At 35.8% G+C, this 72089-nt stretch overlaps 4 protein-coding genes, 1 long non-coding RNA gene and 1 other non-coding gene across 31 annotated transcripts; 2 read left to right on the top strand and 4 right to left on the bottom strand.

Annotated features, from left to right (window-relative positions):
• Positions 1–7249: 7249 nt before the first annotated feature.
• LOC112805044 (small nucleolar RNA R71) lies at positions 7250–7353 on the top strand. Its single transcript, XR_003203657.1, has one exon. It is a non-coding gene; the product is annotated as a small nucleolar RNA R71 (small nucleolar RNA).
• A 14101-nt stretch (positions 7354–21454) lies between these two features.
• LOC112801233 (pectinesterase/pectinesterase inhibitor) lies at positions 21455–23978 on the bottom strand. Its single transcript, XM_029298326.2, has 2 exons — positions 22722–23978; positions 21455–22214 (listed from the first exon to the last, which is right to left on the bottom strand). The coding sequence occupies exons 1-2, from the start codon at positions 23743–23745 to the stop codon at positions 22048–22050; spliced, it is 1191 nt and encodes a 396-aa protein (XP_029154159.1). The 5' UTR covers positions 23746–23978; the 3' UTR covers positions 21455–22047.
• A 28031-nt stretch (positions 23979–52009) lies between these two features.
• On the bottom strand, positions 52010–54813 carry LOC112801232 (uncharacterized). Of its 4 annotated transcripts, none has more exons than XR_011881562.1 (6): positions 54704–54813; positions 54423–54499; positions 53429–53555; positions 52868–52991; positions 52650–52758; positions 52010–52478 (listed from the first exon to the last, which is right to left on the bottom strand). It is a non-coding gene; the product is annotated as an uncharacterized lncRNA (long non-coding RNA). The 4 variants fall into 4 exon arrangements; XR_011881563.1 differs by having other exon boundaries at positions 53434–53555; XR_011881564.1 differs by having other exon boundaries at positions 54423–54538; positions 54704–54778.
• A 1030-nt stretch (positions 54814–55843) lies between these two features.
• Positions 55844–57897, bottom strand: LOC112801229 (uncharacterized). The gene is made up of 3 exons (XM_025843849.2): positions 57125–57897; positions 56372–57021; positions 55844–56288 (listed from the first exon to the last, which is right to left on the bottom strand). The coding sequence occupies exons 1-3, from the start codon at positions 57132–57134 to the stop codon at positions 56112–56114; spliced, it is 837 nt and encodes a 278-aa protein (XP_025699634.1). The 5' UTR covers positions 57135–57897; the 3' UTR covers positions 55844–56111.
• On the top strand, positions 57876–61152 carry LOC112801230 (dynamin-related protein 4C). Of its 23 annotated transcripts, none has more exons than XM_072236331.1 (9): positions 57876–58100; positions 58206–58257; positions 58454–58959; positions 59360–59445; positions 59992–60183; positions 60286–60352; positions 60447–60536; positions 60638–60697; positions 60838–61152. In XM_072236331.1, exons 1-4 carry the CDS (start codon positions 58065–58067, stop codon positions 59372–59374), a joined length of 609 nt encoding a protein of 202 aa, XP_072092432.1. In that variant the 5' UTR covers positions 57876–58064; the 3' UTR covers positions 59375–59445; positions 59992–60183; positions 60286–60352; positions 60447–60536; positions 60638–60697; positions 60838–61152. The 23 variants fall into 23 exon arrangements, with proteins under 23 accessions (XP_072092432.1, XP_072092442.1, XP_072092427.1 ...); XM_072236341.1 differs by having other exon boundaries at positions 59329–59445; XM_072236326.1 differs by having other exon boundaries at positions 58451–58959.
• Positions 60740–63199, bottom strand: LOC140184891 (uncharacterized). Its single transcript, XM_072238085.1, has 5 exons — positions 62898–63199; positions 62395–62455; positions 62156–62284; positions 61830–62072; positions 60740–60919 (listed from the first exon to the last, which is right to left on the bottom strand). Exons 1-5 carry the CDS (start codon positions 63197–63199, stop codon positions 60740–60742), a joined length of 915 nt encoding a protein of 304 aa, XP_072094186.1.
• Positions 63200–72089: the final 8890 nt, after the last annotated feature.

Here is a 72089-nt window from a genome sequence, read left to right as displayed (position 1 = left end):
CTCCAAGAATAAATATAAACCAAATTCCACTAATTCAAATTACACAATAAAAGATAAGTAAACTTGTAAGAAGATAGCTCATGAAAGCAGGGAACATAGAATCAAGCATTGAACCCTCACAGGAAATGTATATGCACTTCTAATCTCTCAAGTGTCTAGGGTTAATCACTCTACTCTTCCCTAGTCATGCTTTCTAACACTTTGTTCTTTATCTAACCAATCAACAATATTTAATGCATCAATGCAAACATCATGAGGTCTTTTCGAGGTTGTAATGGGGCTAAGGTAAGGGTAAGGGTATATATATGGCTAAGTGAGCTTTATAAAGTGAATCCTTGATTAGTCTAAGATCTCACCTAGCATACATACACTCTATATAACTTTAAAATCATACCTAGCTACCCATAATTTTTCCCACTTTTGTATTACATGCTCATGTTTCACTTTTTATTTTTATCCCATGTGCATTGTTTTCATTGGGGAATTTCTTTTTGTATCCCCTTTTATTCAGATGCTGAAATTTTTTTTTGATGCACATGGTAATTGAATCACTTTGATTTTCTTATGAGCATGTGGTGGACGAAATTGTGATTGCCCTCTTTGTATTTGCATGAGATTTATTTAATGGCTCTTTGGCATATGTGATCACAACTACGTTCAACTTAACCAGCAAGTGTACTGGGTCATCCAAGTAATACCTTACGTGAGTAAGGGTCGATCCCACAGAGATTGTTGGTATGAAGCAAGCTATGGTCACATTGTAAATCTCAGTTAGGCAGATTAAATGTTTATGGATTTCGAAAATAATTTTGAAAAAGAAAATAAAATAGGATAGGAATACTTATGTAAATTAATGGTGGGGATTTCAGATAGGCGTGTGGAGATGCTAGAATCCTCTCGAATCTCTGTTTTCCTATTGCTTTCATCCAATTCTTCTTACTCCTTTCCATAGCAAGCTGTATGTAGGGCATCACCGTCATCAATGGCTACTTTTCATCCTCTCGGGAAAATGGTCCTATGCGCTGTCACTGCATGGCTAATCGTCTGGAGGCATCACCCTTGACAATGGCTACATCCCATCCTCTCAGTGAAAATGGTCCAAATGCTCTATCACAGCACGGATAATCATCTGTCGGTTCTCAATCAGTTTGGAATAGAATCCATTGATTCTTTTGCGTCTGTCACTAACGCCCAGCCTTCAGGAGTTTGAAGCTCGTCACAGTCATTCAATACCGGAATCTTACTCAGAATACCACAGACAAGGTTAGACTTTCCAGATTCCCGGAATCCTACTCGGAATACCACAGACAAGGTTAGACTTTCCGGATTCCCATGAATGCCGCCATCTATCTAGCTTATACCACGAAGATTCTGTTGGGGAATCTAAGAGATATGCACCCGGCCTAAGGTAGAACGGAAGTGGTTGTCAGTCACGCGCGTTCATAGGTGAGAATGATGATGAGTGTCACGGATCATCACATTCATCAAGTTGAAGTGCAACGTATATCTTGGAATAAGAATAAAATAGAATTGAATAGAAAATAATAGTAATTGTATTGAAACTTGAGGTACAGCAGAGCTCCACACCCTTAATCTATGGTGTGTAGAAACTCCACCGTTGAAAATACATAAGTGAAAGGTTCAGGCATGGCCGAGTGGCCAGCCCCCTAAAACGTGATCAATAGCCTCCTAAGATAAAGAATAAAACAAAACTGAGACCAAAGATGTCTAATACAATAGTAAATTATCCTATTTATACTAGACTAGCTACTAGGGTTTACATGAGTAAGTATTTGATGCATAAATTCACTTCCGGGGCCCACTTGGTGTATGTTTGGGCTAAGCTTGATCTATCCACGAGCTGAGGCTTTTATTGGAGTTGAACGCCAAGTTATGACGTGTTTTGGGCGTTCAACTCCGGGTCGTGACGTGTTTCTGGCGTTTAACTCCAGACAGCAGCATGTACTTGGTGTTGAGCGCCACTTTACGTCATCAATTCCTGAATAAAGTATGGACTATTATATATTGCTGGAAAGATCTAGATGTCTACTTTCTAACGCCGTTAAGAGTGCACCATTTGGAGTTCTGTAGCTCCAGAAAATTCATTTTGAGTGCAGGGAGGTCAGATTCCAACAGCATTAGCAGTCCTTTTGTCAGCCTTTTTCAGAGTTTTGCTCAAGTCCCTCAATTTCAGCCAGAAACTACCTGAAATCACAGAAAAACACACAAACTTATAGTAAAGTCCAGAAATGTGAATTTAACATAAAAATTAATGAAAACATCCCTAAAAGTAGCTTGAACTTACTAAAAACTACCTATAAATAATGCCAAAAAGCGTATAAATTATCCGCTCATCACAACACCAAACTTAAATTGTTGCTTGTCCCCAAGCAACTGAAAATAAATAGGATAAAAAGAAGAGAATATACTATAAATTCCAGAATATCAATGAATGTTAATTATAATTAGATGAGCGGGACTTGTAGCTTTTTGCTTCTGAACAATTTTTGGCATCTCACTTTTTCCTTTGAAGTTTAGAATGATTGGCTTCTCTAGGAACTTAGAATTTCGGATAGTGTTATTGACTTTCCTAGTTAAGTATGTTGATTCTTGAACACAGCTACTTATGAGTCTTGGCCGTGGCCCTAAGCATTTTGTTTTCCAGTATTACCACCGGATACATAAATGCCACAGACGCATGACTGGGTGAACCTTTTCAGATTGTGACTCAGCTTTGCTAGAGTCCCCAGTTAGAGGTGTCCAGAGCTCTTAAGCACACTCTTTTTGCTTTGGATCACGACTTTAACTACTCAGTCTCAAGCTTTTCACTTGGACCTTCATGACACAAGCACATGGTTAGGGACAGCTTGATTTAGCCGCTTAGGCCTGGATTTAATTTCCTTGGGCCCTCCTATCCATTGATGCTTAAAGCCTTGGATCCTTTTTACCCTTGCCTTTTGGTTTTAAGGGCTATTGGCTTTTTCTGCTTGCTTTTTCTTTTTCTTTCTATTTTTTTTCGCCAGTTTTTTTTCGCAAGCCTTTGCTTTTTCACTGCTTTTTCTTGCTTCAAGAATCAATTTCATGATTTTTCAGATCATTAATAACATTTCTCTTTGTTCATCATTCTTTCAAGAGCCAACAATTTTAACATTCATAAACAACAAGATCAAAAATATGCACTGTTCAAGCATTCATTCAGAAAACAAAAAGTATTATCACCACATCAATATAATTAAACTAAATTCAAGGATAAATTCGAAATTCATGTACTTCTTGTTCTTTTGAATTAAAACATTTTTCATTTAAGAAAGGTGAAGGATTTATGGAATTATTCATAACTTTAAGACATGGTTACTACATACTAATGATCATGAAGTAGAGACACAAAACATATATAAACACAACATTAAAAACCGAAAAACAGAAAGAAATAAGAACAAGGAATGAATCCACCTTAGTGGCATCTTCTTCTTGAAGGACCAACAATGTCCTTAAGCTCTTCTATGTCCCTTCCTTGCCTTTGTTGCTCCTCCCTCATTGCTCTTTGATCTTCTCTTATTTCATGGAGAATGATGGAGTGCTCATGATGTTCCACCCTTAATTGTTCCACATTGTGGCTCAAATCTTCTAAGGAAGTGTTGAGTTGTTCCCAATAGTTGTTGGGAGGAAAGTGCATCCCTTGAGGCATCTCAGGGATTTCTTGATGATGAGCTTCCTCATGTATCTCTTGAGATCCGTGGGGGATCTCTCTTGCTTGCTCCATCCTCTTCTTGGTGATGGGCTTATCCTCTTCAATGGGGATGTCTCCTTCTATGATAACTCCAGCTGAGTAACATAGATGGCAAATAAGGTGAGGAAAAGCTAGCCTAGCCATGGTGGAGGGCTTTTCAGCTATTTTGTAGATTTCATTGGAGATGACTTCATGAACTTCTACTTCCTCTCCAATCATGATGCTATGAATCATGATGGCCCGATCCACAATAACTTCAAATCGGTTGCTAGTGGGAATGATGGAGCGTTGAATGAACTCCAACCATCCTCTAGCTATAGGCTTGAGGTCCAGTCTTCTTAGTTGAACTGGCTTGCCTTTGGAGTCTCTTTTCCATTGAGCTCCTTCCACACATATGTCCATTAGGACTCGGTCCAACCTTTGATTAAAGTTGACCCTTCTAGTGTAGGGGCGTACATCTCCTTGCATCATGGGCAAGTGGAACGCCAACCTCACATTTTTCGGACTAAAATCTAAGTATTTCCCCCGAACCATTGTGAGATAATTCTTTGGACTTGGGTTCATACTTTGATCATGGTTCCTAGTGATCCATGCATTGGCATAGAACTCTTGAACCATTAATATTCCGACTTGTTGCATGGGGTTGGTTATGACTTCCCAACCTCTTCTTCGGATTTCATGTCGGATCTCCGGATACTCATTTTTCTTGAGCTTGAAAGGGATCTCAGGGATCACCTTCTTCTTTGCCACAACATCATAGAAGTGGCCTTGATGGCTTTTGGAGATGAATCTTTCTATCTCCCATGACTCGGAGGTGGAAGCTTTTGTCTTCCCTTTTTCTTTTCTAGAGGATTCTCCGGCCTTAGGTGCCATTGATGGTAATGGAAAACAAAAAAGATTATGCTTTGACCACACCAAACTTAAAATATTGCTCGCCCTCGAGCAATAGAAGAAAGAAGAGAAGAAGAAGAAGAAGAAAATATGGAGGAGAAGGGGGAGTGTAGGTTTCGGCCAAGGTATAGAAGAGGGGGTTTGTGTTGTGTGAAAATGAAGTAGAATGGAAGGGTATATATAGGAAAATGGGAGAGGGTAGGTTCGGCCATTTTAGGGTGGGTTTGGGTGGGAAAGTGTTTTTGAATTTTGAAGGTAGGTGGGGTTTTTGGGGAAGAGTGGATGGATGTGAGTGGTGAAGGGGGTAATTGGGAAGAGAGATTGAAGTTGATGGGAAGTGTGACATGGGGAAGAGTGAAATAGGATTAGGAGGTAAGGTGGGAATATGTTAGGTGGGGATCCTGTGGGGTCCACAGATCCTGAGGTGTCAAGGAATTACATCCCTGCACCAAATAGGCATGTAAAATGCCTTTGCATACCATTCTGGCGTTTAAACGCCGAGATGATGCACGTTCTGGGCATTCAACGCCCATGTGAAGCATGTTCTGGGCGTTCAACGCCCATGTGTAGCATGTTTCTGGCGTTGAACGCCAGTTTCATGCTTGTTACTGGCGTTCAGCGCAAGCTTTTCTCAAGGCACATTCCTGGCGTTCAGCGCCAGATTCATGCTCTGTTCTGGCGTTGAACGCCAGCCAGATGCTCCTTACTGGTGTTGAACGCCAGTCTGCCTTTCCTCCAGGGTGTGATTTTTCTTCTGCTGTTTTTGATTCTGTTTTTAATTTTTATATTTTTTTCGTGACTCCTCATGATCATGTACCTAATAAAACACAAAATAACAATAAAATAAAATAAAATAAAAATTAGATAAATAAAATTGGGTTGCCTCCCAACAAGCGCTTCTTTAATGTCAATAGCTTGACATTGTGCTCTCATGGAGCCACAAAGGTGATCAGGTCAATGTTGTATAGTCCCAACACCAAACTTAGAGTTTGGATATGGGGTCTTAACACCAAACTTAGTGTTTGGTTGTGGCCTCCCAACACCAAACTTAGAGTTTGACTGTGGAGGCTCTTCTTGACTCTGAACTGAGAGAAGCTCTTCATGCTTACTCTCCTTTATCACAGAGGGATGGCCATGTGCCTTAAACACAAGGTAGTCCACATTCAATTGAAGGACTAATTCACCTCTGTTGACATCTATCACAGCTTCTGCTGTGGCTAGGAAAGGTCTTCCAAGGATAATGCATTCATCCTCTTCCTTCCTAGTGTCTAAGATTATGAAATCAGTAGGGATGTAAAGGCCTTCAACCTTTACTAACACATCCTCTACTATTCCATAAGCTTGTCTCAATGACTTGTCTGCCAATTGTAATGAGAACAAGGCAGGTTGTACCTCAATGATCCCCAGCTTCTCCATTACAGAGAGTGGCATAAGATTTATCCCTGACCCCAGATCACATAGAGATTTTTCAAAGGTCAATGTGCCTATGGTACAAGGTATTAAGAATTTGCTAGGATCTTGTTTCTTTTGAGGTAAAATTTGCTGAATCCAGGTATCTAGTTCACTAATGAGCAAGGGAGGTTCACTTTCCCAAGTCTCATTACCAAACAACTTGGCATTCAGCTTCATGATAGCTCCTAAACATTGAGCAACTTGCTCTCCAGTCACATCTTCATCCTTTTCAGAGGAAGAATAGTCTTCAGAGCTCATAAATGGCAGGAGGAGATTTAATGGAATCTCTATGGTCTCTATTTGAGCCTCAGATTCCTTTGGATCCTTAATAGGAAACTCCTTCTTGCTTGAGGGACGTCCCAGGAGGTCTTCCTCACTAGGATTTTCGTCCTTCTCCTCCCTTGTGCATTCGGCCATATTGATCACATCAATGGCTTTGCACTCTCCTTTTGAATTCTCTTCTGTATTGCTTGGGAGAATACTGGGAGGAGTTTCATTGACTTTCTTACTCAGCTGGCCCACTTGTGCCTCCAGATTTCTGATGGAGGATCTTGTTTCACTCATGAAACTGAAAGTGGCGTTTGACAGATCAGAGAATAGATTAGCTAAATTAGAAGTGTTTTGGTCAGAATTCTCTGTCTGTTGCTGAGAAGATGATGGAAAAGGCTTGCTATTGCTCAGCTTATTGCGTCCACCATTATTAAAGCCTTGTTGAGGCTTTTGTTTATCCTTCCATGATTTGGATGATTTCTCCATGATGAATTATAGGTGTTTCCATAAGGTTCACCCATGTAATTAATCTCTGCCATTGCAGGGTTCTCAGGATCATAAGCTTCTTCAAAAGCTGCCTCTTTAGTACTGTTGGATGCATTTTGCCATCCATTCAGACTTTGAGAGATCATGTCGACTTGCTGAATCAACACTTTGTTCTGAGCCAATATGGCATTTAGAGCATCAATTTCAAGAACTCCCTTCCTCTGAGGCGTCCCATTATTCACGGAATTCCTCTCAGAAGTGTACATGAATTGGTTATTTGCAACCATGTCAATTAGTTCTTGATCTTCTGCAGGCGTTTTCTTTAGGTGAATGGATCCACCTGCAGAATGGTCCAATGACATTTTTGAAAATTCAGATAGACCATAATAGAATATATCTAATTTGGTCCATTCTGAAAACATGTCAGATGGACACCTTTTGGTCAACTGCTTGTATCTTTCCCAAGCTTCATAGAGGGATTCACCATCTTTTTGTTTGAAGGTCTGAACATCCACTCTAAGCTTGCTCAGCTTTTGAGGAGGAAAGAATTTATCCAAGAAAGCCGTGACCAGCTTCTCCCAGGAGTCCAGGCTATCCTTAGGTTGTGAATCCAACCATATTCTAACTCTGTCTCTTACAGCAAAAGGGAAAAGCATGAGCCTGTAGACTTCAGGATCTACTCCATTCGTCTTAACAGTCTCACAGATCTGCAAGAATTCAGTTAAAAACTGATAAGGATCCTCAGATGGAAGTCCATAAAACTTGCAGTTTTGTTGCATTAAGGCAACTAGCTGAGGTTTCAGCTCAAAATTGTTTGCTCCAATGGCAGGAATGGAGATGCTTCTTCCATCAAATTTGGATGTGGTTTTGGTAAAGTCACCAAGCATCCTTCTTGCATTATCATTATTGGGTTCGGCTGCCATCTCCTTCTCTTGTTCGAAAATTTCTGAAAGGTTACTTCTAGATTGTTGTAATTTAGCTTCTCTTAGTTTCCTCTTCAAAGTCCTTTCAGGTTCAGGATCAGCTTCAACAAGAGTGCTTTTGTCCTTGTTCCTGCTCATATGAAAGAGAAGAAAACAAGGAAAGAAGAGGAATCCTCTATGTCACAGTATAGAGATTCCTTTATGTTAGTAGAAGAAGAAAGGTGAGAAGAGTGAAGAAGAATGGGTTCGGATTTTTATGTGAAGAGAGGTGAAGAGAAGTGTTAGTAAATAAATAATTAAATAGAATAAGAAAAGAGAGGGAGAATTTCGAAAATAATTTTGAAAAAGAGGTTAGTATTTTCAAAAATTAAAGATAAGATAAGATTAAAATTAAAATTTAAAACAAAAAGAGTTTTTGAAAAAGAGATGAGATATTTTCGAAAATTAGAGAGGGAAAATTGGTTAGGTGGTTTTGAAAAAGATAAGAAACAAACACAAAGTCAAAGAGTTAGTTGAAAAAGATATTAAAATCAAATTTGAAAAGATAAGAAGATAAGTTAGATAAGTTATTTTAAAATCAAATTTTTTTAAAAAGATAAAATTTTTGAAAAAGATATGATAAAAAGATAAGATAAGAAGATGTGATAAAAAAAGATAGAAAAAAGATTTTAATTTTTAATTTTAAAATTACTTACTTCACTAACAAGAAACTACAAGATAAGATTCTAGAACTTAAAGATTGAACCTTTCTTAGCAAGAAAGTAACAAACTTCAAATTTTTGAATCAATCACATTAATTATTAGTGAGTTTTCGAAAATTTGATATAAAGATAAGAAAAAAGATTTTGAAATTATTTTGAAAAAGATTTTTTAAAATTTTTGAAAAATAGAAAAAAGTGAAAAAGATATGATTTTTGAAAAAGATTTTGAAAAGATAAGATTTTTAAAATTGAAAATTTGACTTGACTTGTAAGAAACAACTAATTTTAAAAATTTTTGACCAAGTCAACCCAAAATTTCGAAAATTATGAGAGGAAAATAAGGAAAAGATATTTTTTGATTTTTTTGAATTTTTAATGATGAGAGAGAAAAACAACAAAAATACTCAATGCATGAAATTTTTAGATCAAAACAATGAATGCATGCAAGAATGCTATGAATGTCAAGATGAAAACCAAGAACACTTTGAAGATCATGATGAACATCAAGAACATAATTTTGAAAAATTTTTGATGCAAAGAAAACATGCAAGACACCAAACTTAGAAATCTTTAATGCATGGACTCTAACAAACGAAAAATGCATATGAAAAACAACAAACAACACAAAACAAGAAATCATCAAGATCAAACAAGAAGACTTGTCAAGAACAACTTGAAGATCATGAAGAACACTATGAATGCATGGAATTTTCGAAAAATGCAAGTAAAATTTTTAAGACATGCAATTGACACCAAACTTAAAAATTGACTCAAGACTCAAACAAGAAACACAAAATATTTTTGAATTTTATGATTTTATTAATTTTTTGGATTTTTAATAATTTTTTTTCGAAAAAAATTTTGGAAAAACGAAAAAGAAAAATTTTGAAAAAGTTTTTGAAAAGAAACTTACCTAATCTGAGCAACAAGATGAACCGTCAGTTGTCCATACTCGAACAATCTCCGGCAACGGCGCCAAAAACTTGGTGGACGAAATTGTGATTGCCCTCTTTGTATTTGCATGAGATTTATTTAATGGCTCTTTGGCATATGTGATCACAACGACGTTCAACTTAACCAGCAAGTGTACTGGGTCATCCAAGTAATACCTTACGTGAGTAAGGGTCGATCCCACAGAGATTGTTGGTATGAAGCAAGCTATGGTCACCTTGTAAATCTCAGTTAGGCAGATTAAATGTTTATGGATTTCGAAAATAATTTTGAAAAAGAAAATAAAATAGGATAGAAATACTTATGTAAATTAATGGTGGGGATTTCAGATAGGCGTGTGGAGATGCTAGAATCCTCTCGTATCTCTGTTTTCCTGTTGCTTTCATCCAATTCTTCTTAATCCTTTCCATGGCAAGCTGTATGTAGGGCATCACCGTCATCAATGACTACTTTTCATCCTCTCGGGAAAATGGTCCTATGCGCTGTCACTGCATGGCTAATCGTTTGGAGGCATCACCCTTGACAATGGCTACATCCCATCCTCTCAGTGAAAATGGTCCAAATGCTCTGTCATAGCACGGCTAATCACCTGTCGGTTCTCAATCAGGTTGGAATAGAATCCATTGATTCTTTTGCGTCTGTCACTAACGCCCAGCCTTCAGGAGTTTGAAGCTCGTCACAGTCATTCAATACCAGAATCTTACTCGGAATACCACAGACAAGGTTAGACTTTCCAGATTCCCGGAATCCTACTCGGAATACCACAGACAAGGTTAGACTTTCCGGATTCCCATGAATGCCGCCATCTATCTAGCTTATACCATGAAGATTCTGTTGGGGAATCTAAGAGATATGCGCCCGGCCTAAGGTAGAACGGAAGTGGTTATCAGTCACGCGCGTTCATAGGTGAGAATGATGATGAGTGTCACGGATCATCACATTCATCAAGTTGAAGTGCAACGTATATCTTGGAATAAGAATAAAATAGAATTGAATAGAAAATAATAGTAATTGTATTGAAACTTGAGGTACAACAAAGCTCCACACCCTTAATCTATGGTGTGTAGAAACTCCACCGTTGAAAATACATAAGTGAAAGGTTCAGGCATGGCCGAGTGGCCAGCCCCCTAAAACGTGATCAATAGCCTCCTAAGATGAAGAATAAAACAAAACTGAGACCAAAGATGTCTAATACAATAGTAAAGTATCCTATTTATACTAGACTAGCTACTAGGGTTTACATGAGTAAGTATTTGATGCATTCTGGGGCCCACTTGGTGTATGTTTGGGCTGAGCTTGATCTATCCATGAGTTGAGACTTTTATTGGAGTTGAACGCCAAGTTATGACGTGTTTTGGGCGTTCAACTCCGGGTCGTGACATGTTTCTGGCGTTTAACTCCAGACAGTAGCATGTACTTGGCGTTGAGCGCCACTTTAAGTCGTCAATTCCCGAATAAAGTATGGACTATTATATATTGCTGGAAAGCTCTAGATGTCTACTTTCCAACGCCATTGAGAGCGCGCCATTTGGGGTTCTGTAACTCCAGAAAATCTATTTTGAGTGCAGGGAGGTCAGATTCTAACAACATTAGCAGTCTTTTTGTCAGCCTTTTTCAGAGTTTTGCTCAAGTCCCTCAATTTCAGCTAGAAATTACCTGAAATCACAGAAAAACACACAAACTCATAGTAAAGTCCAGAAATGTGAATTTAACATAAAAATTAATGAAAACATCCCTAAAAGTAGCTTGAACTTACTAAAAACTACCTAAAAATAATGCCAAAAAGCGTATAAATTATCCGCTCATCAGCATGCTTTCCAAATTTATTTTTATTTCTTTTTAATCTTCCTAACCCTTTGTTTCTATCACTCATGTTCCCACAAGGTTTCCCACATTTAATTCTATTCATGATTTTCTATCTTAAGCTAACCAAGGATTCAATTTGGGATTTTTATTTTGTTTTTCTGCTTAAGGCTAGTATTGTGGTTTATAGAACAAGAGGGGGTTAAAAGCTCAAGGGGGCTAACAAGGGTGATGTAAAAGGTAGGCTAATTTTGGGATAAGTGAGCTAGAATTAACAATGGCCTCAATCATATGCAAGCATTTAAATACACTAAATATTGGATATATAGAATGAAACAAAGCTAAGATTGCAATCATAGAGAAGTAAACACACAAGAATAAAATGTTTATGGTTAAATAATGTAACCATGTAAATAAGCTCAAATCTCACAGGTTGTGTGTTCTTTGGCTCAAAAACTATGTTCCAATTACAACTTCAAACAAATTTTTAATAAAAATTTTCAATTTAAATTAGTGAAATTTTTTCAAAAATAGGGTCTTAAAAGAAATTTATTATTTTAACCAAGTAGTAGCTAAATGCATAAAATCAAACAAATATGTAATTAAACATGCAAATGCAATAATGAACAAACAAATAAAATAAAATATTGGTGTTGAGTCAAGAAGTAACTAACCCATGGAGATCGGTATCGACCTCCCCACACTTAAAGATTGCACCGTCCTCGGTGCATGCTGAGATCTGCAGGTGGACGGGTTGTTCCAACTGATGCCTTTCTTCAAGATTTTTCAGATGGACTTGTCTGTCTCCCCATGTAAACGTCTTCCGATTCCCTTTCGGGTGGCCATCCTGAAAGAAAAAGGGAAGAAAAAGTAACCCAGTAATAAAGATAGAAAATAAATGAAATATGGGTTGAGTAATGCCAAATGATAATGGTCTCATTTACATGGAAGCTTCAACATGTACGTGAGAAAATGATAGAAGCCATGGCATACCGTGGTATAAAATTTGTAACATAGGGAAGGAGAGTGTAAGTCAATATAAATTCATGTCAATGCAAAATTAATACAAATAACATAAAAGATTGACTTAAATAGTATTGCCCAACAGTGTAAAACAAGTTACCAAAATAAATTCAAGAAAAGATGTAACAGTTGAATAAGAAGGGATATTTAACACCAATGGAAAAATAAAAAAAATTCAGAATAGAAAAGAAAAATATGCACAAATTTAAAATGCAATGAATGAGATATGCAAATAAATTAAAATAAAATAAAAAGAAAAATAAGAAGAATGAGAAGGGAAAGAAGGGAAGAGGAAGTAAATAAGAAAGGAGAAGAAAAATTAGGATTTGGAGGAGAGAAAGATAAGATATGTGGCAATTTTAGGGTGAGCTGTGCGGCGCATGTGACGCGGCCGCGTAGGGCACGCGTTCGCGTGGATGCGCATTAAGTATGGGCACGCGATCGCGTTAGTCACGCGGTCGCGTGACCCGTGTTGCGCTGCTGGCGCGAGTGCGGCCTCGCTCCAGCACAACTCTCTGTTCGATTCATTTTAATTGCCAAAATTGGGTGACCCACGCGATCGCGTGAGTGTGCGTCAGAAAATAATTGACGCGGCCGCGTCGGCAACGCGGTCGCGTGACAAGGATTGTGCTTCCAGCACCAATCCAGCACCACTCTCGCACAATATGGCATTGTGCACCCTTTTACGTCGAAAATGCAGGGCACGCGGCCGCGTGGGGCACGCGGCCGCGTGGGGCACGCGGTCGCGTGGGAGGCCATACTTCCCATTCGACGCGAACGCGTCAGCGACGCGGTCGCGTGGGTCGATATGTGCCATTAGCACGCCTCCAGCCACGCTCCAGCGTGACTCTCTGTTCATTTTTATTTTTCTTTCTCTCCAAGCGATGTGGACGCGTCGCGTAGCGGAAATTTTTTTTTAATGCATGAACAATGCAGAATGCAGTGATTAATATGAGTGCTATGTATGATTCCAGGTTTACTAAAGTAAAATGAAAAGGAAATAAAAATAAAAACAAATAATGATGAAATAAACTAAAAAAAAGAAACGACCATACCATGGTGGGTTGTCTCCCACCTAGCACTTTTAGTTAGAGTCCTTAAGTTGGACATTGGAGGAGCTTCCGGTTAGGGTGGCTTATGTTTAAATTCGTCCAAAAATCTCCACCAGTGCTTGGAATGCCAATAGCCTCTAGGGTCCCAAACTAGGCATGTGAAGCTTTTGAACAGCTTCAAACAGATTTTTAGGTTCCCGGGGTGATAAATGTCAGAATAAACTCCAGGATTCCAAGCCTTGCTTTTAAATCCGCCTCCGTCTTGATCTACCTGTTTCCATCCAGGCGGTTTAAAGAGTAGAATCTCACCATGGTAACCAAACGTTCTCCGTGATCCATGCAATTGAGCACGATACCAATCCGTGTACTTCGAGGTGAAGCGTGGAACCTTATTGAACCTTGTGCACCAGCTCTAAGTACGAGCCATTTCCCTCTTACTCTTAAAGCCGCAGAGAGCTCTAAGCTGGCCATCTGTTTCAAGTAAACCATATTCAAGTGAATAAGTAAAGTCATAAGTTAAGGATTGTACCCACTTGAAGCTTGTATTAGGTGGTAGTGGCCTTGGGATAGGTGTTTCTGGTGGTTCTGTAAGTTCTACTCCCTTATGCTCTTCTGTGAATTCCTCCACTTCTTTGCAAAGATCTTCAATTGTATCTGTGTCCTGGTCAAAGTCTTCCGTGTCTTCCTCATCACTCAAGTCATAGATTGGAGGTTGAGAGAAATCTACCTCCGCATCATCTTCATATTCAATTGGGGAAGATTCTTCGATCTCAGAGAATTCACTTGCGGACGCAAGTTCATCACTGAGAGAACAGGACTCGTGATCATCATCATCAAGAAAAATTGCTTCTTGGATTACTTCGTCTGATTCTTCGTAAACGACTTGCCTTGGAGATTGTATGGTATTCTCCTTAGCATCAACTGTGGCATCTTGGACAGAGTTTTCCTCAATTCTGGATTCCCAAGGAAGTTCAGCATCGCCTAGATCTTCAACCAACTCTTCTTCTTGAACAATGACAGCTTCTTCCACTTGTTCTAGTACGAATTCATTCTCTGCCTTGTCCACTGGAGTCTCTAGTATTTCTTTCATGCTACGCTCTTCATCGGGTTGTCCACATGGAGCTGTGGTTGATCCTTGTATATTTGAGCGTTTAGTGGCCCATTGGATTAGTGCGTGCTCCAGTTGTTGAATGGTTGTTTGAAATTTAGTTATTGTTTCTTTAAGGCGATCCTCTGCTTCGTGGTTTGCTGGACTTAGACACGATACATAAGGAAGTAGTAATGACTGGGAATGATTGGATTGGTATTGGGGTAAGGAAGGATCATATGATGGCGAATGGTGAAGAGAAGCTTGTGAGTGTGGTGGTTCGAGGTTATGTTGAAAGGACGGTTCATATGCACGGGGTGGGGCTTGTTGGTAGTTACAAGGTTGTCCACCATGTCTTTCAGCTGGGTATGCGCGGTAGAATGGTCTTTGTCCAGGATATCTCGGAGGGTGTTGCTGCCGAAAGGGTTGATTAGATCCTCTTGGTCCCATCCATCCTTGATTGGTCTGACCTTGATGCACATTCCTGCTGTAACTTCTATTTCCTTTAACAATATTAGAACCAAACTCAAAGCGAGAGGGGTGAGAGTTCATAGTAGCAAATAAAGATAAAAAGGAAAAACAAAAATAAATAAACAAGCAAAAGAAAAATATTTACAATAACCAATAATAAGGCACACGTTAGCAGTTCCCCGGCAACGGCGCCATTTTGATGAGAGGGCTTTTGCGTGGTCTAGAAAATTGCGGATAAATCCTCGTTGCAAGTATAGTTTCTAAACCTTCAAAAGTCCTATCATACAAACGTTTTGGGTGTCACAAGTAACAAACCCCTTTAGAAATTGTTAACCGAGTATTCAAACCTCGGGTCGTCTTCTCAAGGAACTGCGAGGAAGTATGTTCTTATTATTGGCTATAAAGGTTGTGAATTCGGGGTTTAGAAGGTGAGAAGCAAGTGATTTGAATGACAAGTAAAGTAAATGGCAATTAAAAATAAATAAATAACTGTAAAACAACTTTTGGCAAGATAAGGAAATTTAGAGGTCTAACTTAGTTATCTCTCTCAACTATAATAAAAGTTGAATCTAAACTCCACTTGGTCAATCTTTACCAGGGCAAGGAAAGTCAAGGGACTAATTAAATTGACCTATGAATCCTAATTATTTCCTAAGAAAAGGTTGGGATTATTTAGGTGCAGCTCAATTAGCAAGATAACGATTATTAATTACGTTGAGTTCAATAACTGTTGAGTTACTAAATTCTTAATCAGAATCAAAAGGGGAAAAAGTAAAATTGCTGGAATAATAAAAATGTCCTTAGATGGGAAGCAATGGCAACTTAATTCAAAGAGAATAATTATAAACTGAAAATACCTCAATTATCATTAAATAAAAATGTCATCAACAGCCAATTGGGCAACATCAATCGAACATAATAAAGGCTTCAGAGTAATCAAAATATAAAAGAGAAATTAAATAGTAAAAAGGAATATTAAACCTAGATCGAGAGTCACTCTAGAAAGAGAAGTCCTAAATCCTAAGAGAGAGAGAGAGAGGAGAGAACCTCTCTCTCCAAAACTACGTTTAAAACATGAAAAGTAAATTATGAGAGGCCTCCTTATGAATGGATGCATTCCCCTACTTTATAGCCTCTAATCTATGTTCTCTGGGCCGAAAACTGGGTCAGAAACAGCCTAGAAATCACTTCCAGCGCTTTCTGGTCCGTACAGGTCGCGGAAAAGTGACGCGGCCGCGTCGTCCACGTGACCGCGCGGATTGGGTGTTGGCCAGGTCACGCGTCCGCGTGACCCACGCGTTTGCATCGCCTGGAGTCGGGGCAACTATGGCAAATTATATATCAAATCGAAGCCCCAGACGTTAGCTTTCTAACGCAACTAGAACCGCATCGTTTGGACCTCTGTAGCTAGAGTTATAGCCGTTTGAATGCGAAGAGGTCAGGCTGGACAGCTTAACAGTTTCTCCAACTTCTTGCATTCCTTTCACTTTTGCATGCTTCCTTTCCATCCTCTGAGCCATTCCTACCTTATAATATCTGAAAACACTTAACACACATATCAAGGCATCTAATGGTGATAAGAGAGGATTAATAATAAGCAAATATAAGTTCAAAGTAGCATGTTTTCAATCAAAGCACATAATCAGGAAGGAAATATAAAACCATGCAAATAGTATGAATAAGTGGGTAAAGAGTAGATAAAAACCACTCAATTGAGCACAAGATAAACCATAAAATAGTGATTTATCAATATCATAATGGCATGAAAGCAAAGAGAAAATCTAAGTTTTGTGGCAAAAAGAACCTTCAAATACATGATTTTCAATAACAACGACAAGGTCACATGAAGGTGATGGTAAAGAAGAGGCGATAATGGTGGTTGAAGCAGTAGTAATAGCCGCTATAGAAGCTAAGGGATGAGAGTTGGATAAGGAGAAATTTGAGTAGTGATGGTACAAGGTTAGGGTTTGGAATTAGAGGTGAGGTAGGTTAATTATAAGGGATAGTTTAGGAATTTTGAATAATTTTTTAAGGTTTGAATAATTTTGTCTATCAAAATTCATATTTCATAGGTACAAAGTTATTACGATTTTTTGTAGGTAGACTTGTCAACATCCTGAATATTTATGAGTAAAAATGATAGTTTATCACTTAAAGAAATAAAAAACCAATAATTAAGTTCAATTTTTTAATTTTGATATGATCATTACTAATTGTTGCTTTTTCTGTATCTATAATGAAATATTATTGTGTGTTCAATAGTATATAATATTAATAAAAGTATATGTAAATTTTGATTTTTCTAATCTCTTCTTCCCATCTATTATCTAGTTTGCCCAATGTCCATGGAAGACTAATTAAATAGTTCCATCCATTAACTAAGCCAATATCATTTGAATAATCCTTATTCTCTAAATATATATGATGCATGCTAACGAGCTATAGCTCAAATGGCATAGTCTCCCCATACTCCCCATTATAAGGCTGATAGCTGCTACAAGGTTAAGTAAAGTGTAAACTACATACAGCAGAAGAGCTTTATTTTATTTCACGAGCAGTAGCATAAAAACACACATATTATGGAGTCTAGAGGGCTGAAATGAAGTTAACCCCTGTTTCAGCCAACCAAAGATCACCTTGCGTGAGTTGCGAAACTGTGAACTTGCTAGCTTCTGCGGCACTCGTGATAACATGGTGTACCATATCCCTTATACATCGGAAAAAACCGGCATATACCTCGGTCATATCAAAATCAAACTATTCAACGTAACAAAACTCTATCCCACTAAACATCTCCCACGAAACATGACGGATCATTCAGGGACTCCTCAGGCCAACCCAACTAATGCCGAACTCTTGGTTGCTAACGCCGCTCTACAGGTGGAAAACCAACGAATGGCCGAACTGTTAGCAACAATGCAGAACAATGGCAAGGAAAAGAACGACAAGAAGGCCAATGCTGACCTCCATGAGGAACGACAGTCAGAATCAAATGTGAAGACAAGGAAAACACCTCCCAAAACAGAAAGATGATGGACCGACCCATTCTCAGAAGAAATAATGAATTTTAAAATGCCTAAAAATTTTACACTTCCAATGACTTTAACGTCGTACAAGGGGATTAGAGACCCTAAAATTCATGTCACAAAATTCGAATCTATGATGTTTCTTAATAGTGACTCTGATCCCATCTTGTGCCGATCTTTTCCAACCTTTCTAGATGGAGACCCTTTATTATGGTTCTCTAACCTATCTGCAAGTTCAATATCAAGCTTTGACAATTCGCAAAGTTGTTCATAAACCACTTTGCAGTATCCGAAATCTATGTGCAAGATTCAGACTATCTCAGTACAATCAAACAAGTACAACATAAGAGCTTGAAGGATTACATGACGCGCTTCACAAAAGCGGCCATGGAAATCCCATACCTTAATCCAGAAGTACAACTCCACGCGATAAAAAGTGGCATCTGACCTGGGAATTTCAGGAAGCAATAGCAGTTGCAAAGCCGAAGACATTGGAGGAATTCAGAGACAAGGCCATCGGGAAAATTGAAATTGAAGAATTACGTGAAGCTCAGAGAAACGAAAGACCCTTATCTCGAAAGGAAGAGGAAAAACCTCCCAGATCTCACAGCAAGGACCCCAAAAAACCTTTCAAATTAACACCAAAGTTTGACTCATACACCAAATTCAATACCAAAAGAGAAAACATCATCATGGAAATATTGCACAACAAACTAATAAAATCACCGAGCAAAGAAGGCACATATCAGGACCAAAAGTATGTAGATAGAAGCAAGCATTGTGCATTTCACCCGAAGTATGTCCATACCACTGATGAATGCGTAATGGTCAAAGACTTGTTGGAAAGATTAGCAAGACAAGGTCTACTGGATAAATATGTCACTTCCAGGAGCCAAAAGGAATCAAGAGATACTGGCAAACCGAGCTATAGCTCCGACCACAAAGAAAAAGGAACCTGGTATGGACCAGTCAAAACTCCTGCATCTAAATGAGTGATAAACTACATTTCAGGTGGCTTTGCAAGAGGAGGAGCAACCAGTACAGCTAGGAAGAGAAGTTACAGAGCTATGATGATAATGGAAGGGTCTCAGAAAAGGACCCAAACTTTGGCTCCAACAACCCAAATCACTTTTGGCGCATTTGACTTCAAGTCACAATGCCCAAACTTGGACGATACAGTGGTAATCTCAATACACATGGAAGAACTAACTGTAAAAAAAGGTTCTACACGACCCGAGGAGTAGCGCCGACGTCTTATTCTACTCCACCTTCAAGAGGATGCAGCTTAGCGACAAAGCACTACAACCATCACTCGGGGAATTGGTAGGATTCTCCGGAGAAAGAGTCCTTGTATCAGGTTATGTATGGCTGAGAACAACGCTACGGGAGTCTCCGAACTCAAAAACCGTAGATATTCAATTTTTAGTAGTCGACTGTGCAAGTCCCTATAATGTTATTTTGGGGCGTCCATCCCTTAACTCCTTTGGAGCCATCATTTCTACAGTTCACTTTTGTGTTAAGTTTCCTATGCAGGATAATATAATAACAATAGTCCATGCAGACCACAAGGAAGCTAGACAATACTACAACATGGGTTTGAAAGTCAACCCAAAGGAAATTATCACAAGAGTCCATTCTGTTTACAACTCGAAAAGCTTTCTAACCTTGGCCGAGCTAGATCCAAGGAACAGTAACAGTCATCCTGCCCTAACGGATGACCTAGAGAAGGTACAACTTAGGAAAACAGACCAGTTTACTAACATCGGCTCTGTTTTCTCTACAGGAACAAAACAAAAGCTTATTGACACATTAAAGTCCAACTCCAACCTGTTTGCATGGATATCTGCCGACATGCTAGGGATCGATCCAAACTTTATATGCCACAAGCTAGTAGTCATCCATAACGCCCGACTTATAAGACAAAAGAAACGAAATATGGGCACAGAAAGAAGAAATGCAGCAACTACAGAAACACAAAAATTACTTGATTCATGTTTCATCTGAGAAATTCACTTTTCATCATGGTTAGCGAATGTGGTAATGGTTAAGAAGAGCTCAGAAAAAGGGCGCATGTGTGTGGACTTTACATATCTGAACAAAGCTTGCCCGAAGGAACATTGATAGACTGGTGGACGACACCTCAGGATATCAAGTGCTAAGTTTCTTAGACGCCTATTCTAGTTACAATCAAATACAAAGGCAACCTGATGACGAAGATAAAATAGCATTTGTAACCGACCAAGATAATTTTTGCTATAAAGTCATGTCGTTCGCACTAAAAAATGCAGGAGTAACCTACCAGAGACTAAAGAACAAGGTCTTCAAGGATCAAATTTGCCGAAACATTGAAATATACATCGACGACATGGTGGTCAAGTCGAGCTTCGAGCAACAACATGAAGTCGATCTTAATGTGATTTTTCAGCAACTCCGAAAGTATAATATGAGACTAAACCCAGAGAAATGCGCATTTGGAGTACATAGAGGTAAATTCCTTGGATTTCTACTGACAAACAAGGGGATAGAAGCTAATTCTGATAAGTGTCAGTCCGTGATAAACATGCAATCACCTCGATAAATTAAAGAAGTGTAGTAACTCACAGGTTGTCTAGCAGCCCTGTCCCGATTCTTGCCTGCAGTAGCTGCCAAGTCATACCACTTCTTCAACACTTTGAGAAAGGCCGAAAGGTTCCTTTGGACAGACGAATGTGAAAAAGCCTTCGTCGAATTCAAAAACCTTCTCGGCTCACCACCTATCCTCAAGAATCCACAACAAGGTAAACCCCTTTCCGTATTTCTTTCAATTTCAACTAACACGGTCAGCTCCGTGCTTGTAACAGAAACAAGGAAAAAGCAACACCCAGTATACTTTGTGAGCAACGTATTACAAAACGCTGAAACAAGGTACTCGACAATAGAAAAATTAGCATTTGGCTTAGTTACCACAGCTCGGTGTCTACGACACTACTTTCAGACACATCAAATAATAGTTCGGACTGGCCAATCCCTACACCAAATACTACCAAAACCAAACTGAGCGGGACGACTTACAAAATGGGCAATAGAGCTCTCTGAATTCAACATCTCCTACCAATCACGAAGATCTCCTAAAATACAAGCACTTGCCAACTTCATATTAGAGTTTACCGACCTTGAAGAACCAGTCAAGACATGGGAGTTATATTTAGATGGTGCATCAAATTAAAGCAGATGTGGAGCGGGAATCCTACTAAAGGATGACACTGGAGGCCAAGCCAAACATTCAATCAAATTCTTATTTCAAGCAACCGATAACCAAGCCGAATATAAAGCACTCTTGGCAGGCCTCCGGTTAGCAAAAAAAATAGAAGTAAAAAATCTAATGGTATATTGTGATTCCCTCCTCGTAGTACAACAGGTAGTTGGTCATTTTCAGGTACGAGATCAACTCTTAGAAAAGTATTTAACTTTGGCAAATTATTCTTCAGAGAGCAAGGAGTATGTTGTCTCGGTACCAACCGAAGAATAATTTAACCTCACACGAACTATAAATCAAGTTGAGGACCGACAATATAAGGCAGACCATAAAACATCAACTCATTGACTATATACTCATTTTTTAAGTACTTCTTCACTGATTTAAGTGTTAGAATCCTTTTTGCAAGTACTATGCTCGGGTTCAAGTTCGCAAGGGTGTTACGCTTCCGAGCTGAAACGTTGTAGTGACAGAAAGAGCAGAACCGAGCTATACCTCAGAAAAGAATATCCTTGTCAGAACACATGGTAACCTGCCCAATGGACCCTTTTGCTGGTACCAGCACCCGGCCCATTGTTCATGTACTCTCCGTAATACAGTGTTTCTACTTTCTAGAAAGTCCTTACTCTCAGCGTTCCATTCAGCCCATCCAGCTGGATCGATGTGATTGTCTAGGAAGGATTCCATCACCACTGTTCTTGAATACTTCTTCCAGGGACGACCCAGAAAGTCTTGACCACAGGCTTCAGATCGGAGCTTGGTGTCACCTTACATTGCTTAATTGAAGTGCCTGTATTCTGGTTAGGGTCCACTCTTCTTTGGGCCGTAACGATGTTCTTCTGCTTGGTAAGGGGCTTTCGGGTCACTAGCTTGCACTTTTGTAACACAACTTATATATTCGAAAGATGAAGTCGATGGTGCCGGTGATGAAGGAGTCACGGTAGAACTACCTGTTGCTGTGAACGTAGAGAGTGTCCTGGTACGCATCAATGCAGCACCGGTTAATCACGGAGGTGTCAGCGCCCACACGGAGTGCCACGACTTGGTGCTTCTCTGGGCCTGCCGTGTTTTGGAACCAAATGTCCTGCCCTATAAATCCATCACCAACAGCCGCTGCAAAAAAAACAACTGTGACTTCAACAAAATGTGCCTTGTGCAGTTGTGCGGTTGTGCCCCTGTTTCTTAGAGAAAAAAAAAATAAAGAGCACTTCTTAAAAAATTAAGAGTAATAAAACAAGTAGTCTTCCTGAATTTTAGTGATGGACTTAAAGCTTCTTACAAAAAATAACTTACAAAATAAGTTTCTAAAAAAAGTTTGGCACTAATTTATAGATATTCGACGGAAAAATGATACCAAGTAAATTTCTAAAAATTTATAACTGTAATCTTACAAAATTTCTATCAAAATCTGTAAATTTAATATTGAGGTATAAATCTATCATAAAATTTTGTTAGGATCTACTTCATTTATTATTACTTTTAAAATATATTTTTGTCTCTCTAAAATATTACACTAAGGAGAAATCAATTTTATTTTAGTTAATCCAAGTCTTAACATTATATGAACACTTAGTGGCGAGAATTGATCAAACAAATGAGAATAGAAAAAGGAACTTTTACCAATGGTGGCAGTTTGGAAGGTGGGAGTTCCATCCACATAATTCAAGCTCCCTGTGATTATTGTTTTATCCATACTGTCACCAACAAGCATGACGTTCTTCTTTTTTTTACCGATCTCAACATTCTCTTTGTACGTTCCCTGCTTCTTCACATAGATTACGTACCTTGTTTTACTGTTGTCAGGTGCAGAAGCCACAGCCTCTGCCATCGTCTTGAACTTATTGCCGCTTCCATCCTTGGCCACCACAACATTAGCCTTTATATCAGCAGCCACAGACTCCAAAAGCCTCATATCGTTGCGTGTCACCCATGTCGGAATATCTCCGTTCTGTGGCTCCTCAAGGAGTTGTTGATTTTCGCTGTCTAACGGTGGCAGAAGTGCAGCAAGCACGGCCAGAGAGGTCCTCGACCTAAATATTAAGTCCCGGAGTTGAGGCTCCATAATGGCACGAGCAGAGAAGCCTTCTAAGCCATCCAAGCAAGTGGCATGGTTGGTGAGAACACTGCTCTGCCATGTGTGTGCATCTTGCAGAGAATGAGTAGTGTTCCTTTTAGTGAGAGCCACCACTGATTGAAGAACTCTACCAATGGACAAGTCCATGAGGTCTGCACAGACTTGTAAAGCTGCTTCCTCCTTTGGACTACCGTTGAAGCGGATCTTGATGGCGGATGCCATGTCCATGGCTTCTTGGATGCCTGAGTTGGACTTCGTAAGGAAGGATTGGAGAAGATTGAAGTTGTGGCCTTTTGTGGTGGCCAAAATGGGGTCTTGTTGTGCTATTTCTGAGACATGGGCCAAGCAGGTTGCTCTGTGAATGGCATGTTGATAGAGATCATCATGGTGATGAGGTGATGACGATGAGGAGGAGAGGCTGAAGGAGGAGAAGGAGGTGGTTCTGATGATGAGATATGAAGCAATGAAAACTGTTGAGGCGACAACACCATCAAAGATCAACAACAGTGATTTTTTATTTTGATGATGGTTATGTAGAAGAAGAGGTTTTTGTTGTTGATGTGTAGCCATTATATATATATAATATGTGTGGTGCAAATTGCTAATCTTTGCTTGCTTCGCAGTCCAACTGCCACAGACTACAGAGGCATTCACTACTTTACTTCTTCAAACTGTGATAATAATGTAAACAAACACCAGATTGTTCCAACATTCATTATGTCCACTCTTATGGCTAGAGGACGCGAAGCCAAGAGATTCTTTAATTTAGAATTGCTGTCTTCTTTTCTTTTTTAGGAGACTAGTTGCAGTAGTTATAAGTGGAGAGAAATGATATTTTCAAAACAAAAATGATGTGATAATAACATCTTTATTTCCAAGTACTTTCATGGAACATGGTTGTTCCAATGAGCAAAAGATTCTCATATTAATTTTGTCCTTTAGCAACTTTTTGAAACACTTCAAAATCCTTTTAATTAAACATTAAATGAGATAAATGCACAGCTATAAGAGATTCGTTGTCCTTGGGGTGCTGGCTTTCAGCTGACTTAGTTATTTGTAAAAGTTATCAATAATTTTTCATAAATAGTAACTTTATAATTTTTTAAGATAATAAATAAATAAATTTCAACATAGTAATGATTTAAAGAATATAAATTCTAATATTTAAAACATTTGTATCTATTTATGAGTATCATTTATCATCAATAGTTTTAAAATTTCTATCCGTTATAATATACCACTAATCAATTAAATTTCATACTTATCATCTCAATTGAATTAAAATATAATAGTTAAATATAATTATTATTTATATTAAAATTACTATAATTAATAGCAATTTTAGTTATAAATATTCAGAGTATATAACCTTAGATTTACTTAAACGTATTCAATAACGTTTTTATCACTATTACTCCATTTTATATCTTCTGAATTAAATAAACTGCCTAAAATATCTCTAAACACGTTTAACTTTAACACAACAACGAATAATTACTAGGTATTCATTCCAACATATTATGATTAATAAAATTTATTTATACTTCTATATTATATTTTTTGTATTTTTATTCTCAATCATTTTATCTTCAACTCTTTTTTTATTATTTTCAAACATAAACTAAAAAAAGTATAATTAAAATTCAAAATCACATCATAGAATATCATCTTAGAAAAACATTCACACTAACAAATAAAAATAAATTTATCTGCTTAAAATTGAGTATACTAGCTGATTATATTTATTACATAAAGACTCTAAAAAATATACACAAATCAATATTTAAAAAAAATTTAATTTCACAAGATTTTATTATTGTTATTGTATATTTTTTTTGTACATTTTTTTAAATAATTATATTAAATTACATCCAAATTGTCAAATCGATGTTTTGTACAATATTTTTGACAAATGAGCTTTATAAGTTTAATATTAATTTACATGTTATATAATTAATTTTTGAGAAAAATATCATATTTTAAATTTATATTATATAGTATAGAATAAATGTCCTTTTCGATCTTTAACTTTTTGTTCAATGAACTTTGTGTTTCCTAACAATTAAAGAAATACAAATTGATCCTTATCTATTTTCATATAATCATATTTGTACAATCTAATCTCTGCAACTGATTGCCAGCAAGTTACTTGCTGATGTGTCAAAAAGTATCTGAGTGGATTTCTCTTCTTTTTAATAGGGATAAATCGCCTTCTAAACCTTTGGCAAAACGTTGTTATTCTATAAATAGGGTTATCATGTGGTGGTTGAAAGTTCTTTAGCATTTTGTTTCTCATTTTTTATTGTTTTTATCGTGTGTAGAGTGAAAATGCAATTTTCTTCTGAAGAAGGCTATAGCTACAAAAAGTAGATTCTTCGTCACGAACCGTTGAGGAAAGCAGTGGACCTGGAAACAATTTGTGCTGGGGTCTGACATTGGGTTCCACTAAGAGCATAGAAAAAAGGACAAACCAAGATGAGAAAAGATTCGTAGCACTGATGAATAAATTTTTGATGGTTTAGAATTTCACTAATGAAATCTCGTTGTAAAGTATAGTTTCTAAACCAAACAATAATCCTTTCATACAAAAAGTTATTTGTCACTAGTACAAACCCCTAAAATTTATAAACCGAAGTATTGGACCTCGGGTCGTTCTCCCTAGGAATTACAATAAAGTGTCTTGTTATTGGTTGTGAGTTATAATTGGGGTTTTTAAGATTTTAGACAGAAATATAAATGGCAAAGAAAATAAACTAACAACTAGCAAAGCTCTAGGCAAGATATGAGTACTATAAGTCCTATCCTAGTTATCCTCCTCAATTGTGATGACAAATTGTCCATTACTCCCACTTAGTTAACCATGGAGGAAAGTCAAGTGGATGAATCAATTTGATTCCTCAAGTCCTAATCAACTCCTAAAGGAAAGACTAGCTTTAGAGGCATTCAAATCAATTAGCAACTTCTAATTGTCAATCAACAAGGGAATTAGATAACTCAAGAGTCACTAATTACTCTACCTAGGCCAAGAGGAACAAAACCTACACTAAAATCCAACCAAGCATTTCATCAAACACTTGGAAGGCACAAAAGAAAAGCATAGTAAATTGAGAACAAGAATAGAATCTAACAACAATTGTTGCAAAGAATTAACAACAACAATCAAGAAAATCACAATTATCATGAATTACCTCAAATTGCATTATTGAAAGAAATAAGGAAACAACAATCTATCCAAAACAAAATGAAGAATTACAATTATTAAAGCACATAACTAGAAGGAGGAAGAAGGGAAGATTAAGAATTGATAAAAGAAAAGTGAATCAAAGCATGAATTAAACCTAGATCTAAGAAGAGAGATTAACCTAAACCTAATCCTAATTTTAGAGAGAAGTGAGAGCTTCTCTCTCTAAAACTATTCTAAAACTCAAAGTATGACTAATGATCAAACGTATGTTGATTCCTCTTCAATCCTTGGCTTAAATAGCATCAGAAATGAGTTGGATTGGGCCCACAAGGCTTCTAAAATCGCTGGCCACGTGTTGCATTAAGTGGGTCATGTGCCACCATCGGCGCGTTCGCGTACCGTGCGCGTGCGCGCCCCTATGCGCGATGCAACTATGGAAAATCTTATATTGTTTCGAAGCCCCGGATGTTAGCTTTCCAACCCAACTAGAACCGTATCATTTGGACATCTGTAACTCAAGTTATAGTCGATTAAGTGACAAGAGGTCAGCTTGACAGCTTTCCGGTTCTTTCATTTCTTCATGAGTTCTCCAACTTTTCATGCTTTCTTTCTTCATTCCCTTGATCCAATCTTTGCCTCATAAACCTTAAATCACTTAACAAACATATCAAGGCATCTAATGGAATCAAGGTGAATTAAATTTATTTATTTTAAGACCTAAAAAGCATGTTTTCACTCTTAAGCACAATTAAAGGAGAATATACAAAACCATGCTATTTCATTGCATAAATGTGGGAAAAAGGTTATAAAATCCCCTAAATCAAGCATAAGATAAGCCCTACAAATGGGGTTTATCAACCTCCCCACACTTAAACCAAGCATGTCATCATGCTTAAGCCGAGAGAAAGCAAAGGGCATCAACATTTATTCAATGTAACCTATCTATATGCATCATATCTACATGAATGCAACTAGATGCAAAAATGATTCTACCTACTTGGTTAAAAATAAATCAATCCTCCAAGAGCATGTATAAACGGGTAGGGCTAAGGTCATATGACGATTCATGAATCCTACCAATTTTAGTATAAAAATTGAAGTTCAAGTAGACTTGCAAGAAGGGCGCTCATGAAAGCCGGGAATCAAGGAGTCGAGCATCGAACCCTCACCGGAAGTGTTTGCACTCTAGTCGCTCAAGTATGTAGGGTCAATTCTCTCAATTCTCCTCTAATCATGCTTTCCAAAATTTGTTTTTCATCTATCAATCAACAATTATTTCATGCATGCATACAATTATCATGAGGTCTTATTCTTTGGTTGTAATGGGGCTAGGGTCAAGGTAGGATTGTATATGGTTAAGTGGACTAAATATTTGAATCTTTGATTAACCTAGACTTTCCCACCTAACCTATATAATGATCTAATACAATTAAAAGCTAACCTAACTACCCATAATTCTCACTTTTTCACATACTCATACATTTTCTTTTTCATTTCACAATACTTATGCATTGACTCTTATTGGACTTCACTTTGGGGCATTTTGTCCCCTTTTTATTGTTTTTCTTCTTTTTCTTTTTTTTCCTATTTTTTTTCTTTTCTTTTCTTTTTTTTCACATTTATTTTTTTTCTTTTTTTCTTTTTCTTTTATTTTTCTCATTTTTTTTCAAGAATATCAATGTATAAGGTCTTACATTTAATTAACGCATGAGTATGTACCCAATTCCTAATATTTACAATAATAATACAAAACTACCCTTTTATTCATCCAATGTCCCAAGGTTCCCACACTTGAATGATACTCACACACACTAGCCTAAGCTAATCAAAGATCCAAATAAGGACTTTTATTGTTTTCCGCTTTAAGGCTTGTAATGTGCTAAATTAAGAACAAAGTGGGTTAATCGTAGGCTCAAATTTGGCTAACAAAGGAAGATAGAAGGTAAGGCCATTTGGGTAAGTGAGCTAATGAAACAATAGCCTCACTCATATAAATGCATGAATACACAAAATAAAGGACATAAAGAATCAAACAAATCAAAGATTACATTCATAGAAAGAGAATAATGCACACAAGAAGGACGATAAGTGGTTATAAGATGTAACCACGCAATTAGGCTCAAAACTCACATGCTTGTGTGTTCTTAGCTCAAAAATCATGTTCCAAAATACATTCTTTCAAGCAAGTTCCACAAATTTTCTTTTTCAAATTGGTAGGGTGCCCTAAAACAGTTTCTTGGAAAGAAAATAATTACCCTAACCAAGTAGTCCTAATAAAAAAGAAGTGGTAAAAAATATGTACGAATTCTAACTAACATGCAACCTATCATGCAATGCAATAGCTAATCTAACAAAGAAAATAAAAATTTGGTGTTGAAAAGGAAATTGTTACCCATGGAGATCGGTCGAACGACCTCCCCACACTTGAAGATTGCACCATCCTCGGTGCATGCAAAGAAGAGCAAGGTGGATGGGTTGCTATAATTGATGAGCTCCTTCAAAAGGTTGTGCGGAGGACTTGTTGTTGCCCCATTTAGAAACTTTTCCTTTTTTCCTTTCTGGTGGCCAACCTAAAAGGAAAGAAAAGGAAAGAAAATTAAGCCTATAACAAAGATATCAAAGCAATTAGAACATAGGCGGGGGCTAATGCCAAATAAGAGTATGATTCCCTACTACATATTAGCTAAGCATGTGAGTGAGAAAACAATGTAAGGTAAGGCATATCATTAAGCTCGATGCAAGAGTAAAGTTAAAGCATGAAGAATGTATTGAGCATCAAGTTCCAATGAGAAGAAGTGGGTCATGAAAGACAATATGAGGTCATATCAATGCACAAAGACACAAGAGTCATACAAGATGAAGCATTGATTTAAAAGTTCCATCACCCAACAATATCAAACAAGCCAAGAAGCACCAAAATAATGTAAGAAAGTCTCAACAATTGAGTAGGAAAGTTCAACACCATTATTAAAATGGAAAACTTAGAAAATAAAATGAGAACAAGGTAGAAAAAACAAAATTAAAATGCAATGAATGAAAATAAGCAAATGCAATAAAAGAAAATGGAGGAAAAGAGGAAAAAAAATTTTTTTTGTTTTTTTGTATTTTTTATTTATTTATTTATTTATTATTATTATTATATTATTTTTTTTTTTATTAAAAAAATTTTCATTTATATTAAAAGAAAAAAATTTCTAAGAGAGGAAGAAGAAAAAAAAATTAGAAAGAAAGAAGAAGAGAAGAGAAAGAAGGAGAAAGGAGGAAGGAGAAAAGCAGGGTGCAAATCCGCGCGCGCGCGCACAGCGTGCTTACGCGTGGATGCAGCAGGGACAATCCGCGCGCGCGCGCACAGCGCGCTTATGCGTGAATGAGGTTGTGCTCCCAGCACAATGCTAGCACAAGGCGCGCACAACTCTTTGGTTTTTGTAGTAGAAGTTGCAGAAGTGCAATCCGCGCGCGCGCGCACAGCGTGCTAGCGCGCCGATGCCCTTTTTTTTGCCTAAAAAGCAGGAAAAAATGCTCAAGAGCTCCCTATAATGCCTACAACTCTTCTTTATTCAATCAAATATCATACAATTCACAAAAATGCAATTTGATTTTAGGATTTTTTCATCAACTACTAGTGAATACAACATACTAACAACCAATCTTCACAAACAAATCAATATGAAATGAAAATCTACCTACAATGGTAACTCAAATCACTTATTAAACAAAACTAAAAGAGAATGGATAGAGTTTACCATGGTGGGGTGTCTCCCACCTAGCACTTTTAGTTTAAGTCCTTAAGTTGGACTTATGGGGAGCTTATTGTCATGGTGGCTTATGTTTGTACTCATCCTTGAATCTCCAAGGATCTTTGCTTCTCAATTGGTTGACAGAATTTCCAACCATCTTCATCAAACTTGGGCAAAGTTCTACCCAAGATATGAGTCCCCATAGTTGATCTTCACATAGCGAACCGGGATCCCATATCTTGTTTTCGCACCTGTCTTCGATTTGGTCTTCATACTCTCTCTTTCCGGGTGGTTGACATATAGAATTCTCTTTAACATACCAAGCCTTCCGTTGAGACCCTTGTAAAGTGGCATTCTTCCAGTCATCGTTCCTATACCTTGAAGCTTTGACCTTAATGAGCCTAATTCCTAACTTGCAACCACTACACAACTCATTCTTGCTTTTAATTCCACAAAGAGCTCTAAGTTGTCCATCCGTTTCAATCAAACCATATTCAAGCGAGAAAGTAAAGTTTATGGATAAGAATTTTACCCACTTGAATGTTGTGTTGGATGGTGACTCGGGAAGGGAGACCTCCCAACACTCAGACAATGCAAGGTCTACTTCCTTGTGCTCTTCTTTGTGTATTTCCACCTCTTTGCGAGCTTCCTCGATTTCAACATTTCCCCTTTTATCACATGGCTTGGTGTTGTCTTTAAGAACTTTGATTTCTTGCCTAATGGGAGGTGATTCAATTTTGGATAGAAATTTATTGATGAATAAATCCATTTCTTGGTCAACCTCTTCATATTCTTCAATTTCGATATACACCATGCCAACGTTTTCCTCTTGGTAGCTCTCTTTCGATTCACTCTCATTCTCATTGCTCACCAAGGGTATGGGAGGTTGTTGGTGCACGAATTTGTGATTCGCACAACTAACCAGCAAGTGCACTGGGTCGTCCAAGTAATACCTTACGTGAGTAAGGGTCGATCCCACGGAGATTATTGGTTTGAAGCAATCAATGTTTATTTTATTAATCTTAGTCAGGAAGCCAATAAGGATTTAATGAAATTACTAGGTTTGATTATAAAAATAAAAGAGAATAACAGCGTTACTTGTTGTGCAGTAATGGGGAATATGTTGGAGTTTTGGAGATGCTTTGTCCTTTTGACTTCAACTCTTCCTTGAAATCCTTCAACACACGCAAGGCTCCTTCCATGGCAAGCTCTATGTAGGGTGTCACCGTTGTCAGTGGCTACTTCCCATCCTCTCAGTGAAAACATTCCTATGCTCTGTCACAGCACGGCTAATCATCTGTCGGTTCTCAATCAGGCTGGAATAGAATCCATTGATTCTTTTACGTCTGTCACTAACGCCCAACCTTCAGGAGTTTGAAGCACGTCACAGTCATTCAATCCCAGAATCCTACTCGGAATACCACAGACAAGGTTTAGACTTTTCGGATTCTCATGAATGCCGCCATCGATCCGGCTTATACCACGAAGATTCTGATTAAGGAATCTAAGAGATATTCATTCAATCTGATGTAGAACGGAGGTGGTTGTCAGGCACACGTTCATGGGTTGAGGAAGGTGATGAGTGTCACGGCTCATCACCCTCTTCATAGTTAAGCGCGAATAAACATCTTAGATAAGAACAAGCGTGTTTGAATGGAAAACAAAGGAATTGTATTAAATCATTGAGACGCTGCAGAGCTCCTTACCCCCAACAATGGAGTTTAGAGACTCATGCCATCACAAAGTATGTAATTCAGATCTGAAAATGTCATGAGGTCCAAGCAATGTCTGTAAAAGTTGTTTAAATAGTAAACTAGTGACCTAGGTTTACAGAAAATGAATAAACTAAGATAATTGGTGCAGAAATCCACTTCTGGGGCCCACTTGGTGTGTGCTGGGGCTGAGACTAAAGCTATCCACGAGTAGAGGCCTTTCTTGGCGTCAAACTTCAGGTTATGACGTGTTTTGGGCGTTCAACTCCGGATCATGACGTTTTTCTGGCGTTTAACTCCAGACAGCAACATGAACTTGGCGTTCAACGCCAAGTTACGTCGTCTATTTTCGCGCAAAGTATAGACTATTATATATTGCTGGAAAGCCCTGGATGTCTACTTTCCAACGCCGTTGAGAGCGCGCCAATTGGACTCCTGTAGCTCCAAAAAATCCATTTCAAGTGTAGGGAGGTCAGGATCCAACAGCATCAGCAGTCCTTCTTTCAGCCTAACTCAGATTTTTACTCAGCTCCCTCAATTTCATCCAGAAAATACCTGAAATCACAGAAAAACACACAAACTCATAGTAAAGTCCAGAAATATGATTTTTGCCTAAAAACTAATAATATTCTACTAAAAACTAACTGAAACATGCTAAAATCTACATGAAATTACTCCCAAAAAGCGTATAAAATATCCGCTCATCACAACACCAAACTTAAACTGTTGCTTGTCCTCAAGCAACTAGATAAATAAAATAGGTTTTAACAAAAATAAAGAAGTAATAATATTCTAGAGTTTTAAATGAAGCTCAGATTCTTATTAGATGAGCGGGGCTTGTAGCTTTTTGCTTCTGAACAGTTTTGGCATCTCACTTTATCCTTTGAATTTCAGAATGGTTGGCATCCATAGGAACTCAGAATTCAGATAGTGTTATTGACTCTCCTAGTTTAGTATGTTGATTCTTGAACACAGCTACTTATTGAGTCTTGGCCGTGGCCCTAAGCATTTTGTTTTCCAGTATTACCACCGGATACATAAATGCCACAGACACATAACTGGGTGAACCTTTTCAGATTGTGACTCAGCTTTGCTAGAGTCCCCAGTTAGAGGTGCCCAGAGCTCTTAAGCACACTCTTTTTGCTTTGGATCACGACTTTAACCACTCAGTCTCAAGCTTTTCACTTGGACCTGCATGCCACAAGCATATGGTTAGGGACAGCTTGATTTAGCCGCTTAGGCCTGGAATTACTTCCTTGGGCCCTCCTATCCACTGATGCTCAAAGCCTTGGATCCTTTTCACCCTTGCCTTTTGGTTTTAAGGGCTATTGGCTTTTTCTTTTTCTTTATCCAGTGATTCCTTGTAAATTTTTTTTTTCGCAAGCTTGTTTTTCACTGCTTTTTCTTGCTTCAAGAATCAATTTCATGATTTTTCAGATCATTAATAACATTTCTCTTGTTCATCATTCTTTCAGGAGCCAACAATTTTAACATTCATAAAATTCAATATCAAAAATATGCACTGTTCAGGCATTCATTCAGAAGACAAAAAGTATTGCCACCACATATAAATAATTAGAATTTTCCTTGTTAAGAACTCGAAAAAATATTTCCTCTTTATTCTAAGAATCTACTATTTTATTCATGTTTGATGATGATGAGAAAATTAAATTATAACTTAATTGGAATTAAAATCAAAGTAGAGATACTAATTACTACTACTAATATATAATTTCTAAGGTCAATTTCTAATAAGAACAGTTATCACAGAGTTAAGGCAAAGATTAGAACTCAAGGACCTGTGTTTTGGGAAGTGGATGTTCCTCTAGTCTGTGGGGTGCCTTTAAGAATTAATTTCTGACGCTTCAGCTCCCTTAAGTTCACATCCTTGCTCTTCCTGTTCCCTTAGGTGCCATGATCTTAATGAGTTTTAGCTCAGTGATCATGGCACATCACACCAAACTTAGAGGTTTGCTTGTCCTCAAGCAAAAGAAAGGAAAGGAGAAAAATAGAAGGAGAGGCAGTTTCGAAAAAAAAAAGATAAGATGAGTTGAGAAAGATATGAGAAGAAATTAAAAAGATTTGAAAAAGAATTGGATTGGAAAAAGATTTGTGTTTATGAATTAAGATATATTTGATATTTTTGAAAAAGGGATTTTAGAAATTAGGATTTTTAGAAATTAGGATTAAAATTTTTGGAATTGAAGGATGATATTTTGAAACATGTTTATGCAAGAAATCATGAATTGAAACATAAAAATTAGAAAATATGTGAAGAAAAACGAATTTTACCTCCTCCCCACCATCCTGGCGTTAAACGCCCAACTGGTGCATGTTTTGGGCGTTTAACGCCCAATTGTTGCTTCTCCTGGGCGTTCAACGCCCAGATGATGCTTCTTTCTGGCGTTGAACGCCAAGAAGTCCTTTGTTACTGGGCGTTTTTCTGAACGCCCAGGATGCTAGCAGACTGGCGTTAAACGCCCAGAAGGTGCTTCTTTCTGGCGTTTAACGCCCAGAAGATGCTCCTTTCTGGCGTTTAACGCCCAGATGGCTACCCTTACTGGCGTTAAACGCCCAGTGGGTGCTTCTTTTGGGCGTTTAACGCCCAAAGTGTTTCTTACTGGCTTTCTCACGCCAGTGAGCTTCCAAATTTCCCTGTAACTCTGTGACTTCAACCAATTGCTATTTCACCTTTGAAGATACTTGGACTCAAACCTGTAAAGAAAAGAAAATTTATTTTAATTAGTAAATAAACTTTTGCAAATGGCTGGGTTGCCTCCCAGCAAGCGCTTCTTTATTGTCTTTAGCTGGACTACCACTGAGCTCTAATCAAGTCTCAGTTTTGAGCATTCTTGCTCGAGGTTGCCTTCAAGATAATGTTTAACTCTCTGTCCATTAACAATGAACTTTTTGTTAGATTCATTATCCTGAAGCTCTACGTATCCATATGGTGACACACTTGTAATTACATATGGACCTCTCCACCGGGATTTTAATTTCCCAGGGAATAATTTGAGCCTAGAATTGAATAGCAGAACTTTCTGCCCTGGCTCAAAGACTCTGGATGACAATTTCTTATCATGCCATCTTTTTGCTTTCTCCTTGTAAATTTTTGCATTCTCGAAAGCATTGAGTCTAAATTCCTCTAGCTCATTTAACTGGAGCAATCATTTTTCTCCAGCTAACTTGGCATCAAGGTTTAGGAATCTGGTTGCCCAATAGGCCTTGTGTTTCAGTTCCACTGGCAAGTGACATGCCTTTCCATACACAAGCTGGTATGGAGAGGTCCCTATAGGGGTCTTAAATGCTGTTCTGTATGCCCACAGAGCATCATCCAAGCTTCTTGCCCAATCCTTTCTACGGTTAATTACAGTCCGTTCCAGGATTCTTTTGAGTTCTCTATTTGAGACTTCAGCTTGCCCATTAGTTTGTGGGTGATATGGAGTAGCTACCCTGTGGCTAACTCCATAACGTACCAGAGCAGAGTAAAGCTGTTTATTGCAGAAATGAGTGCCCCCATCACTGATTAACACTCTAGGGATACCAAATCTGCTGAAAATATGTTTCTGGAGGAATTTTAACACTGTTTTAGTGTCATTAGTGGGTGTTGCAATAGCCTCCACCCATTTGGATACATAATCCACTGCCACCAGAATATAAGTGTTTGAGTATGATGGTGGGAAAGGTCCCATGAAGTCAATGCCCCATACATCAAACAACTCAATCTCCAAGATTCCTTGTTGAGGCATGGCATAACTGTGAGGTAGGTTGCCTGATCTTTGGCAACTGTCACAATTAAGCACAAATGCTCGGGAATCTTTATAGAGAGTAGGCTAGTAGAAGCCACTTTGGAGGACTCTTGTGGCTGTTCGCTCACTTCCAAAATGTCCTCCATACTGTGATCCATGGCAATGCCAAAGGATCTTCTGTGCTTCCTCTTTAGGCACACATCTACGGATTACTCCGTCTGCACATCTCTTGAAGAGATATGGTTCATCCCAAAGATAGTACTTTGCATCTGTGATTAATTTCTTTGATTGCACCCTACTGTACTCTTTGGGTATGAATCTCACTGCCTTGTAGTTTGCAATGTCTGCAAACCATGGCACTTCCTGGATGGCAAACAGTTGCTCATCCGGAAAGGTTTCAGAGATCTCAGTGAGAGGGAGGGACGCCCCTTCTACTGGTTCTATTCGGGACAGGTGATCTGCTACTTGATTTTCTGTCCCTTTTCTGTCTCTTATTTCTATATCAAACTCTTGCAGAAGCAACACCCATCTGATGAGTCTGGGTTTTGAATCCTGCTTTGTGAGTAGATATTTAAGAGCAGCATGATCAGTGTACACAATCACTTTTGATCCTACTAAATAGGATCTGAATTTGTCAATGGCGTAAACCACTGCAAGTAGCTCTTTTTCTGTGGTTGTGTAATTCTCCTGTGCATCATTTAGAACACGGCTGGCATAGTAAATGACGTGTAGAAGCTTGTCATGCCTTTGTCCCAACACTGCACCAATGGCATGGTCACTGGCATCACACATCAATTCAAATGGTAATGTCCAGTCTGGTGCAGAGATGATTGGTGCAGTAACCAATTTAGCTTTCAGAGTCTCAAATGCCTGCAGACACTCTTTATCAAAGATAAATGGCGTGTCAGCAGCTAGCAGGTTGCTCAGAGGTTTGGCGATTTTTGAAAAATCCTTTATAAACCTCCTATAGAATCCTGCATGCCCCAGAAAGCTTCTGATTGCCTTAACATTAGCAGGTGGTGGTAATTTTTCAATTACCTCTACCTTAGCTTGATCCACCTCTATTCCCTTGTTCGAAATTTTGTGCCCAAGGACAATTCCTTCAGTCACCATAAAGTGGCATTTTTCCCAGTTTAAAACCAGGTTGGTCTCTTGGCATCTTTTCAGAACAAGTGCTAAATGATTAAGGCAGGAGCTGAATGAGTCTCCAAATACTGAAAAGTCATCCATGAAGACTTCCAGGAATTTTTCCATCATATCAGAGAAAATTGAGAGCATGCACCTCTGAAAGGTTGCAGGTGCATTGCACAGGCCGAATGGCATCCTTCTGTATGCAAATACCCCAGATGGGCATGTGAATGCCGTTTTCTCCTGATCCTGAGGATCTACTGCAATTTGATTATAACCTGAATATCCATCCAGGAAGCAGTAGTATTCATGACCTGCTAGTCTTTCTAGCATCTGGTCTATGAATGGTAAAGGAAAATGATCCTTTCTGGTGGCTGTATTGAGCCTTCTATAATCAATGCACATACGCCACCCTGTAACTGTTCTTGTAGGAACCAGTTCATTTTTTTCATTATGAATCACTGTCATGCCTCCCTTCTTAGGGACGACTTGGACAGGGCTCACCCAGGGGCTGTCAGAAATAGGATAAATAATCCCAGCCTCTAGTAATTTAGTGACCTCTTTCTGCACCACTTCTTTCATAGCTGGATTCAGCCGCCTTTGTGGTTGAACCACTGGCTTGGCGTCATCCTCCAGTAAGATCTTTTGCATGCATCTGGCTGGGCTAATGCCTTTAAGATCACTGATGGACCACCCAAGAGCTGTCTTGTGTGTCCTTAGCACTTGAATTAGTGCTTCCTCTTCCTGTGGCTCTAAGGTAGAGCTTATAATTACAGGAAAGGTATCACCTTCTCCCAAAAATGCATATTTCAGGGATGGTGGTAATGGTTTGAGTTCGGGTTTTGGAGGTTTCTCCTCTTCTTGAGGGATTTTCAGAGGTTCTATTATCTTCTCTGATTCCTCCAAATCAGGCTGAACATCTTTAAAGATGTCTTCTAGCTCTGATTCGAGACTCTCAGCCATATTGACCTCTCTTACCAGAGAGTCAATAATATCAACACTCATGCAGTCATTTGGGGTGTCTGGATGTTGCATGGCTTTGACAACATTCAACTTGAACTCCTCCTCATTGACTCTCAAGGTTACTTCCCCTTTTTGGACGTCAATGAGGGTTTGGCCAGTTGCTAGGAAGGGTCTTCCTAGAATGAGAGTTGCACTCTTGTGCTCCTCCATTTCCAGCACCACAAAGTCAGTAGGAAAGGCAAATGGCCCAACCTTGACAATCATGTCTTCAATCACGCCTGATGGGTATTTAATGGAGCCATCAGCAAGTTGAAGACATATCCTGGTTGGTTTGATTTCTTCAGTCAAACCAAGCTTTCTGATAGTAGATGCAGGTATTAGATTGATACTTGCCCCAAGGTCACATAAAGCTTGCTTGGCACAAGTACCCTCTAATGTGCATGGTATCATAAAGCTCCCAGGATCTTTAAGCTTCTCAGGTAAGCTTTTCAGAATGACTGCACTGCATTCTTCAGTGAGGTAAACTTTTTCAGTTTCCCTCCAATCCTTCTTATGACTTAAGATTTCTTTCATGAACTTAGCATAAGAGGGTATTTGCTCAAATGCTTCTGCAAACGGAATCTTTATTTCAAGAGTCCTGAGATAGTCTGCAAAGCGGGCAAATTGCTTATCCTGTTCTGCTTGGCGGAGTTTTTGAGGATAAGGCATTTTGGCTCTGTATTCCTCAACCTTAGTTGTTGCAGGTTTATTACCTACAGAAGTGGGTTGGGAAGCCTTTTTAGAAGGGTTGTTATCAGCACTTGTATGTGACTGATCACTCACTGGCATTTGAATGCCAGGGGTGGAAGCTGGAGTGGCGTTAGACGCCACTTCCTTGGTTGTTACTGGCGTTTGAACGCCAGAACCATGTTCCCTTTGGGCGTTCAACGCCGGATTCATGCTTGTTTCTGGCGTTGAACGCCAGGAATGAGCATGGTCTGGGCGTTCAGCGCCAGCATCATTCCTCTCTGGGCTCTGATTGTCCTCAGAGGGATTTTGAGTAAACATCTGTTCATTTCTTGGCTTCCTGCTGCTTTGAAGTGAGGTATTTAATGTTTTCCCACTTCTTAATTGAACTGCTTGGCATTCTTCTACTATTTGTTTTGACAGTTGCTTTTCTGTCTGCTTTAATTGCACTTCCATATTTCTGTTAGCCATTCTTGTTTCCTGTAATATTTCCTTGAATTCGGCTAGCTGCTGAGTTAGAAAGTCTAATTGCTGATTGATTTCATTAGCCTGATCCACCGGACTAAGTTCAGCAGTTATTGTTTTAGCTTCTTCTTTCATGGAAGATTCACTGCTTAGGTACAGATGTTGATTTCTGGCAACTGTATCAATAAGCTCTTGAGCTTCTTCAATTGTTTTTCTCATATGTATAGATCCACCAGCTGAGTGGTCTAGAGAAATCTGAGCTTTTTCTGTAAGCCCATAGTAGAAGATGTCTAATTGCACCCATTCTGAAAACATTTCAGAGGGGCATTTTCTTAGCATCTCTCTGTATCTCTCCCAGGCATCATAAAGGGATTCATTATCTCCTTGTTTGAAGCCTTGGATGTTTAGCCTTAGCTGTGTCATCCGTTTGGGAGGGAAATAGTGATTCAGGAATTTTTCTGACAGCTGTTTCCATGTTTTTATGCTGTTCTTAGGCTGGTTATTTAACCACCTCTTAGCTTGATCTTTTACAACAAATGGAAACAGTAATAATCTGTAGACATCCTGATCTACTTCCTTATCATGTACTGTATCAGCAATTTGCAGAAATTGTGCCAGAAACTCTGTAGGTTCTTCATGTGGAAGACCAGAATACTGGCAGTTTTGCTGCACCATGATAATGAGCTGAGGATTCAGCTCAAAGCTACTAACTCCAAAGGAAGGTATACAAATACTACTCCCATATGAAGCAGTAGTGGGGTTAGCATATGACCCCAGAGTCCTCCTGGACTGATCATTCCCATTTAATTCCATAATGGAATAAAAGAGATGATATGTATGTTGCTATTATTTATTTTATAGTAGTGGAATAAATAAAAATGGAATATATAAAAAGAAGTCAAAAATATATTTTTTTTTTTTTGAAAATTTTTCGAAAAAAAATTGAAATTAAAATCTGAAATTTATATAAAAATTTCGAAAAAGTGGTTCAAAATTAGTTAGAAAATACAAAAAAAATTTTTTTTTTTTGAATTTTATGATAAAAGAGAAAAACACACAAAAGACACAAGACTTAAAATTTTTAGATCTAGTGCTCCTTATTTTCGAAAATTTTTGGAGGGAAAACACCAAGAAACACCAAACTTAAAAATTTTAAGATCAAGACACAAGAAAAACTCAAGAACACTTTGAAGATTCACAAGAACACCAAGAACAAGAGAAAGAACACCAAACTTAAAATTTTTAGAAAATCAAAATAAATTTTCGAAATTTATGAAAAGATTAACAAGAAAACACCAAACTTAAAGTTTGGCACAAGATTAAATCAAGAAAAATTATTTTTGAAAAAGATTTTCAAAAGAACTGGTGCCCAATTGCCAAGAACATAAGCCAACGCTATAACCAACTGAGTTAAAAATGTAATGTATTTTAAAGATGTATTATTTTTGTGGATAAAAGTATAATTTTTGAAAGTTAATGTTTTGAAAAAGCACAAGAAAAACAAGAAAAGACACAAAACAAGAAAAACTCAAGATCAAACAAGAAAAATAACCAAGAACAACTTGAAGATCAATGAAGAACAAAGAACACAAGTCGAAAATTTTAGAAAAAAATTATAAAAGATGCAATTGACACCAAACTTAGAACAAGACACTAGACTCACGAAAAATTAACAATTAATTAAGAAAAATAATTTTTTTTTTTGAAAAGAAATTTTTGAAAAGAAATTATCCTATCAGAATTTAATGACTCTATAAAAATAAAAATAAATTATTCCTAATCTAAGAAATAAAATAAGCCTTCAATTGTTCAAACTCAATAATCTCCCCGGCAACGGCGCCAAAAACTTGGTGCACGAATTTGTGATTCGCACAACTAACCAGCAAGTGCACTGGGTCGTCCAAGTAATACCTTACGTGAGTAAGGGTCGATCCCACGGAGATTATTGGTTTGAAGCAATCAATGTTTATTTTATTAATCTTAGTCAGGAAGCCAATAAGGATTTAATGAAATTACTAGGTTTGATTATAAAAATAAAAGAGAATAACAGCGTTACTTGTTGTGCAGTAATGGGGAATATGTTGGAGTTTTGGAGATGCTTTGTCCTTTTGACTTCAACTCTTCCTTGAAATCCTTCAACACACGCAAGGCTCCTTCCATGGCAAGCTCTATGTAGGGTGTCACCGTTGTCAGTGGCTACTTCCCATCCTCTCAGTGAAAACGTTCCTATACTCTGTCACAGCACGGCTAATCATCTGTCGGTTCTCAATCAGGCTGGAATAGAATCCATTGATTCTTTTGCGTCTGTCACTAACGCCCAACCTTCAGGAGTTTGAAGCACGTCACAGTCATTCAATCCCAGAATCCTACTCGGAATACCACAGACAAGGTTTAGACTTTCCGGATTCTCATGAATGCCGCCATCGATCCGGCTTATACCACGAAGATTCTGATTAAGGAATCTAAGAGATATTCATTCAATCTGATGTAGAACGGAGGTGGTTGTCAGGCACACGTTCATGGGTTGAGGAAGGTGATGAGTGTCACGGCTCATCACCCTCTTCATAGTTAAGCGCGAATAAACATCTTAGATAAGAACAAGCGTGTTTGAATGGAAAACAAATGAATTGTATTAAATCATTGAGACGCTGCAGAGCTCCTTACCCCCAACAATGGAGTTTAGAGACTCATGCCATCACAAAGTATGTAATTCAGATCTGAAAATGTCATGAGGTCCAAGCAATGTCTGTAAAAGTTGTTTAAATAGTAAACTAGTGACCTAGGTTTACAGAAAATGAATAAACTAAGATAATTGGTGCAGAAATCCACTTCTGGGGCCCACTTGGTGTGTGCTGGGGCTGAGACTAAAGCTATCCACGAGTAGAGGCCTTTCTTGGCGTCAAAGTTCAGGTTATGACGTGTTTTGGGCGTTCAACTCCGGATCATGACGTTTTTCTGGCGTTTAACTCCAGACAGCAACATGAACTTGGCGTTCAACGCCAAGTTACGTCGTCTATTTTCGCGCAAAGTATGGACTATTATATATTGCTGGAAAGCCCTGGATGTATACTTTCCAACGCCGTTGAGAGCGCGCCAATTGGACTCATGTAGCTCCAAAAAATTCATTTCGAGTGTAGGGAGGTCAGGATCCAACAGCATCAGCAGTCCTTCTTTCAGCCTAACTCAGATTTTTACTCAGCTCCCTCAATTTCAGCCAGAAAATACCTGAAATCACAGAAAAACACACAAACTCATAGTAAAGTCCAGAAATATGATTTTTGCCTAAAAACTAATAATATTCTACTAAAAACTAACTGAAACATGCTAAAATCTACATGAAATTACTCCCAAAACGCGTATAAAATATCCGCTCATCAGTTGTGCACACTCTTCTATAATTTCAACTCCATGTCCAATGGGAGAGGATTCCGTTGTAGAGAGAAATTCATCCATGATTGAATCCATCTCTTGATAAGCCTCTTCCAAGTCTCCAACGATGATATGCCTTGGAGGTTGCGCACCCTCCTCAACGTCAATATCAAGCTTCTTGGAAGAGTGCTCCATGATGCTACATTCCCTTGGACTTTCAACATCTCCTAAATCTTCAACCACTTCTTCCTTTTCTTCAATAATCATGGCTTTCTCTAGTTGCTCCAATACAAAATGGCATCCCTCATCCCCCACCGGAGTTTCCAATCTCTCCTTCATGTTTTTCTCTTCTTTAGGTTTACCACATGTGGCTACGGGAGAAACTTGAGTAATCAAACATTGGTGGGCTAGAGCATGCACCACCTTGGTCAAATTGATCACAAACTCAAATGTATCCCGCTTCATGGCTTCTTGCCCTTGAAGTAACAAAGTGAGAGAATCGTCCATTGGGGCTTGGGGCGGTTGATTATTTTGGAGAGAGGATTCATGGTAAGAAGGTGGTTCGTCTTGATAAAATTGTGGAGATGGTGTGTATTGAGGTGGTACTTGGGAGTAATCTTGATAGGGTTTGGGTGGTTCTAAAGGTTCTTGCTCATAATGGTCATAAGAATATGGCATGGATGATTGGTCATATGGTGGATATGGATCATAGGAAGGTGCTTGATGTGGAGAGGCTTGTGAGTATGGTTGAGGTTTATGTTGAGGATATGGTTCATAGGCATATGGTGGTGGGTTCTTGAAAGTCACAAGGAGATTCACCATAACCATTGGATTGATATGCATCATAGAATGGCTCTTCTTCATAGTGCATCGGTGGGAGTTATTGCCATGAGGATTGATCATATGCATATGGCTCCTCCCACCTTTGATTGTCCCATCCTTGATACACATTTTCATTGAAGCTCTCATTTCCTACAACATAATTAGAACCAAACTCAAAGCCAAAGTGAGAATTCATAGTGAGAGAACAAAATAAAACTAACAAAAATTAAGAAACAAACAAAAGATAAACCTATTCACAATATTCACATGTGTACAATAACCAATAACATAACACCATTGCATCTCCCCGGCAACGGCGCCATTTTGATGAATGAATTTTTGACGGTTTAGAATTTCACTAATGAAATCTCATTGTAAAGTATAGTTTCTAAACCAAACAATAATCCTTTCATACAAAAAGTTGTTTGTCACTAGTACAAACCCCTAAAATTTATAAACCGAAGTATTGGACCTCGGGTCGTTCTCCCTAGGAATTACAATAAAGTGTCTTGTTATTGGTTGTGAGTTATAATTGGGGTTTTTAAGATTTTAGACAGAAATATAAATGGCAAAGAAAATAAACTAACAACTAGCAAAGCTCTAGGCAAGATATGAGTACTAGAAGTCCTATCCTAGTTATCCTCCTCAATTGTGATGACAAATTGTCCATTACTCCCACTTAGTTAACCATGGAGGAAAGTCAAGTGGATGAATCAATTTGATTCCTCAAGTCCTAATCAACTCCTAAAGGAAAGACTAGCTTTAGAGGCATTCAAATCAATTAGCAACTTCTAATTGTCAATCAACAAGGGAATTAGATAACTCAAGAGTCACTAATTACTCTACCTAGGCCAAGAGGAACAAAACCTACACTAAAATCCAACCAAGCATTTCATCAAACACTTGGAAAGCACAAAAGAAAAGCATAGTAAATTGAGAACAAGAATAGAATCTAACAACAATTATTGCAAATAATTAACAACAACAATCAAGGAAATCACAATTATCATGAATTACCTTAAATTGCATTATTGAAAGGAAATAAGGAAACAACAATCTATCCAAAACAAAATGAAGAATTACAATTATTAAAGCACATAACTAGAAGGAGGAAGAGGGGAAGATTAAGAATTGATAAAAGAAAAGTGAATCAGAGCATGAATTAAACCTAGATCTAAGAAGAGAGATTAACCTAAACCTAATCCTAATTTTAGAGAGAAGTGAGAGCTTCTCTCTCTAAAACTATTCTAAAACTCAAATGTATGACTAATGATCAAAAGTATGTTGATTCCTCTTCAATCCTTGGCTTGAATAGCATCAGAAATGAGTTGGATTGGGCCCACAAGGCTTCTAAAATTGCTGGCCACGTGTTGCATTAAGTGGGTCATGTGCCACCATCGGCGCGTCCGCGTACCGTGCGCGTGCGTGCCCCTATGCGCGATGCAACTATGGCAAATCTTATATCGTTTCAAAGCCTTGGATATTAGCTTTCCAACCTAATTGGAACCGCATCATTTGAACCTCTGTAGCTCAAGTTATAGTCGATTAAGTGCCAAGAGGTCAGCTTGACAGCTTTCCGGTTCTTTCATTTCTTCATGAGTTCTCCAACTTTTCATGCTTTCTTTCTTCATTCCCTTGATCCAATCTTTACCTCCTAAACCTTAAATCACTTAACAAACATATCAAGGAATCTAATGGAATCAAGGTGAATTAAATTTATTTATTTTAAGACCTAAAAAGCATGTTTTCACTCTTAAGCACAATTAAAGGAGAATATACAAAACCATTCTATTTCATTGCATAAATGTGGGTAAAAAGTTATAAAATTCCCTAAATCAAGCATAAGATAAGCCCTACAAATGAGGTTTATCAAGCACCCACATGTCATTGTGGCACATATACAATATTGTTTGAATCTAGCACCATAAGAAATTCGAATAGGCTTTTTTTGTTACTCTTATTTTAAGGTAAACGTTCTTCACTTTTGTTGTTTTTTAAAATTCATTGCCGTTACCATGAAGTGTTATTTGTTACAGACCACAGCTCCACATTGTAAATACTTTGCTTAGTTTGATGAATATGTTGGTTCATATACATATAAAATTGATGTTAATCAGACTGAAATGGTTAATCCTTTGAAGAATATAGAGGAAAGGTTGGAGTCACTGGAAGCGATGATGGCCAAGCAGAAAATTCAAAAAATATTTGTGGACAACACTAAATGCAGAACCCTGACTACTTTTTTACTTGAAGTTGCACTTACAATTCTAATTTCATCAATTTTTGGTGAATTTAATTCAGGGTGTAAAATTATATAAATAGAAGATAATTGCTTAATGTATTATGGTTGAGATTCTCAACTTATATGAAGACAACAATTCATGTTATGGTACTAAATGTAGTGATACTTCATTTATTTTCTATAGTGTTATTAGAATTTAGAATACTCGATTGAAATATTACCATATTGTATTATATAATTGTCAAACATTGATATGAAGTTAGCTATCTGAATACTCAAATTTGGTATACATTTGGAATTACACTCCAAATTATGAGTGTTTCATAAAAATTGAATCCAATATACCAACAAATCTAGTGATTCACAAACTAAGTCATAAATGTTTTATAAAAGTTGAATACAAATAATAGATCTAGTATTGTACAGACGAAATCATGACTGTTTTTGCAACTTCAAAATAAACAAATATAAAAAAATAGACAGTGTCTCTAAATAAACCATGAGTGTTTTGTAGACTTCAAACTAGAACTTAATCATAACATCAACATTAACCAGAACAGTAGATATAGTCTTTAACTATGCAATTCTTGTAAATAATCTCACAATTTCTCATATTGTGCCTACTCATTTCTAACAACAATTTTTTTAGCTACTTTTAAAGTCCTCTGAATCATTTTTTAATGGAATTGGACATTGTAGTCCTACTTCATATACTCCATTACTTTTTTAAGTGTCAGCTTAAGTTGTGTTGTCAACCGTTTTTTTAGTTTGTCTGTGACCTATGTTCTATTAATCAAGTTGTTTTCATAATCCCTTCCACATGTATGCTCATTGTAGAATATCTTTATTTGAAATGCCATTATTTTTTAATTTTTTGCCACGTATATCAACCATAGGTAGTTCTCCTTTACATAGTTAACCCTTACTTTCTCTTTCTCATTCTTGATATACATGCAATCTCTTTCATCCCAAATAAAGATATCCTTTAATGCCATCTTAAATCTCTCCATAGTGGTAAATTGTATTCCAAAGTTAAATTAGACCTTTTCATATTCATTTTTTCATTAAAATAAAGGCTTTGGATTGTCTTCTCATCTTTAGAAGAAATTGGGATATGACATTCTTTCTCCTCCTCCTGACATACCTCTTTGAAGATTTTTTTTACCATTTTTCTTAAGTAACACTCTCTTCCTACTTGATGGAAACACAAATGTTTTTCTATTTACTTTCTTGTCACGGTCTTTTTGTAGACTCTATCTCACTGCTATCAGTCTCATAACCGGGAGAAAGAAGTTTGTAGGCTTCATCTTTGGCACTTTCATATCCATCATCCGAAGAAGAATCATCTGTGACCACCATAGACTCTTTCTCTATTTCTGGCTCTATTTGTGGTTCTGGTTCAGCCTCCATTTGTTGACTTACAGGGTTCTCAAAGTAGACGTAAAACTCGTTTTTGTCTAGACAACTCAGGGTAGCTTGATACATGTCATTAATATCTTAGTCACCGTTAAGAGCATGAAGCCCAAACTCCATGTTTCTTGTCCCTATATCAAGCCAATACATTTTTTTACATTTTAGATATCCTAATCCCCTAAAGAGTTCTTCCAAGTCCTTCTTGTTAACAAAATCAATATCCATGAGTGAAAACTTCTCAATTTTTTCATTTATGTATCGTAACACTCCATTTGAATCTTTCTTGAATCTCTCACAACAATAAAAAAATAGGGACAACAAACACAAATATCTGCAAAATTTTTAACAATAATTCAATCACTAAACTAAAACTCAAAGCTAATCAAAAGCAAATAACTATAATTCCAAGTATACTTATTAATATGAAAACTACATGTTTATCAGTTAAGAATTCTTAAAAAATTATCAGTAAAGACAAATATAGAAATTTTTAAAGTTAAAACTATTATTTTAACTTTGTAAAAATTCTAATTCATCAAATAAAGACAGTACTTAAATTACCAACAAATCACACTTCACCACTTCTATTCATAACACTTACACAATATTCAACTAGACTACAATAACAGATAAAATAAGTAGAAGGGACGGAGCATTTTTTATCGTTTCAAAAAAATCTTTAAAATACAGTCAATATCTTCTCACACAATAATGCAACACGCTTGCACGTTCTCAATGTAACCCATTTTTGGAGCAAAGGAGAAACGTTTTTAGAGTTAGGGCCAAGCATAAATGACAAAGAAGAGGAAGGAGTTTTATGGAATAAGCCTATTTATGGAACACCATCGTTTTGCCAAAGGTTTAGGAGATAATTTGTCTCTATTAGAAAAGAGAGAAATTCATGTGGACACGTTATTGACACATCAACAAATGACCTGCTGACAATTGGTTGTAAGGATTGGATTGTACAAATATAAAAGTAGATAGAGACTGATTTGGATTTTTATAATTGTTAGGGGTGCAAAGTTCATCGAATAAATTGTTGGAGATCGAAAAAAATATTTACTATAGTTAATTTAATTTCTCACAGAATGTATAATCTTATTGTAATTAAATTAACGAGTAACCCTTAAATTAGTTCCTAAGAAAATTTTAGTCCAATATTTTAGTTTTCAACAAATTTTAAAAACTAAGTTAATCCCCAAAATTTTATTTTTTAAATAAATTAGTCTCTATATTAAAGTGTTCGTGTGTGTATATATATGTATGGAGGAGCTGGCATGAGAATTTTAAAATTTTTTAAGAATTATTATGTTGACTGATTTGTCTTATTTTTTTATTATCAAAATTTGACATAATGATTAATATGTCTAACAAAATTAAAGATTAGAGACTAATTCAATAATTAAAATTTGTTAATTATTAAACTGTCTTACTATAATTTTTTAGAATTTAATTTAAAATATTACTCTAAATTAGCTTGTGTTATTGTAAATCTGTGCTAATAATTTTTTCTAACTCAATATAATTATGTCTTATTTATATTTAAATTTTAGCATCAACATGCTCTACATTTAAATGATAATTAAATATTTATTGGTATCTTAATTTTTCTCTTCTTTCAAATAATAATACAGACAATTATATATTCTCTTAGTTAGTGACGGACCAAAAAATTTTAAAAGTGAAGACAAAAATATGTATACTAAAATAAATTTTGTTGAACATTATTAATTATATAGAGAAATAAAAATTAAAAAGAGTTAGTGAACACTTTCATTCTTAAAATATTATTCATTATATATAATTTATGAAAAAAATTATTTTTAAAATTTAGACTTAAAATATTTTAATTAAATTATAGATAACTTGTTATTCTAACTAATTTTATTTTTATTTATTTTTATACACATTTAATAATAAAGATTAAATCAATCAGCACGTTAACGCTTAATGATATATTAGTGTTTATAATTTGAAACTAGAATTATTTATAAATACTAGAAAAATTAAATTTGTATATGAAAAGTATGTTTATGTAAAATAATAAAAACTTAATTTATAAAATTTTTATTTTTAAAATAATTAAATTTGTTATATATTTTTAATTTAATTTTGATATAATGTCGGATGAAAGATTTTATGCATTTATTTAATTATATATTATAATTAAAATATTTTTTGATTACTATTTCTGAAAATAAAAGAATATATTCTAAATTTGTAAATTAATCAATTTATAAAAAAATTAATATGCAAGTACATATAATAGAATAAAAGATAAAAAAAATAAGTGATACACATGAATAAATTAAGAATAAAATAAAATATATAAAGCCAATGAAGAGAATGAAAAATTAAATTAATACCTAAATTATAATGGCTTGAATTAAAATTTATAATTAAAAATATTAAAAAATAATAAAATTAGAAGATACATAAAAAGTTATATAAAGAAAATATGGAGAATTTAAAATTTATCTTTTGATGAAGAGAAGATGACCACTAGATAAAAAATAGAAAGGAAAAAATTGAAAATATGAAGCTAAGAAGAGGATTTACAAGAATAAATGATTAACGGCACAAGAACTAAATTTGATTAGATTAACTAATAGTCAAAATAATAAAACGATAAAAAAGTAAACCTGAAACTTTAGCCAATTAAATTTAATTTATTTATAGTAAAATTATTTAAAATTCAAAGTGAAATACATAACACATTATATATAACTATAATTAAAAAAAAAATTGCCCCTATTGTTGTTACTAAGTCCGTGCCTACTCTTAGTATATATATACCTTGCTTTATAATGGTATCTTTTTTTCAACGTGACTTTAACTGGCATAAAAACTTTGACAAAAGAGTAATCATAACATTTTTAACCAAACTTATTTGATTTTAAAAATTAAAACCACTACTTAGTCTTTATTTTAATTAAAATCACTAAATTGTATTTTTTTTTTCTATTTCTATGTTTCATTTAACTTTTAAAATTTTATATTGTCCTCCATCAAGTTAAGTGAAGTCAAATTTTTAGCTAATGTAATTAAAGGGAAGACAAAAATAGTTAACAATTTATATTTAAAAATTCAAAATTTATAATTGAAAAGTATTGATAACTAACGATTTTTAGCCAATAAAATTATCAATAATTTATAATTAAAAATTTTCAAAATTAAAAATAATAAAAATATTTAAAATTTAATTAAAAAATTAAAATTTAGTATTTATAATTTAAATTTAGTGTTTAAAATTTATAATTTAATATTTAAGGGTTAGAATTTAAAGTTTAAAATTTGAGATTTAAAATTTAAAATGACCAGTAGTTGGTGTCCGAGAACAACAGTAGCCGCCGAAAGTAGTGGCTGGCAACCACGATAATGGCTGATGGTAAAAGCAGGTGGCTTGTGGTGGTAAGTAAAATTAACATTTTAGAAGGAAGAAAAAAGAAAATTGGTAAACGAATAATTTCAAAAAAAAATTGTGAATTGGTATTGTACTTTTTTTTTATTATTGACCGATGTTGGCTGAATTTTTATTAGTTACCTACCATAGTCAAAAGATAAATTAATTATTCTTATGTTTTTTTTGTAATATGTGATAAAATAGGTTTAATTATTCTGTCAGTCCTATAGTTTTATTAAATTTTTAACTAAGTCTTTGTTTTTTTAATTAGATCCTTATATTATATTATATTAGATTTATTATCTATTATATCTATTATATATTACTAATTTTACAATAAAAATGTGGCACATGTCACTTTTTTATTATAATTAAAATTAAATCTTTCTCTCCAAAATTAAAGAGTTATTCTTTTTCTCTCTCTTTCTCTTTTTTTCTCTCTCTCATTCTTTTACTTACTCTATCTCTCTTATGTATTATTATCAATGACTAATTACAAATTTGATAATCAAAATATATATAACATGATATTCTCTAATTACATTCAAATTAAATTAAAATATTAAAAATTTAAATATAGCTATATTATATATTATATTTATATATTACTAACTAATTTAATAACTAAAATCTATGACATGACACTCTCTTATTAAAATTTAGAAAAAATATTTTTTTTCAAAAATTAGTAAACCTCCTTCTTAAATTCTCTTATCTACCTCTCTTTTTTTTTCTATTTCTCTTTATTCTTCCCACTCTATATATAATTTATATTTTATATTTTATATTAGTAATTTGACAAATCAAAATGTGTCACTGGATATTTTTTTATTATAATTAAAATAAATATTTTTCTTAACTTCCAAAATTAACAAACTCTCCTCTCTCATTTTTCTTATTTATCTTTATCTCTCTTTTTTCTTTCATTCTCTATTTTTCTCTACCTTTCTGTGCTACAAAAAATAAAATTAATAACATAATATAATTTAAATAAAAAAATATTATTATAAGCATATTTTTTATTTACTTTTAAATTTTTACTGCTTATCTTTCTAAGTTATATTTTTACTTATTTTTCTTTAAATATGTATTACATATAATTTAAAGAAAATATTAATATTATGATTAAAAGTTAGAACCAAGATTTAATTGTTTTAGAAAAATAAATTTGAATTAATTTTATAATTATTAATATAAATTTTTTATGCTAATATCTAATTATATTTTTATATATAGAGAGAAAAAATATTATTTTTAAATAACAAGCATAAAAACTAATTATTTTTATTTATGCAATAGACTTACACTACTACATATTTGACTTTTACTAATCTTTAAAAAATATTACCAAATCATATTAAAATGTTACCTATGTATATTAGTAACATTTTAACAAATGTTAAATATACCCTATGTTACTAAAGAATTTTACTAACATTTTTCTAAAGATTTAATAACATTTAGTAAAAATGTTACAAAAGATATTCTATAGTAATATTATAAAAAATGTTACAATAGACCATTCATGATAACACTTAAAAAAATGTTACAATAGATATATTTTGTAACACTTAAAAAAAATTACCATAAATATTTTTTGTAACACTTAAAAAAATATTACAATAGATATATTTTGTAATACTTAAAAAATGTTATAATAAATCTTCTATAGCAATACTCTAACAAATGTTACAATTTATCTATTTCACTAATATTAAAAAATATTACAAAAGATCTTCTTTATTAACAATAAAAATATTACAATAGATCTTTAGTAATATTTAATTGCACAAAATGTTGAATTAAATTTTTTTTTCTTTCAATTACATATTCTACACCCACTTTATAAATTAAACCCAAGATATTTAAATATTAAAATTAGTCCAATAAATCAATTTTTCATATAATTACAGAGATCTCCCAAAAAAAGGATATCATATGACTATATTAACTGCAGAGGTCTTCCAAAATTTTACATAGAATGTGTAATTGTGATATATCTCTATCTACAATACCCTCAAGACTCTAAATGTATTCAAAGAAACAAATATATCATTAGCCCAGATGTTTCTTCCATCAACCACTCCACTAAAGAGGTGCTTTCCACTAGGAAATCCATCCTTAATCAAATCAAGAGTCTTAGTTCCTCGGACTAAATGGAATCCAAATGCTGTGACGCCACTTAGAGATGTGAGAGTCTTGTCAGCCTCAGCGAGCACTTCAGAAAAGTAAGTCTCAATAAGCACATTTAATCCAGATAAAGAACACGCAAATTCCGAGTATGCTGCAGTAGATGCTTGCAATTCTTTTGACTCAAGATCTAAGACGAGGGCAGATTCATCAAATTGAATCCATGAAGCACCAGCTGCCTTAAGATCAGCCACAACCTCCCTGAGTTCATAGTTATAAGCAAGTAAGAGAAATAACATGAATATAATCAAAGCCTCACAATTCCTGAATATAAAATTGCCAATTTTAAAAAAGGACAATCAAAATAAATTGAAGTTTATGGTGTGCAGAATGAATAAAAAGATACACTTTAGGTCAGAGAACAATACTTGCCTGCATCAGCAAACCTCTATCACGTAAAGTATGTATCTCAGCTTCTACTTTGGATTGATTCATTCGCAATCTATAACTTCTAGACCCTCCTCGTACCATGTCAATCTAGTAATTGTTTACAATATGGGAATTACAAAATTGACCACAATCTCTGGTGGAATAAAAGGAAACTACAGAGGATGTTCATCAAATGGACAACTATAACAATGCATACCGTGTATTTGCTTCCTTCAATGTTCAAAGACACTTGAGAATGCACAAGAGATACAAAAGTAATGACAAGTAATGAAAGCACCAAGGTACCTCTGAATTAGCAAGCCTTAGAAAAACTTCACGCTCTGTTCACTCAAACTTTAAATCATTAAGAAATTTATACAAATCCTATGTTTGATTATGTCATGGTATTGGATGCCAAAAAGTCTTCACTTATATAAAAATATATACAAATCAAAAGTATATGACTATACATCAAGATTTCAAAATTGATAAATGTCTCTTTTTATTAGATATTTTCTTAAGGCAACTAATACATCATCAACCTCAATCGTCATAAGCAACAGATATATCATGCCAACAATCGGCATTATAAATTCTCAATTCATGATCTTAATAGAACTTTGAACTCTCAGGTAGAATCTAAACAAGATGTTATGCTCATGGTCAAAGGTAAAATAATTGAGCTACATACAAATTAATTCATCAATACAGCAAGTAAACAATATTTGATACACCATATGACCATATATTCTTCTTTTGAAAGGGACAAAATATGTACCATACCAACTTGGTGCCAAGTTATGTGGTCTAATGACTGCCACTTAACAGCATTTTCTTTCCTAAAAGCTCAAAGTTGTTCCTTAAACTTTTTGCTCTCTTCAAAGTTGGCCTTTCACTTTAGAGCTCTGTTAGACCACATCCATAATCATCAGAAACCATGGAAAAACAAGATTAAAAAAGGGGGTCAATTTCTTTATATATATATATATGAAATGCTCACTTCTTATCTAAAACAGTGATCCAACTTTATTTTCAAGTCTACATTCACCAAAGAATTTTACAACAACGTGTTTCACATGACACTTCTGGAACAGCTCAATAATCTGCACAAAAATGTGATTTCTAGCAATAGTTAATTATCAAAATACAGCCTAAGATATGATTTCTGTCAACACACAAAATATAAACTTTCTCTTGCTCTCCTAGCAAGTAAAATTTACTTACACTACATATTAAGCAACCGAAGTCTTGTGTTTAGGAACAAAACTCCTACAACTAACTAACTATTATCCACGTCATAGGAAAATTAACACAAATCAAATCATAGCAATAGTCATACCAGTAATACATACAGGACAATATCTTAAACACATGACCAAAAATAACAATTGATTAGCAAATAAACTCACTTTAGTGCACATTGGGTGCTTGTGTAACGTTAAAGGAGGATGCATCTTCCCACAAGACTATAGTTATCTAAATTACAAGTAGCTACTCCAAATTATTTTAGAAAATGCAATGCATGATGCTAGCAACAATCACTATATGTTTAGGAACCAAATCATCAAAATATATATAAAAAATTCAATCGGTGAGTAAAAAAAGACAACTGCAGGAATCAAATTAAATTACACATACATTACTACCATTCATGTGATGAAGATATATTGCTTTTTCGTTCCTAACAACTCAAAGAACCACGAAAAATAATCAGCAATCTGTCATGAATTCATAACTTAAATTAGCACATTGAGGATCAACGGATGGTCTACCTGCACAATGACGATGACAATAACGATAACTAACGTGGCAAGCAGAGGCAGCAACAATAAGCAGCGATAATTCAGATCTGGATTGAAATCAGTAAGAGTTGAGAAATTGAAGAATTCTGTGAATAAAAAAAATTAAAGAAGAGAGAAAATGCTTACTGAAATGGAGAGTGAAATCGAAAATTTGAATTGAGAATTTCAAATCGAAAATTTGAATTTGAATTTGAATTTGAATTTGAATCGGGAATTTGAATCATGAATTGAGAAGTCGAGAAAATGCTTACCGAGGAGAGGTGCGAGATAGGTGGTTTCACAGTGTAAGGAGTGAGAACGCTTTCGAGTGGTTTCTATCTTCCGAGCATGAGGATTTGGAGTAAATACCCATAATGGTCCTTGAGATTCAGGTCATTACTCAATGTGGTCCCTGAGATCCCAATTGCACCATTGTAATTCTCGAGTTCCGGGCACCATAATAGTCCTTGGATAGTTTTCCGGTGATGAGTCATCATCAAGACGCTGACGTGGCCTCATTTTGTCACGCTGGATGGTGCCAACGGCTAGTTGAACTGGCATAGTTTCAATTTATATCCAATGTGGTCCCTCCCTCTATATTTAACCCTAAATTCCCAAATGTTCAGTAAGTTAATTTCTTCTTCTTCTTCATCGTTGTTTTCTCATTCTTGTTGTTGCTATTGTTCCTGAAACTGGAAGTGAATATCCATGATGGGTAGTGGAAGCACTAGAGTTGGAAGCTCTATTAGTTCACTGTGCAGTGGCCATCGGAGGAGAACGCAAAGCAGGAGCAGAAGATCCGGGGTGCCAGAATGGAGTGGTTGTGGCTGCCGGCCAGTTTTCAGGTGGTTTGGGACAGATTCAAACCCAAATAAACTATTTTTTGGTTGTCCCAATTATAATGTGAGTTATCAGTATTACTTGTGTTGTTATGATTGCTCCTACCTAACTGGTTGTTCTTCTCTTGTTCTTCTTTCCTGAAACTTGAGCATGTTATCTGTTTGCTTGATTACAGACAAGTGGAAAGAGATGGTGTAGGCTTTTTGTGTGGGCAGATACTGGATAAGATGAACCAGTTGAGAAACCAGAATCTTATGAAGATAATCATGAAGTAAAGATGAACTTTGATTGGAGGCTTGGGAGATTAGAAGATGTCTGGAATAAAATATTGGTTAACCAATTGTTGGTATTAGTTGTGTCTGTATTGATTGTGTTAATTGTTATCCTGTATTGTAAAGCATGAGTTAAAAGAGTAGGTGGTATGTACCCTGTATTCATTGAATGAACAATATGTAAAAAAATGATAATATGATTATGGTATTAGAAACTATTGAATGGTGCTTGTTGATGGAATGTAAACTTGGCTAACTCAATTAATGAAAACAATAATATACTAAAGAAGGCAACATAAGTGATTGAAAACTAGCCATGGCCAGCACTGTATTAAGATAATAGTTCAAACTTAAAAGATAAGTGTGTTAAGATAATGGTTCAACTTAACACAGTTAGCCACATAACACAAAGGGCAGCCAACTATCATGAGCATGTTAAACAAAGTTGCCTCAAAAGGGAGGACTTTACAACAAAACATAAAGGATTGTTTTTTCCTTGTGTAGTCTTTATCTAGCAAAAAGTATTAAATTCAAAACAGAAAGTCCTATACATATTAAGCTAAAGTCTTCAATTCTTCTTTCTTAGAGCCTTAAATCTTGGAGTTGGGATGAACTTCATATAATTGACAAGTCTTGTTGCCGTTCCTAAATTAGCACCGTGCATGGGATTCACTGGCACAGAAGTTGCTAGTGAAGAGGATCTTCTCTTTGGTGATAATTTTGAAGACCTTTTTATTCCATGATCCTAGATAGAAAAAATTTACATTACACATAAATGATGATTCACTTGAATCACAAAAAATTTAAGAAATGTAAATAGGAAGTTACCTTTTGAGAATCTTCTACATCAAAAGCAGTTGGCTGAGATATATCTATCTCTACAGGTTGTGCATCAGAAATGACTGGTGCAATCTCAGTAGACTGCACAAGAGGATTGTCATCTCCATCACGTTGGTCACCATCATCTTGAGGCTGCTGAAGTTGCTGCTCAGATGCAGGCGCACCTCCTTCATTTTTCTTCTTCTTATCAGCCTCAGCAGTAGCAGTAGCAACTGCAGCAGCTACAGCAGCCGTAGCAGCATCACAAGCTCTCTTCTTCTTGCAACCTCTCTTTGTATGTCCTTTATCACCACAAAAACTGCAAGTAAAGGGGCCCAATTGCCTCTTTAGATGAACATTATCTCCATTGTTACTCTGAGGCTTGGGATCAGCTTTAGACTTTTTAGATCCTCCACCACCCTTCTCATTAGTATCCATCCGTCTTTTCATCTGTAGTTTTTCATGTTTCCTCTTTATTTTTGGTGCATGTGGCCTGTTACATTCTTCTGCATGCTCCCATAATGGTTGTCCAGGAATTGGATTAATATGATGATTATATGTTTCCCTATATGACTCCATTGTTAGCAAGTGGTGACAAAAGTCTTCTGATGGCTTGTTAACTCGAGACAGTGCAGCACATGCATGCACACAAGGAATACCTGCATACAAACAATAGCCACAAAAATCATGGATTTTAGTCATATACCATTAATCAGATTATTACTATAGCACAAAAACAATTATTATATCAATGCAAATAACCTGTAAGCATCCAAAATTGGCAAGTATATAGTCTTTTTCCTAAGTCCACCACATGATTAGTTGGGTGTCCATGCACCTCAAACCTTTCGTATCCGTTGTCCCCTATCCAAACACTACTAGAAAACTAGTTATTACAGACGGATATTTCTGACGAATTTTATCCCGCGAAAATACAGAGAGAATTTCAGAGGAATTTTTTGTCGGAAAACCAAAAAAATGGATTAGCATAAATTACAGACGGAAAAAAAAATCCGTCGATAATTCTGTCGAAAAAATTAATTTTTTTCCGTGAAAAATGGTTACAGACGGAAAATCCGTCTATAATTAAGCAGAAGAAAATGGTGCGTTTTATTAAATTATTACAGACGAAAAATCCGTCTGTAATTTAAATTTTTCGTCGGTAAATATTGAGATAACCTTAATCTTATCTCTATCCACTAGATCCATTTACACTCCACCCATATCAAATGATCTTGTTCCTCTCTCCGTCACCGAGTTGCTTCTTCTCTCCATCGCACCAGCTTCTTCCCCCGCTGTCGCCGCCGCTGGCGTCACAGATCTCTCTCCGTCGTACCTTGCGTCGCACGGGCTCCCTCTGCCGCCGCATCCAACCCTAACCCCAGAGCTTCGTTGCCTCCAACCCTAATCCCAGAACTTCGTCGCGCTCCCAATCCCTGCTTTGCCGCTCCCTCCATCGATGCTCCCTCCGTTTCAAAGCCTCCGTCGTGCTCACTTTCTCGTAAGCCTTCAAACGTCGCTCCTTCCTCCATGGCTGAAACCCATAACTCTCTGTTTTTTCTCCTGCGTCGCCGGTCTCTGTCTCCTCCTGCGTGTGGTTGTGCTGAAGCTCCATGGGAAGGATATACAACGGATTCCATGGGTGAAGCTTAACCACAGCTATAGAAGTACTACGAGACTCGATTAAAGTAGTACAAGAACTATGAGAACCTCTCGTTCTCGTGAGGATCTCGACAAGGTGAACACCTCAGCTGCTTCACGCTTTCACTTCTGATTCAGATGAAATTATGAATACTAATTCTAATTCATTTCTAAAGTCCCTGATTATTTATTTATTTGGTAGGAGTGTTTGGAAGTGCAGAAGGAGAAGACCTTCTGTATTGTCACCACTTGGGGTAATGATCACCACATGTTTGATACAATGACTGTGATGTCTTTTACCTTCATTTTTATCCCTTTGTTCTACGATACATTACATTACAAGAATGTGTTTTGTTTTTCTTCACTGACTCACTTTTGTTGTTTGGGAAACTATTAATTTTGGCATTCTTTTATTTTCTTACACTTTTATTTTGGCAACATTTACAGCAGATTTGGCAGATTCAACAACTGTCTTTTTGCTCTTCTCCAAGTTAGGAACAAGTACAAGTACAATTATGGTTATAAGCTTACACGGTTCCATAAGAATGTCTCAGTCTGTGGATAAAATTGGTTTGAGAACCTTGGTTGTTGTAACAAAGGCTGATAAGTCTCCTGAAGGCTTATTGGAGAAGGTAACTGCTGATGATGTTAACATTGGTCTTGGTTATGTCTGTGTCAGGAACAGGATTGGCGATGAATCTTATGAGGAGGCGAGGATTGAAGAAGAGAGGCTTTTTGAGTCTCATCTAATGCTTTCAAAGATTGACAAATCCATTGTTGGTGTTCCTGTTCTGGCACAGAGGCTAGTTCAAGTTCAAGGCATGATCATATCCAAAACTCTGCCCGAAATTGTGAAGAAAATCAATGAGAAGCTGACTTACAATTTATCTGAGTTGGATAAGTTGCCTGTGAATCTGACTTGTGTTGCTGATGCTATGACTGCATTTTTGAATTTGGTATGCTTTTTCCACTTTAGCTACATGTTTTCCAGCAATCCTCACATGCTATTGCTAATAATTTCATTTATTTATACTGCACAATGTTCTACAAGATATTGATTTATTTCTTTTGAGAATATTATATTATTGCTAAGCCCCGCTCTTGGTCATATTTTGTTATTAATTTATCTTTCACAAAATCCTAAAATTAGAAAACATTGAAATATGAAAACAAACTCTTGACTTTGTTTTCATTAACCTGAACGAGAAATTGCATGAATATAAACATGACCGGCACTCACAGTGTTAATAATGTTAACATGCTTTAGCCTATGTAATGCGTTATTTATTAAATCTTTTGTGTTGATTTCTTGGCTATTTAACAAGATATGACATTTGGTCCTCGTAATTGCAAAAGGCTATTAGGTGCTAAGTCACCTTTTTCTCAACAAAACTTACAAAGGGATGTCATTGATCGTGATGAGGAGACAGCTATAATTCAATGTAAGTATTGCCATTATCATTACTCAAAATTTTTGAAATGGCTACTAATTACTCATTATCCAAGCTATCTTTGTGACTACTTTGTGATTTCAATGTATTGTTTAAATAATATATAGTAGCAAAAGAAAATAAATCTGTGGTATGTCCAAGTTTGGAGCTGATTGGTTTCTTGTGACTTGCTTGAGTATAATGTTCTGTTATTTCTATGTTTCTTTTTTCCATTATATTCATTGCTTAAAGATAACTTAATTATTCTGTTCCTTATTTTTTTTATCCTTTATTCCTTGTCTCTTCATTTACACATACCTTCTTTTAGTTTTTTTGGTAGAAAGTTCATTTTTCGGTTAGTTTCTGTTATTGTCTTTGTTCACATCGAATTCTATCTAGTGTTTATGGGATACCTATTGAAGTATTGGCTATTCTTTTCTTTACAAGCATTTGAGTAGGTAGATACAGTGTAGTGTGAATTTTAATTCTTCTGATTATCCTATGATGTCTTAATTGTATTTTCAGCTAACATCATATTTCTTGTCTTGATTTTGGGAGTGAGTTATTTTAAGCTAAGTGCTGAAGGCAGAAAGAGCCACAAATAATCAAGTGACAAGGTACAAATTCAGTTGATGGGAAACAAAAAAAAATCATTTTTTCTATCATATTATGTGGCTTAAAGTGCCATCAAAGATAGATCTCGTGGAGGCAACTATCTAGGCTGATAATTCAGAAGGGAGATTGTTACTAGTTAAGTAGTATTTTTTTTCTTTTTTCAGTTATTATTGTTTGCACATATTGAATTGACTTACATTTGCTTTATATTCTGTTTCTGGTGGTGTTGATGAGCAGGTAGCCAAGGATACACAGTTGATAGAGTCCATTGCTAAAAAACAATCCCAGATATTTTCAGAAAAATGTAAATTGTTTCCAGCAGATGTGCAGATTCAGTCCATATATCCATTGTAAAGGATTTCTTATATTATATATATTCATATGCATTTGAAAAGCAGAGTATTGAAATTGAAGTCAGATTCTGTGTTTTTCCATGTTTCTGAGTACAACAATCTTGACTTATATAGTCTTCTAATTAGCAGAAAGTGGTGAGTTGCACACATAAATTAAAATTAACTCATTAGTTTCTCTTCAATATTTTTCTCATATTTTTTATATATATATAATTCTTATATATATTCTTTTGCAGTTTGCCAAGATTGATTTACCGTCACAAATATTGATGATAAGCCCAACAGATATTCCTGGGGTGAGTGAAATTTCAATATTGATTATATATTTCACATTGTTATTATTCTCTTTTTTTTTCCTTTTTTGATATTTCTTTCAAGTAACCATGCATCATTTTAAATAATTGAGCAACAGTTGCTGAAATTTCTGTTATATTAGGAGTCCAAGTGAAGTCAAGTAGTTCTAGTGCAGTTCCACTACCACCGCTATCGCCGCCACCCTCAATGTCTTCGGATGAGGGCTATGATAATGAGGATGAAAATGACACTGAAGACTATAGCTGATAGTTTTAGTATGGTTGAACAATATACTAGGAATTATAGTTGATGATCAATACATTTTGTTTATGTTTTGAATTATATTGACTTGCTTGTTTATAGTACTTTTTTTTAAGTTTGATAATACGATAAATTTGTTTATTTTTTGAAATATTATAAATATTCGAATACAAATTAGATAAAAATTTCTATTAAATTTATATTTATTTTGTATGAAAATAAGTTTATTTTGTAATTAGAAAAATAAAAAAATTCTATTTTACCTTACTGACGGATTTACAGACGGATTTTCTGTCTGTAATCAGAGTGTAAAATAATTTTTCAAAGTTCAAATTACAGACGAAAAATTTGTCTAAAAATCTGTCTGAAAATCCTTCTGTAATTACAGAAAAAAGTCCGGCTGTAATTACAGACGGAAAATCCGTCTGAAAATTCGTCTGTAATTACAGACGAAAAATCTGTCTGAAAATCCGTCTATAGTTACAGACAGAAAATCCGTCGAAAAGTTCGTCGCCTTCGGAAAATGGATGCAGAATTTACAGAGGAAAAATCCGTCGGTAACTGGTAAAAATCTGTTGGTAATTTTCCGACAGAAAAAATCCATCGGTAAATAATTTCCGATGGAGCTTTTACAGAGGGACAAAATCCGTCGGTAATTTTGTCAGTAACAAAAATTCCGTCTGTAATAAAGACTAAATGTGTTTGTAAATCTGTCTGTATTAATCTATTTTCTAGTAGTGAAATAGGCTTCCGATTCTTAGATTCTTTTCTAACTTTCTCCAATCGACACTTTATAACCGGTGTGAGCACTCCTGTGTGATTGTTTAGTTTCACTTTGTTCTTGGCTATGGCCCGCATTATGAACATTCAAACCTCCTCCAACAATGTTATAATGGGCTTGGCTCTTGCATCCTTGATCTTTGCATTGAACACCTCGCATGCATTGTTACAAATGCTATCCAACTTCGGCTTATGGCTGAATGCGCTTCTAGCCCATGCATCTCTTTGCCATTTATCTAAATATGGCCATGCATCTTCATTCAGTCTTTTTATCTTGTCTATTTCATCCCTTAACTCTTGATAAGTCTTTGCCCTTGCACATTCCCACAAATCCCCCTTAGTTGTAAATCCTTCCAACTCTTGTTAAAATTTCTTCACAAATGCCAGACGCAAAAACGATGGTGCACATTGGGCATCACCTCTAGCACTGCTGATATTAGTCCCTGCCAATCATGGTCATTTAATGACACATAGTGTATTAGTTCCTGCGAATCATGGTCGATCACCATAACAGTCCCTAACATAAACTCACCCTCCCCATAATAGTCCTTCACATTTAACACGAGTACACATAATAGTCCCTGACGTTTAAATTGATAACCCATAGTAACTATGTACAATGGTAAAACAACACAGATAGTAACTATCACATGTTAACAACAATAATAGGTGCTATGCCAATCAACATTTCAGTCAAATAACTTGCAAACTGATGAAACCTATATGCACTAATATAGCATACATACTATCAAGTTCTAACTTCAACAATTCAGTAAAATAACTTGCAAATAACTTGCAAACTAATTAAATCTCTGTGCACTTATATAGCATACATACTATCAAGTTATAAGTTCAACAATTCAGTCAAATAACTTGCAAACTAAATGAAATCTTTCTGCACTAACATAGCATACATACTAACAAAGGATCAAATAACATTTCAGCCAAATAAGTTGTATTAATTCATTCACAACATAATTGTCATAACAACAATAACAGTTAACTAATAATAGGATTAATATTTGTCGAATATGCATGGTTACCTTTTGCATATCAGATATAAAGCACCAGCCATTTTCTTTGTAGTGTCCCAAGTCTAGATGCAGTAATTCAAGAAACCACTTCCAGTTCTCCCTATTCTCTATCTCCACAATTGCCTACCCAATGACGTAGATATGATGGTTTGTATCCTGTCCAACTGCTGACAGAATTTGTCCACCAAATTGAGTCTTCAGAAATGCTCTATTTAATCCAATTAAAGGACAGCAGCCAGCTTTGAACCCATTTTTACAACCACTTAAGCACACATACATTCTCTCAAAAATAACTTCTCCGTTTGGTTGAGGTTTGGCACATATTTGCACTGTTGAACTGGGATTGGTTTTTAGCAAAGTCAAGCCATAGTCCCTCACCATCTTATATTGTTCCTTTTCATCACCATACAGTACACTTCTAGCATCCATCAAAGCCCTCAAGATTGAATTTTTGTTTAGTGTCAAATCAAAACATGTTCTGAAATAGGTTGTAGCTTCGTAGTGTCTGAAGTTGGGATATTTTCTGACATTCTTCATAAGCTTGCTGCAGACCCAATTCCTATTAGCAGCCCTATTTCTATCTTCCTGGAACATGTGTGGTCGTCATTAAAGGTTTTGATCTGCCAACAAGTGTCCTCATGGTCCCTTGATGCATAAATCACCCAAGGACACTCCTTAATCTTACAAACTGCTCTACACCTTATATTATCGTTCTTCGCCAAGCGTATGCGCCTACCCTCTTGAATTATATACTCTCTAACAGTTTCTCTAAAGTCCCACTTTGTGCCAAATTTAATACCCACCTCAAGATGCAATTCACCAAATCTTGCACCCTTCCTAAACACTGGACATGCATCATCAGAATCTATGTCTTCTTCTAGTTCATCTTCCGAATTTGGAGGAGTCTTCATCTCCTTTGAGTGCCATGAATTGGCACGATACGAGTCAGCTCCAGGATCTAGACGATATTCTACACCTTCAGCAAAACTACCAATAAAACCAAGATCCACTTCTTTATCACTAACTCCTTGCGCAAATGCATCATCCTCGACCAGAATCTTCTCCTTTCCTTTAGCTAGAGGACCAACATTTCTCAATATCTTCTCGTTCTGGTTTTTGTTCACCCTACTCCTACTCCCACTGTTGACATTCTTCACCCCAGTATCTGAATTGGAAGAGCTGTCTTCATCAAGATTTGGCTTAAAAATGCTATCTTCTGCGCTCTCATAAGAGTCAGAAGACACCCCGAAAGGAATCTCATTATTAAAACTTTGCTTTGAAATCCTCTGGCAACAGACCTTGTACAAGGTCTCCTAGATATACTATTTTTGTTGGGCTGTTTGGACTTGTTGGTTTTATCTATTTTGGTATTTTTGGTGGTCTTGATGGGCTTTGTGGGCTGGATGCTACCAGTGGATTTGTTTGGCTTGGCTCCACTGACTTTGTTAATGGATTTTTTGGTCTGATTTTGATTTTTTGAAACTGTTGACGGTGGTTGTATAACTTTAGTGTTTAAGGCAATTTTGGTGTTTGGTGGTAATGGTTGTGTTAATCTTGGAGAATTCTTTTTCTGTTGTGTATTTTCCTCCAAAACCTTTGGCAGTGATGCTCCATGCTCGAAATATACATCAATAACTCCGTTATTAATCTTGGCACACTTCACCATCTCTCTTATCTCCTTGTCATTATTCAAGCTTCTTAGTCCATTCTCCAAACCTTTCCCAAGAACTTGCCACCAGCATTACTTTATCTCATCATAACCAAGCTTTTTATGGTAGTTCTTCAGATAGAAGACATCTAACGTATCCACATCTATAGGTCACCTAAATAAGCCTTATTATCCGGATAATATACCATTGTTCCTTCTTGATCTTCTTTGAAATCACTCCCGTGATGAAACATAATATCCAACATCTCTTTCATCTGAAAAAAAATTCAAAACCCATTACTTGACAATCACTATAAACACAAATAGATTTTTCTGTCTTATTTACACTAACTATTCAATAAAAAAATAAAAAGAATAATACATGTACACAAACAGATTTTTCTGTCTTATTTACATAATTATTTGCAGGATATAGTCACTTTATTTAGTACAAGACAAATACAATATTGACTCCTAGACACGGAATTTTTAATTGAATATGTATGTTTCAAGTTTCATAACATCACATCTTCTACAAACTTAATAAAGAGTATACTTTTGTGATAACATGTTGCTATTTATTTCCAATCTTCTAATAAAATTAAAGTGGCTTAAGTAAAATAGATCTTTTAAATATTCTCATCATTATACATAAGAACTAAATTAGACAAATTATATATTATACAGGACAACTGCAGCAAAAGTATTTATATTATTGTCTACATTACAATTCATTGCAGTATTTACTCATATAACATACATCAACAGATAAGAATTTTATCAAACAGAACACTCATGACCATGAAACAGAGCATGATTTTCAAGCAGAGCATCTCATGAAATCCCAACCTAATCAAATCCTAGAACCATAATAACAGAAAAAAAAATCATAATCCCAACCACACTCACAACACAAACATATACAAAAATTAGCATGCATTGCAAAAAAAAGAATAAAAAAATTTACCTTTACAAACGGTAGAACCTCTTGTTTCTGATGCAGGAGGAAACGAACGATGAAGTAAAACCTAATTTTGATGTCTTCTGAGTGCAAGAATTTCAACCTCACCAATGGAACCCTAAGGTAGTGGCATTCATGAAGAGAGCAGGAAGAAGAAAAGAAAAAGACAGATGGTGGAAGTGGAGAAGACAAGTGAAGGTAGGGTGTATTTTTTATCAAGCTCGTTTCATATTTTTATTTTGGGTCAAACGACGATGTTTTTACCAAATTGGGGCGCCAACCCAAAATGCCAACGTTTTGGCTCTCCAACGTGGCAACTTTGTGACACATCAGATTGTCGGTGATGACTCATCACCGGAAAGCTGTCTAGGGACTATTGTGTTGCCCGGAGCCATATCTGGAGGATTACAATGGTGCAATTGGGATCTCAGGGATCACATTGGGTAACAACCCAAATCTCAGAGACTATTATAGGAATTTACTCGAAGATTTGTTTATTTGGACTTTTAATTGACAATAGGTAACACTTTAAGAAGTTTTTAAAAAATAAATATATTTACTAACATATATGAATAAATGTTACTTAATATTTAATTTATGATAATTACTAACACTTTAATAAATGTTAAAAAATGTTACTAAATGTATAAAATATAGTAATGTTAACATCTAATAAAAAATAAAAGTATACACATTAAATTCTTTCAAATTTTAGATAATGAATATTAAAATTAAGGGTAAAGTATACTTTTTATCCTTGAAGTTTGGCAAAAGTTTCAAAAATACCTCTAAGTTTTATTTTGTTTCAATTTTGTTCCAGAAGTTTTCAATTTGCATCAAATATACCATAGACGGCTAAATTTTCAAAAAATTTAAGACTAGTCTAACAATAATTCATGAAAATTATGCTTGATTTGCTTGTGTTAAGCGGTTGTTCTTATGAAATTGTTGTTGAATCGGTCTTAAATTTTTTGAAAAATTAGCCGTTAGTGGTATATTTGATGCAAATCGAAAACTTTTGAGACAAAATTGAAACAAAATAAAACTTAGAAATATTTTTAAAATATTTGTCAAACTTTAGGGATAAAAAATATACTTTACTCTAAAATTAATTATTAGTAAAAAATTAATGTCTTTTATATAAAAATAATAACTAAAAAACTTATTATTTATTTGTTTTTTATCTACAGGGACCCTGGTATTCTTAGCCGACGAGAACTTTTGTCCATTACGATCTTTTTATAAAAGTAGTTTAATGCTATAAATTTTTTGTGGCATAATCTATAATGTCAGGACCGACGTAGTTTTAAAAGACTTATGTTCTCGTAATATTATTATGCGTAAAAATACTAGTGTATTACTAATTTTACAACCAAAATGTGTCACATGTCACTTTCTCGTTGTAATTGAAATCAAAATTTTTCCTCCAAAATTAAAGAGTTCTCTCCTCCTTTCCCTCTCTCTTTCTCTATCTCTCTCGTTCTTTTACCTACTCTATTTCTCTTATTCCTATACCCACTCTATCTCTTTTATATATTATTATCAATGTAATTATAAATTTAGCAATCAAAATATATAATATGATCATTTTTAATTGCAATTAAAATTAAAATTAAAATTGAATTTGAAATATTAAAAATTAAAATATAGCTATATTATATTACTAATTTAACAGTCAAAATATATCACATGACATTCTCTCATTAAAATTAAAATGAAATATTTCCTCCAAAATTAATAAATTTTCTTCCTACATTGTCTTATCTACCTCTCTCCATTTCTCTATTTCTCTCTATTCTTTCCACTCTATATATATTTTATATTTTATATTTATATTTTATATTACTAATTTGATAAACTAAAATATTTCATACGGCATTCTTTCATTATAATTATAATAAAATCTTTCCACTCCAAAATTAACAAACTTATTCTCTCATTTTTCTTTATTTTTTTCTCTCATTCTCTATCTCTTTTTAGATTTTTATTCTACAAAAAATAAAATTAATAAAATAACATAATTCAAATAGATTGACAAAATTATAAGAAATATATTAAATTTATAATTAAAAATAATTTTATAACATTATTTATATAAATATTTTATTATTATATACATATTTTTATTTAATTTTAAATTTTTATCGTTTATCTTTTTAATTTTTATTTTTATTTTTATTTATTTAAATATTTATTACATATAATTTAACTTATAAAAATTTTTTTATATAATTTTTTTATAAAAGTAGTTTGATTTTATAAATTTTTTTTGTCATAATCTATAATAATAAGTACTGAAATAGTTTGAATGCATAATGCTACATCTTGAAACAAATTTTGAAATTCAAATCACTTTACCCTATCAAAATAACTAACCCCAAACATTTCTGCAATACCGACGCATGTCATGAATTTTATAGGTACATAATGGTTACCAACCATTATGTAACAATAAAAATACAAACCAAATAAGGTGATAAAGGCATTTAATTTTATTCATTTTTTAAAAAAATCCTAAAAAATATTTACGAAGATTGATTAATTGATCGGAATCTTTTTTACAGGTCTAAAACACTAGTGAAACTTTTGAAGAGTACGTAGCTCACCCAAGGATCTTTTAGAAGGAGCCTTTTGAATAATAACGAGCTATACTTTAAAGGATAAATTCTTGATCAGAACATTTAGTGCTTACCTTTGGCGCTTCAATTCAATAGCGCGACCCTATAGTAATTTATCCTAATACTTTCTACTAAAATTATTGCATCTCGCCACTCATATTCTGTTCGTGCAAGGATATTGGTTTCCGTGCTATACGTCGGGCTCCAGGTATTACTGGTGAGATAACCGCGTCTGTGATGGAGAACACCTTGCTTGAACACGGACCGAGAGGGGTACCTGCAAAAAGGACTCCGACACTCAAGTTAGTAAAGAATATTTTTTAATATACGAGTATGGGAACGAAGTGCTAGTGTGTGTAGTCTAGATGCCCTTGGTGATTTCAGCAGTTGTCGTTTTATAGAATTTTGGGTTGAATCCGTTTAATGATTTGTTGGAGTAAATCTCGGTTTGAGCTGAGATTCTTGGGTGGTTATTGTTATCATGTTTATCCGCTGCTTACCTGCTTCTTTAACGTGGCTGACATGGCCGAGATATAGGGTGTAGGTTCCAATTTTGTAGGGTGCAGTACATAGCCCCCAAGCTTGACTTGCCTGGGTTTTTATTTTAGCAAGTTGAGCTTAAGTCGACCTATATCTCGGTCTTGGCAACCCCCAAGCTCCACACTGCGTTTTGTTAGGCCTCGTGGTTCGCAATCTGTAAATTTTGAAAAGATGGTTTAATGATTAATTATTGGCTTCAAAGAAGTGTTTTTCCCCATTTTTTAGGAAAACATGCTGCAGTTATTTCACTTAATGACTGCATCTGAACCGTTTTTGACCCTTAGTCCCTTAATGGTTCGTCTTTTTGCTTTCCCACTTAGTTAGTGGGTTGTAATAGGCTTTTACTGTTTTTTTCTCTTGGAAATGTCTCAAAAAGCCACTCCTTTTTACTCTGATTTTGACCAAAAATGACTTTCAAATGTTAGATTTTTCTTCTTCTCCGTCTTCTACTCTTTTTATGTATCTTGTCGTAATTTAGTCTATAATGGAAAAGGAAAGGTCAAAGGAAAAGCAAAAAGTTGTTGAGGTTAAAAAAGATAATCTTTATCATTGGATACATGATGATGTTAAGACCCGTGCTTCTTTGTACTGTAGTTCTGATTCTCTTCGAGAGCTTCGTGCCGTGAAATTGACTAAGGATGGTTCTAATGTTGCTATCGAACTTCTCTCCTGCTCGAGTGAGGATAGGGTTTGTGAGCGCAGGGGAGATTGGGGAAACTTCTATATGTATTCTCCTTGTTTCTCTGAGTTGTATGTTAGGTTTCCTTTTTCTTCTTTTGAATGCGACGTCTTGACTCAGCTAAATTGTGCCCCTTTCCAACTACACCTGAATTCGTGGGCGTTTCTGAAGGCATATCATTGTTTGATGGATTTTCTTGAATATTCTCCTTCTCCTGGGAATTTCTTTTTTCTGTTTCAGTCCAAGGGAGTTCGAAAGGGTTTATGGGTTTGTGTGAGTAGCTTTCCTGGTCAGTCTATATTCCTTCTTTACAAGTCTTCTTTTCAAAATTTCAAATTTCTATTCGTCAAAGTCCGATCTATAGAGACTGAATACCCTTTTTATCTTGATGATGAGCTGATAGAGAGATATCCGCTTTATTGGTGTTTCGAGCCTATGCAAGTTCTCAAGGCTTATAGGACCGAGGAGGAGGATTTGGTTATTGACTTTTTGGTAAAAAAATTTGCTACTGGAGAGTGCCTTTCGATCTCTGAGATGTTGAATTTTGAAAAAGAGAATGATAGGGAGGGGTTGAGGACTATATAGGTAATATATATATATATATATATATATATATATATATATATATATATATGTGTGTGTGCATATTTAGTATTAGCTTATTGCTTGACAATTGATGTTGTTTGTGTTTGTTTGTAGGAGGACGGGTTCCACATCTGACTTCGTCCAGGCTTCAGTCTTTCCTTGATAAGAAAAAAGAGAAAGGTGTGAGTACCTCTGCGTTTTTGAAGACTGGTGAGGAGGGTGTTGCTTTCTCTACTGCGTAACCAGGTTCTTCAAAAAGAAAAAGGGACGAGTCTGATAATTCGCTGAAGGTGCTGTCTGACGGGGGTAAGGCTCATACCGAGGTTTCAACATCGGTTTTTGATCATCAGCGTAGACTCCATGGTTTTCATTCCTGGGATGAATGCTCATTCTTTGTGGAGTGATCAATTTCCTCTGGCCGATCTCTCTGATAGGGCTTCCCAATTTCTTGGGGACATGGTGCTTACCCGCCGTGCCGGGGTGGAAGCCTTAGGTAAATATGTTCAGGTAATTTTCGTCTGTCTCTTTTTCTTCCCTCTCCTCTCTCTTTTTCTCTTTTCTTTTTGTTTTTTTGATTGGGTTTAATATTGCCCTATCAGGTTGTTGCTGCTCATCTACTGTGTGTTGGTTGTACCACTGAATTGCTCGGAGCCGAGCAACTTGTTGATGTTGATAAGTTTGTTGCTCTGGAGCGTTTGGTGAAAGAGAAGGAGGGTGTTATTATTGACATCACGACTAAAATGAAGGAGAAGGAAGATGCTGTTACCGATATTGCTGTAAAGTTGAAGGAGAAAGAGCAGGAAGTAGGTCATCTTCAGGATCAAATTCGGTCTCTTCAGGCCGAGATAAGGGATAATGACAAGACAAAAGGTGAGATGACTGCCCGTATTCATGAGCTGGAGGATCAAGGTATAGAAATGTTTACCTCAGGGTTCGACCGAGCTGTTTCTCAGGTGTCGCTGTTTTTTCCCGGGTTTGATGTTCGTCAACTTGATGTGACGAAGATAGTTATTAACGGAGAGTTGGTTCAAGATGAGGCTGGCGAGGATCATGATGAGAATGTTCCACTGCCTGTTTGATGTCTTATTAGAAAGTAGTTTGGATTTGTGTTTTGTTTTTTGAAAAACTTATGTCGGTTTTTGTTCCGACGTTAATGACTGATTGTCCGAACTATGGTTTCGGAATGGCTTTGCTATGATATGCTTTATGATTCCAACGTTTATGCTTGTTGGTTTGTAGTATGTTTAGAATACAACTGTATAATATAGTAAATGTATGCTTTTATTCAGATAGAATTGTTCCTCATGTTTGAGGTTTGCAGGGTGGTCGGCCTCGTTAAAACCTACCCGAGTAAACCCTCCTTAGGGAAAAACCTCGTGGCTAGGAAAAAGAGTACCTGGCCATCCTGCTTCTTACAACATTATGATCAGCTATAGTAGTACTTAAGTGACGAAATATTCCATGTATTCGGTAAGGCTGTTCCGTTCAATGTCTCTAAGCAGTAGGCACCTTTCCCGATCACTTTGGCGATCCAAAAAGGTCCTTCTCATGTTGCTGCTAATTTTCCATGGCTTGGTGGCTTCCGAGTATCTTCTAGTTGTCTGAGCACTAGGTCTCCTTGTTTAAGGATCCTTGGTTTGACTTTCTTGTCGTACTGACGCTTCATAGCTAGTTGCATTAACTTTTGTCTTAGCTCTGTGTAATTGTGTTCTTCCTCGACGACGTCAATTTTGGCACACCAAGATTATTCATTGGCACTCTCGTTGAAGTGTTCGGTCCTTGTTGAGCCTTGGCTGATTTCCAAAGGGATTACGCACTCTGATATGTACACTAAGCGAAAAGGACTTTCTTTTGTCGTGGTTTGAGGAGTTGTGTTATAACTCCACAGTATTTCTGGTATAAGCTCGGCCCAGTGACCTTTAGCCTCGGTCAATTTTTTCTTAAGGGCCTGCAAAATCACTTTATTAGCCGCCTCTGCGAGCCCATTGGTCTGTGGGTGCTCGACAGAGAAAAAATGGTGTCTAATATTCATGTTAGTTAAGAACGAGGTGATTTTTTTATCACTAAATTGCCTGCCATTATCAGAAATAATTTCTCTTGGTAAACCATATCTACAAATAATAAATTTCTAAATAAACTTTTGTACCTTGTCCGAGGTGATTTTTGCAAGTGGTTATGCTTCTATCCACTTTGTGAAGTAATCGATAGCTACCAAAAGGAACTTTACCTAGCCTAGCGATATTGGGAATGGTCCGAGGATGTCCATGCCCCACTTGTGGAATGACCAA

The sequence above is a fragment of the Arachis hypogaea genome, chromosome 5, assembly GCF_003086295.3.
Source record: "Arachis hypogaea cultivar Tifrunner chromosome 5, arahy.Tifrunner.gnm2.J5K5, whole genome shotgun sequence".
Taxonomy (NCBI): domain Eukaryota; kingdom Viridiplantae; phylum Streptophyta; class Magnoliopsida; order Fabales; family Fabaceae; genus Arachis; species Arachis hypogaea.
Note: the sequence above shows the minus strand (reverse complement) of the source record. Positions and strands in the feature narration are given on the sequence as shown.

What these genes read in the sequence shown, in the direction of transcription:
- LOC112801233 (XM_029298326.2), bottom strand. Translation starts at nt 23,745, where the DNA reads ATGGCTACACATCAACAACAAAAACCTCTTCTTCTACATAACCATCAT. An exon ending in CTTCCAAACTGCCACCATTG is followed by an intron (nt 22,215 to 22,721) that starts GTAAAAGTTCCT and finishes TTTTTTTTGCAG; the next exon opens with CGGCTGTTGGTGATGGATTT.
- LOC112801229 (XM_025843849.2), bottom strand. An exon ending in ATGTAGAAGATTCTCAAAAG is followed by an intron (nt 56,289 to 56,371) that starts GTAACTTCCTAT and finishes TTTTCTATCTAG; the next exon opens with GATCATGGAATAAAAAGGTC.
- LOC112801230 (XM_025843855.3), top strand. Translation starts at nt 58,065, where the DNA reads ATGAGAACCTCTCGTTCTCGTGAGGATCTCGACAAG. An exon ending in CTCGTGAGGATCTCGACAAG is followed by an intron (nt 58,101 to 58,205) that starts GTGAACACCTCA and finishes TTTATTTGGTAG; the next exon opens with GAGTGTTTGGAAGTGCAGAA. An exon ending in CTGTATTGTCACCACTTGGG is followed by an intron (nt 58,258 to 58,450) that starts GTAATGATCACC and finishes CAACATTTACAG; the next exon opens with CAGATTTGGCAGATTCAACA.
- LOC140184891 (XM_072238085.1), bottom strand. Translation starts at nt 63,199, where the DNA reads ATGGATGCTAGAAGTGTACTGTATGGTGATGAAAAGGAACAATATAAG. An exon ending in CATCATATCTACGTCATTGG is followed by an intron (nt 62,456 to 62,897) that starts GTAGGCAATTGT and finishes TAGTGCATATAG; the next exon opens with GTTTCATCAGTTTGCAAGTT. An exon ending in TAATATCAGCAGTGCTAGAG is followed by an intron (nt 62,073 to 62,155) that starts GTGATGCCCAAT and finishes TTTACAACTAAG; the next exon opens with GGGGATTTGTGGGAATGTGC.